The sequence below is a fragment of the Leptodactylus fuscus genome, chromosome 11, assembly GCF_031893055.1.
Source record: "Leptodactylus fuscus isolate aLepFus1 chromosome 11, aLepFus1.hap2, whole genome shotgun sequence".
In the NCBI taxonomy this organism is placed as follows: Eukaryota; Metazoa; Chordata; class Amphibia; order Anura; family Leptodactylidae; genus Leptodactylus; species Leptodactylus fuscus.
The window spans coordinates 82,408,477-82,480,565 of NC_134275.1; the positions used below are offsets into that span (position 1 = coordinate 82,408,477).

A 72,089-nucleotide genomic window follows, 5' to 3' on the forward strand; every position below is an offset into this window, starting at 1 on the left:
TCTAGTAGCTACTTACCTGCAGAGATGGCTGGTCCGGTGCCCGGTGTTCTCGTTCTTCTTCACCTCGCTGCCCCCGCCTCGCAGGTTAGTGTTAAAGAGCTAGGAAGAAGGCGGGGCTTGTGGCTTAGGAGAGTGTGGGCGAGTACAGGGCGGGAAGACGTGACGTCTCCCCTCCCAGTACCCGCCCACACTCTCCTAACTTGGGAGGCAGGGGGCAGCGAGGCGAAGAAGAACGAGAACACCGAGCACCGGACCAGCCATCTCTGCAGGTAAGTGGACACCAGGGGGGACTAAGTAGCCAGAGGAGTAATAAAAAAAATCCTCTGGCTACTTAGTGATTAAAAAAAAATCATTACACAGCGTGGAGTCTAACAATTAAAGCGTTCACTTGTTAGAGTCCATGCTGTATAGTGAATAGGAATGTTTTTAAAATCCGATCTCCGATTAGTAAAAAAATCCCATTGACTTGCATTGGGATCGGAATTGGGATCGAGATCGGGTTCGAATGAAAAATGATCGGAAATTGGATTTCAAAATCGATCCTGAAAAGTCAAGATTGGCTGAACCCTATTGGTGTCCTTTGAGGATCTTCTTTGAACTCTTTTTCGGATGGATTAGGCTAGAACACGTCTTCAGCACGGGACTCAACCTTGCAGAAATTCTCTCCCGTAGACACAGATGTTCTTCAGCCATGATTCCACTTCATTACCATCAGCCCAGTCCTGTGTCTCCATTTGACGTTCACTTCCTTTGACCTCTTCTTGAAGTTTCTGGACATCATCAATCATATCTTGGTCAGCCCAGGTGATCTGACACAATGTTCTCCTTTCGTACCACATGGTCCAGAAAAAATTGGCGGGACATACAGTCCTATGAAAAAGTTTGTGCACCCCTATTAATCTTAATCATTTTTAGTTCTAAATATTTTGGTGTTTGCAACAGCCATTTCAGTTTGATATATCTAATAACTGATGGACACAGTAATATTTCAGGATTGAAATGAGGTTTATTGTACTAACAGAAAATGCGCAATATGCATTAAACCAAAATTTGACCGGTGCAAAAGTATGGGCACCTCAACAGAAAAGTGACATTAATATTTAGTAGATCCTCCTTTTGCAAAGATAACAGCCTCTAGTCGCTTCCTGTAGCTTTTAATCAGTTCCTGGATCCTGGATGAAGGGATTTTGGACCATTTCTTTCTACAAAACAATTCAAGTTCAATCCTGAAATATTACTGTGTCCATCAGTTATTAGATATATCAAACTGAAATGGCTGCTGCAAATACCAAAATATTTAGAACTAAAAATGATTAAGATTAATAGGGGTGCCCAAACTTTTTCATAGGACTGTATCTTGGTTTCTATGGCTTCTTCCTTTGACTTGATGGGAACAGTCAGCCATTTATGAAGGAGTCGGAGCATGGGCCTACCAATGCCTGAGCCCCGCAAATGTGACTCCTTTTGGTAGACAGAAGTCATGTTTTTCTAGGTCACACCTGAATGTTAGAGAGGAGATAAGCAAAGACGAGGTGTCATTGCCTAATTTTACTGCTCAGTGTGTCACATTCCAGAAAGATAGGAGAAATAATTCCCATAGGACAAACCCCGAAGTCTCCGCACTTGAAGAGTTTTCATTGTAATGTACATAGCAGAAGTCCTCAGCCTCAATGTCCATGCATTCCAGCAAGTGAAGTGGGAAAAAAAAACCTCAAGACAAGCTATAGAAAGTAGGTGAATTAAAGGGGTCCCACCATCTTAAAGGTTTTCTAGACTAGACATATTGATGACCTATCCTCAAGATAGAATAACAGAACCACATCTGTGGGAGTCTGACAACCGGGATTCCTATCAGCAGCTAATATGCAGACAATGGGATCAAGAAACAGCGCCATCCTCTGTGTAGTGGCCAGACCGGGTATTACAAGATCAACTCTCAGGCCTTATAATGGGCTGAGCTGCAGTAACTCACTTCTGCCACTAAACAGAACAGCGCTGTCTGCGTCCCGACTCTATTCTGTGTATCAGATACTGCGAATAGTGGTTGTCACACCTCCATGGATCTGATGTTAGGACAAGTGATATTTTTATCTTGGGAAAAAAAACCTTTAATTATATATATATATATATATATATATATATATATACATACATAATATATATATATATATATATATATATATACACATACAGTATATATATATATATATATATATATATATATATATATATATATATATATATTTAATAGAGGTTGCAGGGTCCACTGTGGCCCCTGCAACCTCTATTTTTTTAGATTGTGAGCCCCATATAGGGATCACAACGTACATTTTTTCCCTACCAGTATGTCTTTGTAGAATGGGAGGAAATCCACGCAAACACAGGGAGAACATACAAACTCCTTGCAGATATTGTTCCTGGCAGGATTCGAACCCAGGACTCCAGCGCTGCAAGGCTACAGTGCTAACTACTGAGCCACCGTGTTGCCTCCCCTTTAATCATATATGACATATCCACTGGATATACTGGAGATGTACGCCTTACCGCAGGAACCTGCGCCCGTCTCTAGACCCCATCATGCCTAGTATCACCGTCATTGGCTACAGTGTCCAGGTCAAGAATGGACAGGCAGCTGTGATTGTGCATAGCTCTGGGTTTCCAGTGCACCCCTTTCCATGGGGAATCAGGGTTGGGGGACCTGCTGTTTTGGAGATAAGGGCAGGACCCGGACATTGAAAAGTGACTATATCCCCTTAACCAAGTAGATGTTGTGCAGATAGATATAGACAGACCTGATTGTAAGCAATGCAAAGGCCACAATGCTGAGCCAAGGGCCGCAGCACCCTCAGACAGCTGGCATGGGTGCCGGCAATCTGACATTGATGTAATATATAAAAAACAGGCGACCCTGGAACTCCTCCTCTAAAGTGTCACTTTTTGACTCCCTCCAGCTCAATGCACCTGCCTATGCCTCCTCAGACCCCATTGTAGTCATTTTCCAAAAATACAGATCCACAATAGCAGATTCATTTCTATGGCCATAGTTCTGACCCCACATAATCCATCTGCAACGTATAGAGCGGCTCCCGTCCCTGGCTGTATTTGTGGCACAGATGGGAACACGCAGGTCTATTGGTGGATCCGTGCAGACCGATGCAACATGGACAGTAAGCGCCTCAGACCCGACAACCCCTTACCATGACACACAAGATCTCGGAGCCCGCTATATCGGATCGTTCTATAATAATTTTATTTATTTAACCACAGTCGTAGGTTGTATGAACACGCTCTTAACAGGACTCAAATCAAAAGAAAAGTTGGAAAAGTCATACACTGAAAAAAAAAAAAAAAAAAAGAACATTGCGCCATGATGGGTGCAATATATGAGGCTTTGGGGGGTGGGGTGGGGAGAGGGTGGTCACCGGGCCCGATACTGAAACCGTCTAGCAGGGGGGATTCTCAGCGCATGGTCTTCACGGGACTTTTGAAGTTGCTGGCCGCCTGAAGCTGGAGCTGATATGCCATGGGGTGGATTTTGAAGCCATATAACCTGGGAAGAGAAGGACAAGAAAGTTATTAGTACGCCGGCGTCTTGTAGATCCTGCCCTAGACAGATCAGATTTGTCCAGACTGTTCCTATAAAGGAGAATTGTACATGTAGGACATGTCTGAAATTCTAGGGACGGCGCAGTATTGGGGTAAATGCTGGTCAGCCCCATTCACTTACATGGGACTGGACTGCTGCTACATGTGATGAACATGAGGCGACCCCAGATGTAGGAACCCCACCAACCACATAGGACGGGGCACTGATAGGCAAGTTCCATAAAATGTCCTTTAAAGTCCATCTAAAACCAGAGCTGCCAGATCTGGCCACTAGGTGGCAGTGCAATACTCCATGCATAGGCAGCCAAATTGCCATATCTAGTTTGCCCTCTAGTGGAGGCAACAAAAACTGCCAGAGGGAACTCTGCTAAGTAGAGATGAGCGAGTACTATTCGAAACTCCCATAGGAATGAATGGACGCAGCCGGCACGCAGGGTGTTAAGTGGCCGGCCGCTGACAAAGTCTTCCATTCATTCCTATGGGTGCGTGCTATTGCAAACGGCTCGAACATTAGGGGCCCTTTAAGGATGTGGCCCATTCTGCCTGCCAGGACACAGTACATATAAACGTATTTAAAGAAAAAAAATCGGTAATGAATAGCTTGGCCTGATGTCCCAGCGGAGGCGCTCATGTCAGATCTGGAGGAGTCAGTGAGGCTGGGAAGGAGATCACACGACTGAAGCGGCAGAGAGTTTATGAGGATGGTTTAGTGTTTGCTAAGTATAGCACGGGGCGGAGGATTAACCTTTGACAACTCTCCCAACCCCCCCCCCCCTTCCCCCTACAATCCTGGGTGTGAGCAGAGCAAGTCATCAACAGGAATCTAAAGTTTTGTTATAACGCGCTCCCCCTGCTGGATATAAGGTGAACTGCACTGCAACAACTACTGGTGATCTCAGACACAAAGCTTAAAGGGATTCTACCATGAAAACTTTTTTTTTTTTTGTGGATAAGACGTCGGACTAGTCTTTAGAAAGTCTATTCGTCTCTTACCTTTAGACGTGGTCTCCGCCACTCCGTTCCTTAGAAATACCGTTTTTTACCGGTATGCAAATGAGTTTTCTCACAGCAATGGGGGCGGGCCCCAGCACTCAAACAGCAATGAGTGCGTCCCCACCGCTGCCTGAGAAGTGTCTCCAGTGCCGCCTCCTTCTTCCTCCACCGCGTTATCTTCAATGTCTTCCAGTGCAGGCTTGTAACTTCTAGCAGAGCAGAGTGCGCAGGCCATGGGAAAATGGCCACTTGCACAGTATTGTTAGCGGCCATTTTCCCGTGGCCTGTGCAGTCTGCTCTGCTCAAAGTTACGAGCCTGCGCTGGAAGAAGACATTGAAGATGACGCTGGCGGCGCTTGGAGACACTTCTCTGGCAGCGGTGGGGACGCCCCCATTGCTGTTTGAGTGCTGGGGCCCTCCCCCATCGCTGCGAGAGAACTCATTTGCATACCGGTAAAAACCGGTATTTCTGAGGAACGGCGCAGCGGAGACCACGTCTAAAGGTAAGAGATGAAGAGCCTTTCTAAAGACTACTCCGACGTCTTATCCACAAAAAAAGGATTTAAATGGAAGAATCCCTTTAAAAGGACTTTGCTGCCGTTTTTTTTTTTTCGTGTCCATGATTATGGGGGCGGCCATCTTGCCTGAGCTTCTCCTCTGCTCTGTTAACAGCATTGAGTGATCTGCTTTACGGCATAGACATGGCCATAGGGAGCCATAGTGAGGGGGCCAGAGATCACGGACATGACTGGACACGTAGGACGACACATCAGCGCTGTGGATTTCCCCTTGGACGCGGTGATCACGTATACATTACTCGGCTACACTCAGTATACGGACAGGGGGATGTGCTAGGACTAAGCCTGCTGGTTGCGAAATACAAGCGGGAAACTTATAAAATCCCCCGACGCTCAGCAATTCTCAATCTCATGAATAATTCTATAGCCCCCCACTCCCCAAATAACCCTAGCGCCCAGCAATTGCAGAGTGCCAATGGGGTGATAGGGGGCTTAGATTTAAGGCGTATTGACTTCAGCATCTGAGGAGTTAAATATGGAGAGGGGGCGACAGAAAGGACAGTATAAAGGGAACCTGTCAGAGTAATTTGGGATATTAAACCCACCACAGATCCTTATGGATTGGAGGGGGGGGGGTTTAGTGTCCCAAATCGCCCTCTTATAACGCAATCCGGGGTCAGGTTCCCATTAAACTTTTTCTGACGTTAAGACAACAAAGCCTCTAACTAACCAGAGATTGGACAAACCCGCGAAACACTAAAAACAAACCAAAAAATACACAAGCAATCCCTCGCACCCGGCCTCCATCGCTTGAAGCCCTGCGCCACACCGAGACCAATCACTGGCCACACACTGGAAAGGGAGCGATGACATCATCAGCCACATGTCACCGGTTCCCCCACCAGTGACCACTGAGGCTATGGATTGGTTTCAGTGGTCGCCTGCGGTGCAGCAAAGAAGTGGCGCGAGACACCGGAGGCAGACAATGGAGGTCTGGGGACGGGCGAGTATGATGTATACACAGTATGAGTATATATACATGTATACACAGACACACACTTATATATAGATTTTATTTATACACCTCCCCGGCCTCCACAGAGGTTTGTCCAATTTCTAGATGACCCCTTTAAAGGGATCCTATCATTAAATTGCTATTTTTTCTCCCTAACATGAAGGAATAGCCTTAAGAAAGGCGATTCGTCTCCTACCTTTAGATGTCTTCTCTGCGCCGCCATTCTGTAGAAATCCCTGTTTTCGTCGGTATGCAAATGAGTTCTCTTGCAGCACTGGGGGCGTCCTGAACGCAGCGAGAGAACTCTCCATCTTTGCTTGGAACAGCCTCTCCCTGCGTCTTCTTCCGGCGCTGACTTCAAACTTCTACGCATGCGCACTCGGCTCTGGTGTCGGGCCTCGGGCAGAGATGACTGCACATGCCCGCGGCCATTTTTTTTGTTGCCGCTTACACTCGCGGGCATGTGCAGTCGGCTCTGCCCGAGGCCCGACAGCAGAGCCGAGTGCGCATGCGTAAAATTTGAAGTCAGCGCTGGAAGACGACGATCCAGACGAAGATGGAGATTTCTCTCGCAGCATTGGAGACGCAGCCAGTGCTGCGAGAGAACAGCAATTTAATGATAGGATCCCTTTAATAATTTATATAGACAGACCCCCATCTACAGAAGAGAGCGCCCCCTTCTCAGGCCCTGATGAGTGGAGTCACATCGAGCACGTTGCTTATTTGTTCTCTGCCCATCATTGAAAACAACAGGAAGCAGAAACTGCGGCTGATTTGAGGACAGAATCCCCCCCCCTCAAATCAGAGTCAGAGTCCTAGGTGTGAACACTCCCTAATGGCAAGCATCCACCATCTTACCTGGGGACAAACTGATTGGCGGGTCTCTTGGGTCGATACTCGGGGTGGACCATAAAGAGCATATGGGGGAATCCAGTGCCAAAATATGCTCCATCTGTGTGGTGATGGCGGGAGGATTTAGGGGTGTAAACATCCATACACTTTGGGCAATACAGCTTTACCATGGCTTCCCCAGGGATGTCAGAGAGACCTGGAAGAGACAGCGAGACCGTCAATACAGAGGGGAGGTGGGAGCAACCTATAGAGAGGGGGGAGGGGGCACCTACCGATGGGCAGCATGGGCTGGTTCTCACAGTACACGCGGGGGCAATAACCAAAGTCTCCCTGCTGATACTTCTCCAACTGCAAAGACAAGAAAGGGGAAAGGTGTCATGGACGTCCGGACCTGCCTAGTGCGGACATGGTAACCAGGAATCTCTGCTGACAGCTCTACGGCTGACGGGGGTCGAGAGGTCACGTACATGTCGCCACCGCCCTGGAATACAACATTGTGAGGTGCAGAAATAAAGGAACAGGTCCCCGATTTAATTTTCTATGAACAGCGCCACCAATTGTTGCGTCTAGTATTAAATTCATAGGGCAAGCACCTCTAAAATGTATCCCCCCCCCCCTTATATGAAATGACTAAGGCTTCCCTTACACTCCTCTGTGTATGGCACGGCAGGGGCCAAATGTCTTGTGGACCCCTCTCCCCATGAATAATGAGAACGAGGGTCCCACGTGGACTGTATAAATGAAGTCGCTCCATTCATCTCTATAGGAAGAGAAGCCAAAAGCCATCTCTGGAGGTCCCATAGACTTAAATATCATTCCCCGAGCTGGTGAGGACCCCGGCGGTCAGTACTGAGCATGCTCGGTCATCATTCCATTCACTATTAGGAGTCTGAGACGGTCCTGTCTGGCAGTCCCATAGAAATGAATGGAGCTATGGCAGAGCATGAGAACGGCTCCAATCCTGGGATCCCTGGAGGTGGGTGGAAGAAAAATGTCATTAGACAGAGGTTATTTCTATGCAGATAAGTCACTGCAAATGCAGCCCCATCCCCTATGGTGTGATCCTATGCGACATTACTAGTATAAACCCCCCATGCCATGACCAGGCAGGGCACAGTGAACAGGACGGTCGTGTATGTATCCTGCTGCAAAGACTGCCGGGACCTACTACAAATATCACAGCTGCAACATGGCATCGATCCAAAGCCGGGGCTGTCACGTCCTCAGGGCTTCGTGCGCCATTACCAGTAGGTCAGGAGCCGCGCTGCAGCCTCTAATGTACAACAGCTGAATGATTTATTCCTATTGACCGCCCTAAATCATTCATGAAAGGGGGAATTCTCCACGTTACTGCAGAATACGAGGCTGGAAACAAAGTCGGGAGTTCCTGTTATTGAGGGGTTGCGGCTCTGGTCCTGGCTGCGAATATCAGGTCAGATCATCCATCACAAGCGTGCAGGAGGGATCGATGGTCTGTGTGATGGGAGGGGGGCAGTTACCGCTCATACATATTTAATGGCGGGGTCTTTAGGAAGAAAGGTTTAACCACTTGAGCTCTGGAATATTTTGGGGTCTTCAAGAGCAGACACCTACTGCAGCTCAGGATAGGTCAGAGATCATTGATCGGCTATTTGAAGGATTGCAGGGATCCAACAAGCACAATGACCGTATCAGGGTATATATATATATATATAACTACAGCCTGATCCCATAGAAGTGAATGGTACAAGGCTGTGTATCGCACGGCCACTATGACACAGGGAGCTGTGAAGAAGTCACGTACTCATACAAGCGCGACGGTCCTTCAAGCAGCTGATCAGCGGAGGTCCAGGGTGTCAGACATCCACCGATCTCCAATTGGTGACATCCTATTAAGGACACGTTTACCCTATCCGCAGAATAGAGAATAAGTGTCCCGTCTCCTCACCTTCTGCAGCAGGCCGCTGTTCTCTGCTCTGGCTAATAGATGGCGTCCTCCGCAGGGACCTCCCTATGCCCTAAACAGGGGCAGGACATCGTCTTTGGGCCTTTTCAGGTCACTATTATCAGTTCAGTTGATCCCAGTCAGGGCTGCAGCGGCGCTGGAAATGGCGCACGTTAGCTCTGACAAGTGTGTAGCGGCCCCGAATAATACCGCAGCTCTGAACCATTAAAGTAAACCGCAGCAGTACTATTTTGGGTTGCCGTATGTTAGCCTGCTGTGGCCTAGAAGTTCCTCTGTGTGAACGTAACCTACAAGTCCAGGAAAAAGGACAAGCGCTGGAGACGTTGCAAAAGTTCTGAAGCAAATCCATACAAGAAGTGAAGGGTTATAGCAATAGCTTCATGTACAGCATTGAAATAGCAAGTGCGCTCACCATCTGGGCAATGCCGCGGTTAGTCAGAATATAGCGGGCGTGGATCAGTCCGTAAAGCATCTCGGCCGCCTGCTCAATGAGATCGCTCTGGTTCGGATTGTCCTCTAATTCCTCATCTGCGGGACAGAAAAAGGTGGAATGAGAAAACACAACAAGCACCCGACCCGCGCCGTGTCCTCCATCACCGTGAAAACAGGGGTCCGGGTGCTGACCGTGCGCCCATACTGGGGTCCTCTACCGGTCTCTAGCAAAGACGTTCCAACGCTGTCATGTGACCACAGCGAGCAGACAATGGCTGCAGAGGTGACATCTAGATAGAAGGGCCGGCAGAGGATCCAGGAGTCTACAAACAAGGTGATGTGAATACTGACCGGGCTCTAGGTCCAGGATCATGTCCAGCGCCTGCCTATAGTGCGGGACCTGCTCATTCAGGCCGGTCAAGTTGAATTTATCCTGAATATAATCTTCATCTACCTGCAATAGAAGAACACACAGAGACAGAGTTACCGACAAAGCTCTCATCTGGTTACAGCGAGACGTCCTAGTCAGTCATATAGCTGTCAATCACCGAGTAGGCCCGCCCACCGGACTCCTAAGCCCAATGACAGGTTATATACCCGTCTGCTCAGCTCCTAACATGCTGCCTGCGGATAGGACTGTACATGCGATGTAGACTATAAAGGGTTAATACATTACCCTACAGTACTACACCCTTGGAATAGTAATGACTCTCGCTATCCCCAGACACAGCCATGAATTAATGGGGGTCCAACCCCCGGTCACCCCATTGAAGGTTTACTCTGTACTTATGTATTGGCCGGGCCTGGTATACAGCGGGGGACCAGAGAATAGGGGCGAAGTGTCAGAGGGTGAGGGGGGCCGACCACTGAGACCCTCAGCCATAGGGTCGGCCTGAGCTCTCCCTGTGAATACAAGGCAATCTCCGGCAGCAGCGGTCACACACGCACACTGAGCCCGCAGACACACGGAGGATTCAGGGCCACGCTATACCCCCCAAATTCCCAATCACCGGAGTTTACCCTAGAACTGGGCGATTAATCAAAAAATTAATCAACCGGGGGCCACACGGTGGCTCAGTGGTTAGCACTGTAGCCTTGCAGCGCTGGAGTCCCGGGTTCAAATCCTGCCAAGGACAACATGTGCAAGGAGTTTGTATGTTCTCCCCGTGGTTGTGTGGATTTCCTCCCATTTTGATAGGAAGTAAAAAAAATGTACATTGTGATCCCTATATATATATGGGGCGCACAATCTACATACAAAAAAAACCCAACATCAACCAGAGTATAATAAGCAAAGGCCCAGGGGAGGTGAACATATATAAAGAACAGGGATACTCACCTCTCCCGGGCTCTGGTGGGACTCCCTGCTGTCTTTGGCACATCAGGGGTTCTTACATGACCCGATCACATCCTCAGAGATCCTGAAGTCACTCAGAAGACCCAAAGAGTCACCCTGGAACCCAGGAGAGGTGAGTAATCCTGTTTTCTATATAGGGTCACCTCCCCTGGGCCTCCGATCATTATACTCTGGGTCTGAACAAAATCTTGTAAGGTTCACTCAACAAATACTGAAAGTAAAAGTTGTGTGACCACTAGAGATGAGCGAGTACTGTTCAGATCAGCCAATCCGAACAGCACGCTCACATAGAAATGAATGGACGTAACCGGCACGCGGGGGGGTTAAGCGGCCGGCTGGTGTCAAAGCGGAAGTACCAGGTGCATCCATTCATTTCAATGCGTGCGTGCGTGCTGTTCGGATCGGCTGATCCCAACAGTACTCGCTCATCTCTAGTGACCACCTGTTTGTGCAGCCCGTCCCTTTATAGACTTACACAGACCTGTGACACCTCGCATTACTCTTACAGGTTCAGCCCCATAACATTAGATTAGGGAATTCTACATCAAATACTATAAAGCAGGGCCCGGCGATAGGCAATGCAACGCATCAGTCTGCAGTAGTGTAAGATAAGCGGCATCAGACAAGTAGCCGCCATTTATAGGAGTGTGAGCGGCTCTAGGACCTCACCTCGCAGAAGAACTCGTTGCCTCGTAACCCGCAGAACCAGCTGATCCACGACACTTCCTCGGAACTGCTCATTTTCTAGGCTGTGGAGCAACACACAAAGGGTTAAACAGGCGAAGAACCGCATCGCGAAGAAGAAAGGACCCGAGACCGACGGGGGGGAAAGGACACGGATGAGGTCACGTGATATCACGAGGTCCTTCCAAAAACGTGACAAAGAGATGACTGATCAGATCCCGCGGCAGCAGTTTAACCCACTGTACAAGTTCAGGGTAAAACCATGTTCACATTTACACCAGTGTCTGTCTGAAAGTCGGCAGAGACACGGGACTTTTTCCTCCACTGGTTTCAGTTTTAAATTGCCGGACGCCATTACAGTCCTTGGGGCCCATCGGACACGGTTTGGTACGGCGATCAGTCGCCAGTGTGACCCTATAGCTGTATATGGGGACCAGCAAATGTGTTATGGAGGTGACAAAACATGGAGAACAGAACTTAAAGGGAATGTTCAGGACCCGAAGAGAATTGATAAGGACGACTTATACACAGGACAGATTATCTGCAGCAGATCACAGCGGTCGCCATCAGACACTGTATATAAGGCGTATATAAGCAGGCAGGGAGCCATATACAGTCGGCAGGCAGGGAGCTGTATACAGTCGGCAGGCAGGGAGCGGTATACAGTCGGCAGGCAGGGAGCGGTATACAGTCGGCAGGCAGGGAGCGGTATACAGTCCGCAGGCAGGGAGCGGTATACAGTCCGCAGGCAGGGAGATGTATACAGTCCGCAGGCAGGGAGCGGTATACAGTCCGCAGGCAGGGAGCGGTATACAGTCCGCAGGCAGGGAGATGTATACAGTCCGCAGGCAGGGAGCGGTATACAGTCCGCAGGCAGGGAGCCGTATACAGTCGGCAGGCAGGGAGCCGTATACAGTCGGCAGGCAGGGAGCCGTATACAGTCGGCAGGCAGGGAGATGTATACAGTCGGCAGGCAGGGAGATGTATACAGTCCGCAGGCAGGGAGATGTATACAGTCCGCAGGCAGGGAGCGGTATACAGTCCGCAGGCAGGGAGCGGTATACAGTCCGCATGCAGGGAGATGTATACAGTCCGCAGGCAGGGAGCGGTATACAGTCCGCAGGCAGGGAGCGGTATACAGTCCGCAGGCAGGGAGATGTATACAGTCCGCAGGCAGGGAGCGGTATACAGTCCGCAGGCAGGGAGCGGTATACAGTCCGCATGCAGGGAGCGGTATACAGTCCGCAGGCAGGGAGATGTATACAGTCCGCAGGCAGGGAGATGTATACAGTCCGCAGGCAGGGAGATGTATACAGTCCGCAGGCAGGGAGCTGTATACAGTCGGCAGGCAAGGAGCTGTATACAGTCGGCAGGCAGGGAGCTGTATACAGTCGGCAGGCAGGGAGCTGTATACAGTCCGCAGGCAGGGAGCTGTATACAGTCCGCAGGCAGGGAGCTGTATACAGTCCGCAGGCAGGGAGCGGTATACAGTCAGCAGGCAGGGAGCTGTATACAGTCTGCAGGCAGGGAGCTGTATACAGTCAGCAGGCAGGGAGCTGTATACAGTCCGCAGGCAGGGAGCTGTATACAGTCCGCAGGCAGGGAGCGGTATACAGTCCGCAGGCAGGGAGCTGTATACAGTCAGCAGGCAGGGAGCGGTATACAGTCCGCAGGCAGGGAGCTGTATACAGTCAGCAGGCAGGGAGCTGTATACAGTCTGCAGGCAGGGAGATGTATACAGTCCGCAGGCAGGGAGATGTATACAGTCTGCAGGCAGGGAGCTGTATACAGTCAGCAGGCAGGGAGCTGTATACAGTCAGCAGGCAGGGAGCTGTATACAGTCAGCAGGCAGGGAGCTGTATACAGTCCGCAGGAAGGGAGCTGTATACAGTCCGCAGGAAGGGAGCTGTATACAGTCCGCAGGCAGGGAGATGTATACAGTCCGCAGGCAGGGAGATGTATACAGTCCGCAGGCAGGGAGATGTATACAGTCCGCAGGCAGGGAGATGTATACAGTCCGCAGGCAGGGAGATGTATACAGTCCGCAGGCAGGGAGCTGTATACAGTCCGCAGGCAGGGAGCTGTATACAGTCCGCAGGCAGGGAGCTGTATACAGTCCGCAGGCAGGGAGCTGTATACAGTCAGCAGGCAGGGAGCTGTATACAGTCCGCAGGAAGGGAGCTGTATACAGTCCGCAGGCAGGGAGATGTATACAGTCTGCAGGCAGGGAGATGTATACAGTCTGCAGGCAGGGAGCTGTATACAGTCAGCAGGCAGGGAGCTGTATACAGTCAGCAGGCAGGGAGCTGTATACAGTCCGCAGGAAGGGAGCTGTATACAGTCCGCAGGCAGGGAGCTGTATACAGTCCGCAGGCAGGGAGATGTATACAGTCCGCAGGCAGGGAGATGTATACAGTCCGCAGGCAGGGAGCTGTATACAGTCCGCAGGCAGGGAGCTGTATACAGTCCGCAGGCAGGGAGCTGTATACAGTCCGCAGGCAGGGAGCTGTATACAGTCCGCAGGCAGGGAGCTGTATATAGTCCGCAGGCAGGGAGCTGTATACAGTCCGCAGGCAGGGAGATGTATACAGTCAGCAGGCAGGGAGCTGTATACAGTCAGCAGGCAGGGAGCTGTATACAGTCAGCAGGCAGGGAGCTGTATACAGTCTGCAGGCAGGGAGCTGTATACAGTCAGCAGGCAGGGAGCTGTATACAGTCTGCAGGAAGGGAGCTGTATACAGTCCGCAGGCAGGGAGCGGTATACAGTCCGCAGGCAGGGAGATGTATACAGCGTGCAGAGCCCTGTACACTGGAGCTGCAGTCCTTCTCTCATTCCCTTGCACAGGGGCAGCACTGATCCTGGCTGTATACTATATATACCATATATATGGGTGACTGTGTCAGCTGATCAGTGTCGGATCTTGTTGTAGGACTCAGCAAGCAAGGGCCCTTTCACACGGGGCAAAATGGCGCTGTTTACAGTGCCAAATTTACCGCGCGTAAAAAAGCGTGTGTCATTGATTTCAATGGGTGCTGCTTGCTTTATTCTACGCGCAAAATTTACTGCAAATAGAAAAAAGCGAGCGCGGTAAATTCAGCGCCATAAACAACACCAGTTTGCCCTGTGTGAAAGGGCCCTTAGGGCTAGTTCACACGTAGTTTTTTGGTCTGGATTTTGACATGGAATCCGCGTCAAAATCCAGGTCAAAAAAGCGCCTGCCCTATTTTGACTCGCATTCTGCAGAAACCACAGCGGCGTCTGCGTGAAGACAATCCCTCCGGACTAGGCCCATTCATTTGGGCCTAATCCGGAGCGGAAAGCCGCGACTGTCCAAAGCCGTGACAGCTGCATTTTGGTCTGGATTCTGAGGTGGTTTCCCACGTCAAAATGCGGACCAAAAAAACTACATGTGAACTGGCCCTAAGACTTTTAGGGCTAGGTCACACAGGCGGCGGATTATGGCGCGGAATCCACATCATAATCTGCCTCCTCACAATGGAGGTCTATGGAGACCGCTAGCGTTCTTTTTTCCGCTAGCGGCATGTTGCCCTTTCTTCACACGGATTCTATAGCTCGCTGAGCTGCGGCGTCCACCTCATGGCAGCAACATCTGTGGTCGGCCCATTCATTTGAGCCAAATCCTGAGGGGGAAGCCGCAACAGGCGTATTTTGGCCCGAGAGTGACACGGCTCCCCGCATCACTCTTGGTGTCAAAATCTGCCCTTCCACACCCCGTGTGAACGGGGCCTTACACCCGCCAATGTCATGGGAAAACAAAAATAAACAGACCCTTAATAGCCCCATTATAGTCAGGGAGGACCCTCAGTAACAGTGGGGTGTCAGAGGGCAACAAGGAGGGCAATCAGCAGGGTATCAGGGGGCAACAAGGAGGGCAATCAGCAGGGTATCAGGGGGCAACAAGGAGGGCAATCAGCAGGGTATCAGGGGGCAACAAGGAGGGCAATCAGCGGAGTATCAGGGGGCAACAAGGAGGGCAATCAGCAGGGTATCAGGGGGCAACAAGGAGGGCAATCAGCAGGGTATCAGGGGGCAACAAGGAGGGCAATCAGCGGAGTATCAGGGGGCAACAAGGAGGGCAATCAGCAGGGTATCAGGGGGCAACAAGGAGGGCAATCAGCAGGGTATCAGGGGGCAACAAGGAGGGCAATCAGCGGAGTATCAGGGGGCAACAAGGAAGGCAATCAGCGGGGTATCAGGGGGCAACAAGGAGGGCAATCAGCGGGGTACCTGGGGGCAACAAGGAGGGCAATCAGCGGAGTATCAGGGGGCAACAAGGAGGGCAATCAGCAGGGTATCAGGGGGCAACAAGGAGGGCAATCAGCAGGGTATCAGGGGGCAACAAGGAGGGCAATCAGCGGAGTATCAGGGGGCAACAAGGAAGGCAATCAGCGGGGTATCAGGGGGCAACAAGGAGGGCAATCAGCGGGGTACCTGGGGGCAACAAGGAGGGCAATCAGCAGGGTATCAGAGGGCAACAAGGAGGGCAATCAGCGGGGTATCAGGGGGCAACAAGGAGGGAAATTAGTGGGTATCAAGGAGGGAAATCAGCGGGGTATCAGGGGGCAACAAGGAGCACAATCAGCAGGCAACCTGGGGGGCAACAAGGAGGGAAATCAGTGGGGTACTGGGGGCATCTTAGGAAAAAATAACAAAAGCAAGGGCAGGGGGAGGACACTGGGGGTGTTAATGTAAGATTGGGGGTAACAGAGGGACAATAGAATGAACAAGCAGGGGAAGAGGGTGAGAGAGAAACAATGGGGATCAGGGAATAAAACCAAAAAGGGGCAGAGGGGCAATAAAGAGGGCATTGGGGTAACCTCGGCCTAGATACACAGGGCAGGCTGTTCCCTCTGAGGTAGCGGAGCCATTCCATGTGCAGGGAGCGCTCAGCAGACACCACAGACACAATAATACTAATGGCAGGAAAATCTACAACATAATATGGACTGAAAGCCGCAGCACAATAAACACTGTGTGAACAGGCACTAAGAGGGCAGGGAGGAGAAGAGAATGTAAAGGGGCAACTAGAGAGGGGCAATAAGAGGAGGGCCAGGACTGGCAGCACATATGTGGTAGGGGGCGCTGAGGGGCACAGACAGGAGGGGCGGGGGCTTCTCTATGGCGCTGCTCACACGGGCACTTATAATAGCCGCACGTACCGGACTCACAGCTGCGTTATCCCCCGGACTCTGGACACACGGCGGTTCTTTCCGGTTCTCACCCGCCGCCACACACAAGGCCCGGACCCCTCTTACTGCGCAGAATCAGCCCGGAACGGAAGAGGCTTGTCCGGAAGTCAGCGCGAGGGATGACGGGAAGTGTAGTTCTGAGACGGGGGCGCCTGGGCCGTGACGTCATCAGAGTTCTGTCTCTATGGAAACTGAAGCGTCTGCACAGTGTATATATAAATAACGCAAAGCTGCAACGTGTGAAAGTAAACCTAGCCATAAATCAGTGAGGGTGTTATAGTCTATGGGCGAGAATAAATGGTGGCAATGGCCACAGACTATGACGTCACCTTAAAGGGGTTTCCAGGTGACTATTGATCGCCTCTCCTCAGTATAAGACATCAGTAAGCTCTGACACCCAGGACTCCTCGGGGCGGCGATGGCGCTCGTCAGTGACGTCACGTTCTTTGGTCAAACAGTCTGAAGCTCAGTCCAAGAAAATGAATCAGCTGCAATACCAAGCATGGCCACTTTACGATATGGGGCGCTGTGCTCGGTTTTAGAGAAGACGCCGCAGCGCTCACCTAAGTGGTGCAATCTCTTCAAACAACAAATGTGTGGTGGTCCTGGGTGTCGCACCCCCACCCATCATATATTGATGACCAATCATAAGGATATGTCATGAACATTACAATCCCAGAACACTCCTATAAAGGGTTTGTCCTATTATGGGCACTTACGCCTATACAAGGACAGAAGATACGTGTCCGAACAATGGCAGCCAATCATTGGATCCCCCACTGAGGACAGGGGGTTGAAAATCCCCCAAAATCTTCCCTGTGAATGTAGCACCAGTGCACTTGTATGACCAGCCCCCCATTCACGTCTATGGGGGGCTGGTCATCGGCGCCCCATTCACGAGGAGGCCTTAGGGTCTGTTCACACGGCGGAAAATGAAGAGGAAATTCCAACTTCATATTCCGTCGCCGGCTTTTTTGCGCGGTTAGCCATGATGGTACGCCGCTGCAGCGCATCATCATTCCGTCGCCGCTTCTGATTAGGCCCCAATGAATGCGCCCAGTCAGGAGGGAATGTGGAGCTGGGGACACCGCGGGCAGAATCCGCTGCAAGATCGCTCAGTTAGGATAAGTTCACACAAGGTTTTTTGAACTGGATTTTGACGCGGAATCCACATCAGAATACGGCTCAAAAAACCACCTGCCATTGAATTCAATGGGTTCCTTTTTCCGCGAGCGGTTTGTTCCTGCTAGCGTAAAAAAGAAGCGACCTGCCCTTTCTTCAGGCGGATTCCGCGGCTGATTCAGCGCCTCAGGACACTCCCTCCCGTTCATTTGGGCCTAATCCGGAGCGGAGTGCTGTGACTGGATGCCGATGCACCGTATGCCTGGCGGTAGCAACTTCTGGTGTTGTCCCATTCATTTGAGCCGACTCCGGAGGGGGAAGCCGCGACTGTGACGGTCGTGGCAGGCGGGTTTTGTCCCGAGAGTGACGCGGCTCCCCGCGTCACTCTCGGTACCAAAATCCGGCCCCCGTGTGCATACCTCCCAACTTTTGAAGAATTGAAAGAGGGACCGCCCACTCGTTTTTCATGTGCCCGCACACAGTATAATCCTCCTACAGTCACCCGTAAATTATATGTCCCCCCTCTATCTCTCCCCCAGTTTCATATACAGCCTTCATCTGCCCCAGTTTCATGTCCCCACATCTCTGCCCCCAGATTCATGTCCCCTCCATCTCTGCCCCCAGATTCATGTCCCCTCCATCTCTGCCCCCAGATTCATGTCCCCACATCTCTGCCCCCAGATTCATGTCCCCTCCATCTCTGCCCCCAGATTCATGTCCCCACATCTCTGTCCCCAGATTCATGTCCCCCCAGATTCATGTCCCCACATCTCTGCCCCCAGATTCATGTCCCCTCCATCTCTGCCCCCAGTTTCATGTCCCCACATCTCTGTCCCCAGATTCATGTCCCCCCAGATTCATGTCCCCCTCCATCTCTGCCCCCAGATTCATGTCCCCACATCTCTGCCCCCAGTGTCATACCGTCCTCTCCTTCATCTGCCCCCAGATTCACGTTCCACCTCCACATTAAACTTACCTTCTCCTCCGCTCCCTCGCCGCTCTCTGCGCGCCTCTCTCGCTGACACATGCGGCTGAAATCGGGACATACCTCCCTCCAACCGGGACCGCGGGACATGTCACCCAAATCGTGAATGTCCCGCGGAAATCGGGACGGTTGGGAGGTATGCGTGTGAACGAGCCCTCAGTCTCCCGTTCTCTTGATTACTAGGGCACCTGGTAATTGAGCCCCAGCGATCGGACGCTCATCACCTGTCCTGTGTATAGAGGAATAAGTGTCCATAACAGGACAAACCCTTTAAGGCCATACACCCGGTTAGCTAGCCACCTATCACATTACATTGTGGACTACCTACACAGCCAATGAGACTGTACAAAACGGGGACCCCCCGAACGTAAACCTATACGTGTAACAAAGCGGTTACTTTAGGCCTCGTGCACTCAGGGCACGGGACCGCGAATTTTGGTCCTGATTCTGAAGCGGGAAGCTGCATCAGAATTGGACCAAAATGCGCCTGCCACGACAGTTGCGGCTTCCCCCTCCGGAGTGGGCCTAGTCGGGGGGGTGCTGTCACGAGGTGAACGCTGGGGCTGAATCAGCCGCGGAATCCGCCTGAGAAAGGACAGCTCGTTTATTTTTTCGGTGAGCCGAAAAAAATGTACCGCTAACGGAAAAAAGGAATGTACATAGACCTCTATTGTGAGGGGGTGGATTCAGCGCCAAAATCCGCCCCGCTCTTGCCCCGTGTGAACCTAAGGAAACCTGCAGACCTGATAGACTATAATGGGGTCCGTGTGGTTTCTGCTTGGTGTCTGCACAAATCATGCGCTCTTCTCTCTGCAGGTTTCGTGCGGAAACTACACAGACCCCATTATAGTCTATGGGGTCCGCGGGTTTCCCGGGTAACCGCTTTTTTATTCGTATAGGTTTACGTTCGATGTGCAAATGTGAACCGGGCCTTAGTGTAACTGTTGTGTGATGTCCGTTAAACACTTCTGGACTGTCCATAGACTATATACGTCCGGGAAGTGGTTGTCTAGTTCTGCCAGGACGTACCGGTACGTCCAGTCAGAACACAGCAGCTGCATGGAGATCGTGCAGCTGCTTTCACTAGGATCCGGCTGTAACTTCAGCCGGAGCTCCCAGAGAGAAGACAGGGCAGATTTATTACCTCCCCTGCCTTCTCGATGGCTGTGTATACAGCGCTCAATGAGCACTGTATACACGGCTATGGACGCTGCCATAAATCAGCTGCCCTCTGACCCGGCAGACATGTGATCTGCCGGGAGCAGTATCCTGCCAGAGCTGCTGGGTCCTACAGGACTCAGATCAGCTCTGTATACTGTGTATATACAGCGTGCAGGAGGCTGGATTCCTCCTGTAACTGAGGTTAAATGTATCAGCCCCAGTTATAGGAGAAATCAGCCTCAAGTACAAAAAAAAAAAAGTGATCAGATGTCCCCAAAGGTCTCTTATCACCTTATGGGGACACAATCTGGGAAAAAAATAAAATAAAAATATAATAAAAAAAGTTTTAAAAAAATGTAAATAAAATAATAATAAAAAATAAATAAATAATACACTAATAAAACGCTGTTATTAAAGGTTATAGCCCCGCCCCCGATGACACCATACAAAATAAAAATTACCGTAACGGAGAGGAAAAACTATTTTATAAAGTTTTTCAGTGACACTTTGTGTTATTAAAAAAATATATATATATAAATTGAAAACCAGACACAGTTTCCCTCCTATTTTGTTTATATTTTCCCGGATATAAAAAAAATTAAAACACATTTGAAAATAAAAATGACATAAAAATAAAGCCCTATGTGTCCCCGAAAAAAGACGCAAAAATTTGTTGACTGAGACATACGGGAAAAATGTTACAGACCTCAAAACCGCACATACAAAATAAACCTAAAATGTGTCTGGTCCTGGACCACAAATTGGCCCGGTACTGAAGTGGTTAAATAAAAAACCGTGCGTCACCCCGCCGTTAATCACCATCGTGTGAATATACTTCTGGCCTTAGTCCTATGGCCACTCACCTTTGGATATGGCTACAATGCACAATGCAAAGACTCTCAAACAAGGCTACTATGGAAACAGCGTCACCGAAACAGGAAACAGTCATGTCATGTAACCTGTGTGTGATGTGTGTGCCAAGATACAACAGCAGCCATTGAAAGACAAGAGAACTCCTTCTAATAATAATAAGTGTATGTATATGTCTTCATTCCACACTGTATACAGCTACTGTGGTGAGAACACAGAGTATATATATATATATATATATATATATATATATATATATATATATATATATATATACTCCCGGGCTATGAGGAGTGACGTCACGCCGCTGCTATTCACTAAGCTTAGAGCGCGCGCCGCCCACTCTCATCCAGCCGGCGGGCGCGCGCTTGGGCTCAGGCGGTGACGTCACTCGCAGCCGCCGCGGCTCTCTCCTTTTCTGACTCCTCCTCGCGCCGGCTTCTTCCCACTCTCCGCCGCTGATTGGCTCTCGCGTCCCGCGGGCCCCGCCCTTCACACGTATAAAAAAAGGCCGCTAGAGCCCCGCCCCCTTCGGTGCTTTTGTTGACGGCGCCATTTTGTGGTTGGAGGCGGCGAGTTTCTCGGGAAGGCTTTTCTAGTTCTGTAAGTATGAAGGAACTAGGGCAGGAAGTGACTGAGCTGTGAGAAGATGGAGACTGTGGTTTACTGGTCAGCTCAGGGTGCTCGGGTGGAGCCTCGGTACGTGTGACTGGAGACGGCGCCAGCGTCTTGTAGGTGAGAGCTGACTACTTCAGGAAACGCCACGGAAGCCTTTCATTCCTTGTGATGAAACCTAGAAAGCGACGCGTTTAGCCGAGCTCATAGAAATCCATTGACGTAGCTCTGTTTCCTGTCAGGGAATGGTTACAGGTTATATACAGCTGACACACTGTAACGACCCCGCAGCTCTGTGAGTATATAGTCACTGTTAGGAAGCGGAGAGCCAACAAATACAATGCAGGACACTAAACCTCCTCTCTATAAGGACCTATCGAACCTGACAGGATCCCCTAGGTAGGTCATCATTATTAGGGTTGAGGGATCGGAAAAGAACGGATTCTGATCGGCGATTGAGTAAATTTAACGATTGCGATCAGAATTCTGATCCCGATCTTTTCCGGCGGGATCGAGGTCAGAGGTTATCTCAAGATCGGCTCTACCCTATTCATGTATATATCATGAATAGGGTTGAGCGATCGGGAAAGATCGGATCCCGATTGGCGATCGAGCAAATGTCGGGATCGGCTGGAAAATGATCGGATTTTAAAATTTGATCCTGAAATCTCGAGATCGGCTCAACCCTAATCATTATCCATTGCGCTTGGGTCTCGGACAAACCCTATGAGACTAAGGCCACACAAGATGGGTCCACTGCAGGTTTTCGGCTCGACGTTCAGCCACAGGATAAGGTCTAAGTGTCAGATTGTTGGGGGGGGGGGCCGGACCCCTGGGACACCTAGTGGTGGAACCCTGAATTTTTCCCTGAATGCTCCATGTGACTAGAGCCCTGGTGTACATCTCTGGCTAGCACGCTGTTCACGTCTATTGGGAGGTTGATATGGCAATATCCTGCAGTTCCATAGGCACTAGATAGGAGGCAGTACTGTACAGGGGAAACATAAAGGAGACGGTGGGCGTCTTAAAGGGTAGCCCCACCGAAATGGTATAATGATGGCATATCCTAACAACATCCAGGACTTGGGGTCCTCAGTATATGGCTTGGTGGGGTTGTCCGATGGGTCTGTCATGTCCTTTATGAACCTTTAGTAAAGATTTCATAGACAATTTTAAAGTGTTTTTTTTTTTTTCAGATTTTCCTTCGAAAAGAAGATGAATTTCCCCCGACTGATCACATTTACCAAAGCTCGAGAGAAATCTGACTTGTGGGAAAATGGAGAACGAAGAAGTAAAAGTTCATCCCGGAGCAATGAGGTGAACATTTCTGGTGAGGAGGCAAAAACCTTCTACGAGAATCTTCTATCAAGTGAAGGGGAACAGTCAAAGAAGCCTTCTCGCAAGCGCAAGCGGGTCACCGCGACGTCACGAGAGAGAACAGAAGGACAATCGCAGCTCAGACTGCCCCGGACTGTCCCCGGGTCCACCGACGAGCGCAAGGGCCACCAGCTGCTAAAATGTTCACAACATGGAGATCTGAAGGGAGTGAAGAAGCTGCTGGAGAAGGACAACTGTGATGTCAATTTTCAGGATGGTTATTTCTGGACGGCTCTGATGTGCGCCGCCTACGCCGGGAAAAAGGATGTAGTGAGTTACTTACTGAAGAGGGGTGCGGCCTGGATTGGGGTTTGTGATACCAAAGGCAAGGACGCTGTGATGTTAGCAGAAGAGGCTGGACATTGTGAAGTTGTCCAGATCCTACAAGATTCATTGAGAGGTCTACCTCAAGGCGTAACTCCAAGGTGAGTGAGGGTGCTACCACGTGGGGGGCAAGAATAAGGAACCCAATACCTTGTTAGGCGTAAAGGAGGTTGGCCAATTAAGTGATGTTATATCCTAGTGAAATGCCATCAGATTATGTGGTTGGAGCGTCCCTTTAAGTATATGATGTTTCCAGATGTAGTTGAGCTCTGGCTACTTGTAAACCATTATACATTACATTTCTGGTGGTGTGCTGACTAAAGGAAAGCCCCTGTAACATGGTGAGATTAGGAGAGGAGGGAGGGGGCGGAGGGGATCAGGGGATGCATCCAATCAAGTGATTTGGACAGAACACCCGGGTCCAACATCAAGAATCTGCTAGATGAATTGAGGTATTACCCAGGCAATCCCTTTAAGTTACGTGATCACTGATGATACTCATCCATGTGTACGTTATGGCTGGTCGGGGGTGTTTCCACTCAGGACCCCTCTTTTAATAGCCAGTTTTTGCCATCAGGTGGACCCAACACGTTGACTTTCTTAGCAGTAACCATATTGTCTGTTCTTTCTGCAGAGCGCAGCCACTAGAAAGGAAATACTGTGACATTTGCAAGACTCATTTCCAAGAGGACAGCATCGAAACGCATCAACGTTCCACAGTCCACCTCTTTAACACAAGAAAGAAGCTTCCTCCCACCTACTACGTCATCCCACAACATAACGTTGGATATAAGATGATGCTGAAGGAAGGCTGGGATTCTGAAGCAGGGCTGGGGCCCAATGGTGTGGGCAGGAAGTTTCCAGTACAGACTGTGCTCAAGAGGGACCAGAAAGGACTTGGTTTTCAAAGTAACGAAAAGCCAAGAGTCACCCATTTTGCGGCTAATGACACTTTGGCAGTAGCCCGGCCGGCTATAACATACAAGAGGACAGAACGAGTGGCCACTGTCAGCCGGAAAGAGGAGAGAAGGAAGGAGGAAAAAGCCAAGGCCTGGGAGCGAGACTTGAGGACTTACATGAATATTGACCTATAGCAGCCGTGCCCCTTCACGCCTGAACCCCAAGCCGTGTCTTTATGTTAATAAATCAGTCATTATGATGTTTCTTACATTGATTTGTGTAAAAGACATAGAATTGGGAACAGAGTATAAAAGGACTAGAAAGAGGTGGGGCAAAATAATTTAGGCATGTATTCCAAGCTAAAATCAAGTGTGCACTAAAGCGACTCTCCATTGCTTGTATTTTTAGCTATACAAGGTAGTCATCGAAGTAGATTCGAACTATGTGATTGCTGATCCTGTCACCAATGTCTAGTTCCTGTTTCTGCAAAACACTGCAGAGCTAATACTAGACTTAACCTTCCAGGACCTTAGACTGTGAGGATGATGTCACTAAAAGTCCTAGAAGGTACTTCAGATAACACTGGGGAAGGTAATGGGGGCAGGGTGACTGTGATAGAGGGGGAACTACGGGCAGTATGTGAGAGATGGGGGACTATGGGGAGCACATTGTGAGAGATAGGGACTATAGGGAGCAGATTACAGTGAGACGCAGAGGAGGAACATGGAGGCGTTTTGACATAAGAGGTAAAGCAGAAGAATGGGGAGACTTTGAAGTCACATGGTTGTTCTCAATAGTGTCTGCAAGCAGCGCTAGCAACATCTACTGTTTGTATACCAACCCTTGCTAGAAAAAAGAGGTCACGCTGTGATCATGTGACTTGCTGCAGAAGGTGAAAGCAGGACATGGAAAGACAATATGAGACAACTATTTCTATTAAGCAGAGGTGTGGAGTCAGTAGGCCAGACTACCCATTCCGACTCTATATTTCATCAGCCTGACTGCTACTCTAAAGCCGGGTTCACACAGGGGTTTTTTGGACCGGGTTTTGAGGCGTCAGAATCTGGTCCAAAAACGGCTGGGCGCGACTGGATGCCGGTATAGTGCACCAGCACCCAGTTGCGGCATTCTGCTCCGGATTAGGCCCAAATGAATGGGCCTGGGAGGGAGGGAGGGTTCGCGCCGTGGAATCCGCCTCATGAAAGGGCATGTCCCTTCTTTTTTCCGCGAGCGGGAACAAACCGCTCACGGAAAAAGGAACCCATTGAGTTCAATGGGAGGCGGTTTTTTGAGTCGGATTCTGATTGCGTGTCAAAATCCGTCCCTTCTAACCTCTAATGCTTTATGAAGGTCGTCTGAGACTGCCAAGTAGCGGCAACACAAATCTGCTCCCAATAGACAGAGTGACTTTGCCCAAGAGGGAGAAACCGCCCTGGTAGAATGAGTTCTCGCAAACTTCAGAGAAGGAAGCCCCTGGGAGGAAAAGGAGACCCCTATTGCCTCCGTTATCTATCTAGCCAGGGAAGACTTAGAAGTAGAGATGAGCGAGTACTATTCGAAACGGCCATTTTTGAATAGCACGCACCCATAGGATTGAATGGACGCAGCCGGCACGCAGGGGGTGAAGTCCACCATATCTAGTGGTTCAAAGGGAAGTCCACAAAGACCTAAACAGGACTGTAGACAGGTCCCACTGAGGAACAGGAACATGAACAGTTGGCCTTAATCTTGCTGCCCCCTTGAGAAACCGAGAGATCCGGACATCTTGAGATAGGCGTCTGCCAATTCATTTTTTTTTAAAGCAAATTTACTCCTTATCACAAGCAATTTTGATGCATTTTCCACCTCTTAATCAGTATATTACATTATGTGCGGCTCGAAGATGCGTCAGCTCCCTGGGAGTGCTAGTAATTCTCAATCCACATATGACTGGCTGCTTTGAACCTTTGATGCAATTTAAGGCATACCTGCTAAAGTGGGAGTAGGGTCGAGCGATCGGGATCGGAAAACATCGGATTCCGATCGGCAACCGAGTAGATTTTGCGATCACGATCGGAATTCCGATCCTGATCTTTTCCGATGGGATCGAGGTCGGAGGATATCTCAAGATTTGCTCAACCGTATTCATGTCTATATCATTAATAGGTATGAGCGATCGGGATCGGCAAAGATCGGATTCCGATCGGTGATCAAGCAAATTTCACGATCGGGATCGGCTAGAAAATGATCGGAAATCAGATTTTAAAATCGATCCTGAAATCTCAAGATCGGCTCAACCCTAAGTGGAGGACAGGATTTACACTCAGGACATGGTGGATTCGAGCATACGAGTCCATCTCCCTATGGGCTGAGCCACTAGGGCTCCCGTTTCCCAGTGAGGCCTCTATGAAATCTGGGAGAAAGAATATTAATCTCCATCATAGAGTCCTGCACGTACTCCTTTACCCAGGAGAAGACACCACGAATAGACGGCTCCTCAGCTGGAGGACCCCGACACTGACTGCAGTACAGGTATTCATAACCGTCAGCGAGAGGAGTCTCACAAACCTTACAAGGAAGATGCTTGCGTCTAGAAGAACTCTTCCTCTTGGACACAATCAAAGTCACCATCAAAGGGAGAGGAAGACATCTAGGAAGAAAATCTAAAGGTTAACCCCTTCCCGACATGCGCCGTAATAGTACGGCGCATGTCGGGTCTGTAACTATGGCGACCGCCTGGGAGCCGGGCGGCCGCCATAGCCGCCGGTTGTCTACTGCTTTAAGCAGTAGACAACCGGCTCTAAAGCGGCCAAAATGGCGGACCGATCGGAGGCATTAACCCCTCCGGTGCCGCGGTCAAAGGCGCCGGAGGCGCCATTTTCCCGGCGGCGCATGGGCGCCGCCATTTTGGCCGGGATCGCCGGCTCCTGGAGCATGCTCCAGGGCTGACGTCCCATTGCCATGACAGCCGGGAGCCTTGTACAGACTCCCAGGCTTGTCTGCAAATCCTCTCTTTTGCAGGCTGCTCTATGCAGCCTGCAAAAGAAAGGATGCTTTTTTGCATTGCATTGCAATGCATTAGCATTGTAATGCATTGCATTAGTGATCAGACCCCCTGGGGTTCAACACCCCTAGGGGGTCTAATAAATGCAAAAAAAAAAAAAATAAAAAAAAAAAGTTAAAAAAAATATAAAAAGTATTAAAAGTTCAAATCACCCCCCTTTCCCTAGAACACATATAAAAGTAGTTAAAAATTGTGAAACACCTACATGTTAGGTCTCCCCGCGTCCGAAATCGCCCGCTCTACAAATCTATAAAAATATTTTTCCTGTTCGGTAAACGCCGTAGCGGGAAAAATAGTCGAAAGTGCCAAACCGCCATTTTTTCACTGTTTTGATTATGATAAAAATTTGAATAAAAAGTGATCAAAGCAATAACATTTCCTGAAAATGGTAGAACTACAAAGTACACCCGGTCCCGCAAAAAAAGACGCCCTATGCATCCCCGTACACTTACGTATAAAAAAGTTACGGCCGTCGGAATATGGCGACTTTTAGAAAAAAAATTTTTTAACACAGTTTTGGAATTTTTTTTAGGGGTCAAAATGTAAATAAAACCATATAAATTTGGTATCCCTGGAACCGTACCGAAACACAGAATACAGGGGACATGTCATTTTGGTTGCACAGTGAACGCCGTAAAACCAAAGCCCATAAGAAAGTCGCAGAAATGCATTTTTTCTTCAAATCCACCCCATTCTGAATTTTTTTCCTGCTTCCCAGTACATTATATAGAATAATTAATGGTGGCATCAGGAAGAACAATTTGTCCCGCAAAAATTAAGACCTCATATGGCTCTGGGAGCGAAGAAATAAAAAAGTTATGGGGTTTAGAAGGAGGGGAGTCAAAAACAAAAATCAAAAAATGCCATCGGCGGGAAGGGGTTAAACAAAGGAAAGACGGGGAAAGATAAAAAACCAACAACAGTAATAGTAACCAAGCTGACTAGTGGAAGGAGCCTGAACCAAGGACAGAGGACCAAGCAAACCAAAAATAAACAGGCCTTACTCCACAAAGGGGAGGAGCTAAGGAGACCTGCACAAAGACTCCACATAATGCTAGTCCGACAGAACCCGGCGCTCCCCACCCCCGGAGTGCGAGACTGGAGATGCCTAAAAGAGAACAGCTGGCAATAATGACGGCAGAAAAAGGAGGAAAAGAGGAGGCAAGGAAAACCTCCTGCTCCAAAAGAACAAAAGAGTTTATGAACCTTCTAATGTTAGATTTCACAAGGAACCCTGCAACGGCAGAGACCATTAAAAACTTCATATAACCCATTCTTCTTCCCCTAGAGAAAGAAGAAGGGGAACTTAAAGAAGACACTCCCTCCTCCCGACTAGGCCCATTCATTAGGGAGTGAGCGACTGGATGCTGGTGCAGTGGACCGGCATTAAGTCGTGCCTACCCGTTTTTTGGTCTGGAATTTGAGGTGTGAACTTACCCTTATAGGGGCTTTTGTTGTGTAATTAGGTTTAATTAAAACTTCCACCTGTCCTAACAGCACACAGGGGCAGGAATACCCCACGTGTTGTGTTGCTGTTGGACGTAAGGGGAATGGTCACTTACACTATTTCTTATTATTAGTACTTGTACAGGAATATGCTGTATGTGCTTTTGCTGTGAGTAGGTTGTGATGTGATATATCACATGACCACGGCCTGTACATCATGACGGCACAGTGAGTGCTATATGGAAAGTTGGAGTACTGCTCACACAGAGGCCTTGTTTTCCTAATTACATCTTGGCAAAAAGATTTGCATATTCCCCATAATTCCCCAGTGGCGCCCACTCCTCAAAGAGTGTTCTTATCCCCTGACCCTGTTCCCCCCCACACAGAGATAGGAGGGGGCCCTGTGCTTGGCTGTTTTTGTTACTTTGTTTCAGTGATACGTGGAATTCTCACATTAAGTTTATTTTAAGATTTCAAGTGAAAATCACAACTTACCCGCAGCAAAAACACCTATAACAAATTCTTATAAAACTACAACTAATAAGCTATAGTGTAAGTGACCGTTCACACTCCTGGGCTGCGAGACTGACATTAGGTGCGAGCAGTAAATGTTGCGAACAACGACTTCCTTTACTGTCAGTATATCTGAGTTTCTCACCTCGGTGTGTGTGATGACGCGGAGCGATAAAGCTTATTGAGGCGGCACTCTTACTGCTGCTGACCCTAATGGCAGTGCTTTGATGGCTAACCTCAGCACCTTAACCTCATTTTGTATGATGAGTGAATCACACTGGGCGAATGCAGAAGGCGTGGTGACCCCGGCAGTAAACCTGACAAAAGCACAAATCAGTCACGCCAATAATTATTTCACAATTTTTGGAAAAAAATGAAGCTTCAGCTCGGCCGCTCGTCTTTGGCTCGTCTCCTAATATTTTCTATTCTGATCACCGGTAAGGATTCATCTTCATGTCTTACACGTTTGTATCTGTTGTCTTAACACATCAGACGTTCATAAGACTTAAGATATCTGTATTACTGAAATGTCCCCACTGTGGGACTATTAAAGGATTATCTCATCTTATCTTGTTATAAAAAATACCTATGAAAGATTTTCGTTACATTTTTATTTTTGGAATTACGATAATTCTTTCCTAGAATTCTTGACACTTATTTTTATATCTATTTATATTTTAATTGTTCGTTTTATTAAAAGAATTTGTTGATCTCTATCATCAGTATTATTAGCAGAAGGATTAGTTTTTATTTATTCCTAGTTGTATGTTTTTTGGGTTTTTTAGATTGATTTTTATTATGAGAAGCATTACGGTGATCACAAATATTGCCAAGTATTATCTATTATATGACATAATAGTATTATTTATTATCATTTATTATTGTTTTTAACTTTTCAATTGTAATTTCTTAATTTTTTTTTTTTTTTTTTTTAATTTCAACTGCTGTAAAACCTCACGCACGAGCTGTCATTTTTAGAATCAGATATAAAGATTATAACGGGACCTGAGATATATATATTTTTAAAAAAAGTTCTCCCTTTTAGAATTTTATTTATTTTTTTTATAAATATTTATTTATTTTTTTATTTATAACTATTTTTTATTTTTATTTGTTTATTTATTTATTTTTATAAATTATTATTTATTTATTTATTGTAAGTCAACGATGTTCAGAATCGTTTCTTCATTTTGTTGTAAAATAATTTAATTATTTTGTGATCTTTTTTCGAGATTTATGTTTTTGTGTTTTTTATTTTTGCCACGAGCACCTTGTTTAATGCTTCCATTTTTTTATTTTTCTCTTTTTCTATTCTTATACGATGAATGCAATGGTAAAGACATAAAACGTCAAATCCTCCTCCCTCCCCATACAACAAAAAAGACAGAAGAACATTTAAAAAAAAAAAAAAAATTAAACAATTTTACGTTTAACTAAAGTGTTGGCGCACTCAGATACTATGTGCGGATATTCAGGCCAATTGGGCGGAGTCCATAACCCATCTAGACTATTTTTTATATAGATCTTTTACATTCAGACCCCGTTGTAGTTTATTACGTTCCATTGAGTTGTGTCCCCACGTCCGTAGGTGCCTATGTACTAGAATAAGAATAAACTATATGCCCATGGTTTTGTGTGTTCAAGTGTCTCAAAATATTGTTCAATTATATTTTTTTTGCCTTTGGAAATTTTTGTTGGATAGAATATTTTATATTTTAAAAATCACTATTTAGCATATTTTTTACTAGATCATTTTATATGGCATTTGGTTGGGTTTGGGATCTGTCTAGAGCTGATATTAACAATATACTGTATATATATATATATACTGCCACCCTACATGAAGACTATGAAATATTAGCTAGGCCAAGTCTGTAAAATTTATCATAGTATTACACACAAAACACTGATTATTTTAAATTATTATTATTATTTCAGAGAGCACTAGCCTAGTTCACATAATATTTTGAAATAGATAGATAGATAGATAGATAGATAGATAGATAGATAGGAGATAGATAGATAGATAGATAGATAGATAGGAGATAGATAGATAGATAGATGATAGATAGATAGATAGATAGATAGATAGATAGATAGATAGGAGATAGATAGATGATAGATAGATAGATAGATAGATAGATAGACAGATAGATAGGAGATAGATAGATAGATAGATAGATAGATAGATAGGAGATAGATAGATAGATAGATAGATAGATAGGAGATAGATAGATGATAGATAGATAGATAGATAGATAGATAGATAGATAGATAGGAGATAGATAGATAGATAGATAGGAGATAGATAGATAGATAGATAGATAGATAGATAGATAGATAGATAGATAGATAGATAGGAGATAGATAGATAGATAGATAGATAGATAGGAGATAGATAGATAGATAGATAGATAGATAGATAGATAGGAGATAGATAGATAGATAGATAGGAGATAGGTAGATAGATAGATAGATAGATAGATAGATAGATAGATAGATAGGAGATAGATAGATAGATAGGAGATAGATAGATAGGAGATAGATAGATAGATAGATAGATAGATAGATAGATAGATAGATAGGAGATAGATAGATAGATAGATAGATAGATAGATAGGAGATAGATAGATAGATAGATAGATAGATAGATAGATAAGAGATAGATAGATAGATAGATAGATAGATAGATAGATAGATAGGAGATAGATAGATAGATAGATAGATAGATAGATAAATAGGAGATAGATAGATAGATAGATAGATAGATAGATAGATAGATTGATTTTTGCTTTATATTTTGGTAGGGAAGTGACATTTTTTTTAACTTTGTGGTTTTTAATTTAAAAAACGAAAGTGTAATGCATTGTTCAGACTCAGCCTAATTTTAGAAAAGAGTATCTGGAGCTAAGCAGCGCTGCCATACATACAATTCTAGTTGGTTTTACAATTTTATTGTATAATAATAATAATAATAATAATAATAATTATTATTATTATAATAATTTAATAAATGGTATTTAATTGGGGCAGAATGTTAAAGAGGACCTTTCATGGTCCGGGGCACAGGTAGTTCTATATACTGCTGGGAAGGGGCACTATGGGGTATAATACTGTGTGCAGGGGCCACTATGGGGACATAATACTGTGTGCAGGGGCCACTATGGGACATAATACTGTGTGCAGGGGCCACTATGGGGGATAATTCTGTGTGCAGGGGCCACTATGGGACATAATACTGTGTGCAGGGGCCACTATGGGGGATAATTCTGTGTGCAGGGGCCACTATGGGACATAATACTGTGTGCAGGGGCCACTATGGGGGATAATACTGTGTGCAGGGGTCACTATGGGACATAATACTGTGTGCAGGGGCCACTATGGGGGATAATTCTGTGTGCAGGGGCCACTATGGGGGATAATTCTGTGTGCAGGGGCCACTATGGGGAATAACACTGTGTGCAGGGGCCACTATGGGGGATAATTCTGTGTGCAGGGGCCACTATGGGACATAATACTGTGTGCAGGGGCCACTATGGGGTATAATACAGTGTGCAGGGGCCACTATGGGACATAATACTGTGTGCAGGGGCCACTATGGGGGATAACACTGTGTGCAGGGGCCACTATGGGGTATAATACTGTGTGCAGGGGCCACTATGGGGGATAATACTGTGTGCAGGGGCCACTATGGGACATAATACTGTTTGCAGGGGCCACTATGAGGTATAATACTGTGTGCAGGGGCCACTATGGGGCATAATACTGTGTGCAGGGGCCACTATGGGACATAATACTGTGTGGAGGGGCCACTAAGGGACATAATGCTGTGTGCAGGGGCCACTATGGGGTATAATACTGTGTGCAGGGGCCAGTATGGGGTATAATACTGTGTGCAGGGGCCACTATGGGGGATAATTCTGTGTGCAGGGGCCACTATGGGGCATAATACTGTGTGCAGGGGCCACTATGGGACATAATACTGTGTGCAGGGGCCACTATGGGGGATAATTCTGTGTGCAGGGGCCACTATGGGACATAATACTGTGTGCAGGGGCCACTATGGGACATAATACTGTGTGCAGGGGCTACTATGGGACATAATACTGTGTGCAGGGGCCACTATGGGACATAATACTGTGTGCAGGGGACACTATGGGACATAATACTGTGTGCAGGAGCCACTATGGGACATAATACTGTGTGCAGGGGGCACTATGGGACATAATACTGTGTGCAGGGGCTACTATGGGACATAATACTGTGTGCAGGGGCCACTATGGGACATAATACTGTGTGCAGGGGCCACTATAGGGGATAATACTGTGTGCAGGGGCCACTATGGGACATAATACTGTGTGCAGGGGCCACTATGGGGGATAATTCTGTGTGCAGGGGCCACTATGGGACATAATACTGTGTGCAGGGGCCACTATGGGGCATAATACTGTGTGCAGGGGCCACTATGGGACATAATACTGTGTGCAGGGGCTACTATGGGACATAATACTGTGTGCAGGGGCCACTATGGGACATAATACTGTGTGCAGGGGCCACTATAGGGGATAATACTGTGTGCAGGGGCCACTATGGGACATAATACTGTGTGCAGGGGCCACTATGGGGGATAATACAGTGTGCAGGGGCCACTATGGGACATAATACTGTGTGCAGGGGCCACTATGGGGGATAATACTGTTTGCAGGGGCCACTATGAGGTATAATACTGTGTGCAGGGGCCACTATGGGGGATAATTCTGTGTGCAGGGGCCACTATGGGACATAATACTGTGTGCAGGGGCCACTATGGGGGATAATTCTGTGTGCAGGGGCCACTATGGGACATAATACTGTGTGCAGGGGCCACTATGGGGTATAATACAGTGTGCAGGGGCCACTATGGGACATAATACTGTGTGCAGGGGCCACTATGGGGCATAATACTGTGTGCAGGGGCAACTATGGGGTATAATACTGTGTGCAGGGGCCACTATGGGACATAATACTGCGTGCAGGGGCCACTATGGGACATAATACTGTGTGCAGGGGCCACTATGGGACATAATACTGTGTGCAGGGGCCACTATGGGACATAATACTGTGTGCAGGGGCCAGTATGGGGTATAATACTGTGTGCAGGGGCCACTATGGGACATAATACTGTGTGCAGGGGCCACTATGGGGGATAACACTGTGTGCAGGGGCCACTATGGGGGATAATTCTGTGTGCAGGGGCCACTATGGGGGATAACACTGTGTGCAGGGGCCACTATGGGGGATAACACTGTGTGCAGGGGCCACTATGGGGGATAACACTGTGTGCAGGGGCCACTATGGGACATAATACTGTGTGCAGGGGCCACTATGGGGGATAATTCTGTGTGCAGGGGACACTATGGGACATAATACTGTGTGCAGGGGCCACTATGGGGGATAATACTGTGTGCAGGGGCCACTATGGGGCATAATACTGTGTGCAGGGGCCACTATGGGGGATAATTCTGTGTGCAGGGGACACTATGGGACATAATACTGTGTGCAGGGGCCACTATGGGGGATAATACTGTGTGCAGGGGCCACTATGGGGGATAATACTGTGTGCAGGGGCCACTATGGGGCATAATACTGTGTGCAGGGGCCACTATGGGGTATAATACTGTGTGCAGGGGCCAGTATGGGGTATAATACTGTGTGCAGGGGCCACTATGGGGGATAATTCTGTGTGCAGGGGCCACTATGGGGCATAATACTGTGTGCAGGGGCCACTATGGGACATAATACTGTGTGCAGGGGCCACTATGGGGGATAATTCTGTGTGCAGGGGCCACTATGGGACATAATACTGTGTGCAGGGGCCACTATGGGGCATAATACTGTGTGCAGGGGCCACTATGGGACATAATACTGTGTGCAGGGGCTACTATGGGACATAGTACTGTGTGCAGGGGCCACTATGGGACATAATACTGTGTGCAGGGGCCACTATAGGGGATAATACAGTGTGCAGGGGCCACTATGGGACATAATACTGTGTGCAGGGGCCACTATGGGGGATAATACAGTGTGCAGGGGCCACTATGGGACATAATACTGTGTGCAGGGGCCACTATGGGGGATAATACTGTTTGCAGGGGCCACTATGAGGTATAATACTGTGTGCAGGGGCCACTATGGGGGATAATTCTGTGTGCAGGGGCCACTATGGGACATAATACTGTGTGCAGGGGCCACTATGGGGTATAATACAGTGTGCAGGGGCCACTATGGGACATAATACTGTGTGCAGGGGCCACTATGGGGCATAATACTGTGTGCAGGGGCAACTATGGGGTATAATACTGTGTGCAGGGGCCACTATGGGACATAATACTGCGTGCAGGGGCCACTATGGGACATAATACTGTGTGCAGGGGCCACTATGGGACATAATACTGTGTGCAGGGGCCACTATGGGACATAATACTGTGTGCAGGGGCCAGTATGGGGTATAATACTGTGTGCAGGGGCCACTATGGGGCATAATACTGTGTGCAGGGGCCACTATGGGGGATAATTCTGTGTGCAGGGGCCAATATGGGGGATAACACTGTGTGCAGGGGCCACTATGGGGGATAACACTGTGTGCAGGGGCCACTATGGGGGATAACACTGTGTGCAGGGGCCACTATGGGACATAATACTGTGTGCAGGGGCCACTATGGGGGATAATTCTGTGTGCAGGGGACACTATGGGACATAATACTGTGTGCAGGGGCCACTATGGGGGATAATACTGTGTGCAGGGGCCACTATGGGGGATAATACTGTGTGCAGGGGCCACTATGGGACATAATACTGTGTGCAGGGGCCACTATGGGGGATAATACTGTGTGCAGGGGCCACTATGGGGCATAATACTGTGTGCAGGGGCCACTATGGGGCATAATAGAGCAAGGGGGTCGGTCGAGGTCTTCGGTGTCGGTTGGGGGGGGGGGTCATATCAAAAGTTTGCCACGGGGCCCCGCCATTCCTAGTTACGCCACTGGAGGGGACGTTCTTCCCCGCTCACACAGTACAGCACTATAGGCGCTGCTGTGCAGAAGGACATTCCTGACAGACTGTCAGGAACGCCCTTCTGACTGTAAAGAGCTACAGTACTGGGACCGATTGCTCTCTACCCGGGGCACAGATCGGGAATGCCGACAGTGCGCTGAATTCAGTATATAAAACCACATGTGCCCCAACTGATGAAAGATCCTTTTAAATGATTTAAACAAGTCAAGTCTGAAAATGGTGAAGAATAATAAATTCCTTGCAGACTGATATCTTACATAAGGTAGTGCAGGCTCGCAACATCGAGGAAAGACAATAGATATAGAAGAAAGAACCGAAATGTAAAACATCAGTAAAACTGTAGAACATCTCACCTAAGTACAACTAAACTATAGAATAAATCTCATACAATATCTGTCCCTTACATTGAATATATATGTAATATGTTGTCACCACTAATCCATAGACCAGCAGTTCACACCTCATTAATATTCAGTCATTTATTTCTATTTTTTATTTATTTATATCATAGCGCCCTTTATTTATTTCTTTAATTATAATATATTATAATTATTATATTATATATTATAATTTTTACTTTTATTTTTTCGTTACTCTATAAGATTTTTAAATAGTTTTAGGATACCAGTACAGGCCGTTTTTAATGGGTAAAATAGTGATAAAACCTGCCCCGTATTTCCCATCACAACAACTGATGACTTGGCCATGGCTTCCATACTATATACTATATATACTGTGCACATATAAAAAAAGTAGATGTGAACAGAGCGAAATGCCTTGTTTTTTAGGCCTTAGTTTGGTTAAAAAAAAATTGTATAGAATTTTTTTCCCTCAAACTTCTATGGCCTTAAGTGTTGGCACTGCTGAAATTTTTCCAGAAAATTAAATATTTCTCCCAGAAAGTTATTGCGATTACAAACACGTTTACAAATAATTACAATTACACATGTTATATTATACATATGTTTATTTTCTTTGTGTGTTTGGAACAACCCCCCCCCCCAAAAAAAAAAAAAAAAAAAAAAAAAACGAAACAAATCAAATTGGACAAAATATCACATAAAACTACAAAACTGGTCTGGACAAAATTGTTGCCAATTTTTCAAAATTGTGGGTAAATAACTTGGTTTGAAGCCTGTGTATCTATTTCAAACTCACCTGTGGCAAGTAACAGGTGTGGGCAATATAAAATTCACACCTGAAACTAGATACAAAGGAGAAAAGTTGACTCATTCTTTACATTGTGTGTCTGCGTGTGCCACACTAAACATGGAGACCAGAAAGAGATCTGATAGAACTGAGAGAACCAAAGTTGAGAAAAATATCAACAATCTCAAGGTTATAAGTTCATATCCGGAGATCGAGATGTTCCCTTGTCCACAATGTGCAAAATAATCAAAAATTTTACATCCTAATCATTTTGCCAGTCATTTTGTCCGGCCCATTTTTGGAGTTTTTGCGTGAAATTATATCATATTTTTTGTTGTTGTTCCAATACACACCAAGAAAATAAATGTGAATAACCAAATGTTTGGAATTGTAATAATTTTTTGGAGAAATCCTTAATTTTCTAGAAAAATTTCAGGGGTGCCAACGCTCACGGCAATGACTGTACATTATTTGTTCATGAACTGTGAGTTACCCCCAACCTGATGGATTAAAATTAAAAATATAAATGTAACCATTAGCTGAAATATTCAGAACACATGAAGACATGCTCGAGAATAAATCCATTAGGAATAGACAAAGTTGGGGATTTATTAACCCATCGATGTTAGATTTTTGGCACATCTTTGACACATGGCTCTTTTTTGTTCCAGAGATGAACCACCCGACAAATTTAGGTCAAAAGAATGAAAAATAATCCGATTTATGTTTAATTTGCAGATACTTACACTGTGTTACGTCTTCTTCACCAGGGTTGCCAACTTTTTTTAATTTTTTTATTTTGGACAATTTAGTCAAATTTTTTTTAACAATTTGTAAAATCAACAATGAATGATAAAGTTTATACGTTACATGGTCAGATGATATATTTAAACATTTGCCACAATTAATGTTAACTCTAAAATTACTGTAATTGTGACAAAAAGAATAAAAGAATATTTATAACCCTTATGGTGTTGGACTCTTCGTGTCATCACCGTCTCCCCACATGAAGTTTTATTGTAGTGGGCATACATGGGAAGTTATATAAAACGGCGTTCCTGGCAGCCGCAGTGCACGTATAGAGTGTGTGTGTCTAATACAAGGTATAGGACTAGTGGTCAGCTCAAAGCCACAAGACAAAAAAAGTGTGTCATCATGTAATATACTCATGACCACAAAGGTTCCTCATAAGCGGGTTGGTCTGAGTGAGTAATGTATCATGTTGTTACTTCTTAGCCCCGTGCAATGTAGAATGTACAAAAAGAAAGGTGCAACATTATAGTCCTGGTGTTCATAAGCAAGAGAATATATACAATCTAGCTATATAATACAAAGGTTTGACGAGATCTCCATTGGTGACACGGCAGATGTCTAGTGGTGGTCCAGTTCTGGCCAGATGTGTGCTAGCCTATCCACAAAGACACAGTGATAGAATTCCGGTGAAAGTCAATATGTAATACATTATATCTCTCATTATTATAGAATATCAATAATTATATAATATGTAACATTTAATCGTTTCATTTTTCGGTTTTCTTGTATCCTCACACATTGCGAGAAACCATGTGTGTTGGCTAGGACCTTCTTCCGATCACCAATGGTCAGAGTGATTCCTAACTCCTTCTCCCAACGTCGGATATACCTTGGGTAGTTGTTGCTAGAGCGTGATATAAGGAATTTGTACATTTTTGAGCAGATCCCTTTCTGTGGTCAATGGTTGCTAGTGAGGGTTTCAAACCAGGATTTCAGTTGCTCAGCTAGGTGTTTTGATATGTAGGAGTCACACATCATAGTAAAGTCTCACTGCGTAAGAAATCCCTCGGTTCTAGTCCCGTCCTTCTCAACGGTCAGCAGGTAGTCGAAGGGGTGTCCTGAACAAATAGGAGGACAGGGTGTGGTGGCATAACCTATCCCAGAACGTGGCCAGTACAAATCCTTTGGGATTAATCAAGTGTGGTAACAGATCCAGAAGGAGAGTGGGTCGTGGGCCCAAAAAGCGTGGGTGCTGTTTCTGCAGTGTGTGTCATGTCTGTAGTGTCGTAGTACCTTGTTCATGGGCATTGGAGGTAGGATTCCCCAGAGTGACAATCTAATTCACATTAGTGAGGTCTCTAGTTGGATTGGTTATCTTGGTGTCTTGTATCAGGAGGGCGCAACGCTCCAATTGAAGAGCATGGTAGTATATGAGTGAATCTGGGAGTCCTGCTCCATCCTGGGCAGTTGGTTGTAGGAGTTGTTAGTATTTGATTCGAGGCCATTTCTGCTTCCATAAAAGTCAGTAGTTATACGTCTAAATATGTCAAAAAGATCTAGGGAGGCTCAGTGGGAGTGTGCGCAGTAGGTAGAGCAATTTGGAAAGGATATATGTTTTTAGTAAGTTCTTACGACCTTGCCATGAAATGTATCGCGCCTACGAAGCTGGGTGGAATGCCAAATCTGTCCGGTGTGGAGGTGAGATATTGCCAGTTAACTCTGTCCAATGCTTTTTCCGCATCTGTGCTCTGGAAGACCAGAGGAACCTTGACGGTTTTTGGCGTTCTCAATCAGATTAACCACCATCCATGTGTCGTCTCGTCCCTGGCAGTTACACACAAACCCCACCTGTTCCCTCCCAATAATGGAAGGCACGAGGGGGCAGAGGCGATGTGCCAGCGCCTTTGCCCACCATTTCAGATCTTTGTTAAGCAGGAAATGGTTCTGTAGCTGCCACATTGTTTCAGGTATTTGACTTTTTTGGGGAGAATGGTTATGAAGACCTCATGGGACTGGGGCAGGAGCTTGTGACCTCCTAGAAGTGAGTTACACAGGGAAGTAAAGTGTGGGAGCAGCACTGACTTGAATGTCTTATAGTATGTGACGGGTCGTCCATCTGGGCCCGGGCTCTTTCCCGATGGAATTGAAGAAAGTACCCCCTCCAATTCTTCAGTAGTGAAGGGGCGTAACAGGGAAAGTCCATCCTCTTAACCGAGTCTCGGAAGAGAGATGGTGTCAAGGAAGGCGTTAACTAAATCCTGTTTGTTGGTCTTAGGGGGGTGGTTTATTATTACTAATTTGGAACACCCTCAAAATCACCTCCAGAATCCTTTGTGTGAACTTACCTTTATAATTTCGGGGAGGACGTATCATAGCCCATAGCTCAATGGTGCACAAATATGAATTGGTAATAAAAACTGCAGTTTGTGGCCGCTAAGGTTTCACTTTACGATTAACCATTCATGTGCTTTATGTCTTGACAGTAAATGGCCAAAACCATCTGGAGGTGACACAACCAGAGATGGTCAAAGCACAAACCGGAGAGTCAGCAAATATCACCTGCTCCTTTATGTCTGCGACTCCGTCCTACTTTGTGACATGGACCTTAGGGTGCAATAACAGTGCCCTGCAACTTAAGGATCACCCATGTTTCCAAAGCAGGATTATGGTGTCCAGTCCAGAGACACCAAACAATCCACAAGAGAAGAAGACTATGCTCACTATCCTCAACCTGACAGAGAGCGACTCAGGAAAGTTCTGTTGTCATGTAAGGACAGCAGATAAAGACACTGGAAGTGGACAAGGAACAAGACTGGAGATCGCTCCGAGACCATGTCCTACAGGTATCTTATAAGTGGTAGTTTATAGCCATGTCCATCACATTGTATGTCCCGGGACATCGGAGTCCTAACTCATCCTAGTGAATCTAAGCAACAGAAACATTGCCCCCAAAAAAGGGAAAGTCATTGTGAATCCTAAGAGGACGCCATAGTGGGAAAAAATCACCTTTGATGAAAATTTTAATAAAAAGTGATCAAAGTGATAGACATTCCACAAAATGTTAAAACTAAAAAGTACACCTGACTCCGCAAAAAAAGAAGAAGCCTTCTGCATATCAGTATCATCAGAATATGATGACTTTAGGAAAAAAAATTTTTGCAAACTTTAGAATTTTTGTTCAGGGGTTAAAATGTAAATAAAACTATATTAATTTGGTATCAAACATAGAATACAGGTGACAGGTCATTTTGGCTGCAGAGTGAATGCCGTAAGAACAAAGCCCAGAAGGAAGTCACACAAATTTTTCTCCAATTCCCTCCATTCTGAATTTTTTATTAATCCACCTTCCCAGTACATTGCAGAGAATAATAAATGGTGCCGTCATGAAGAACAATTTGTCCTGCAAACATTGAGCCCTCCTATGGCTGTGAGAATGGAAAAATAAAAAAGTTATGGGGTTTGGAAGGTGGGGAGTCAAAAAGGAAAATTGAGCGGAAAGTTGTTAAAGGGGCCATTCGTCTGTGGGGTAAAGATGAGATAAGATTATCTTATCTTAAAAGAGGGTTAAGATGGTAACACTCTAAATGAATCCCTATTTGTTCCGCCAAACAGACAACAATCCAAGAAGAACACAACGGCATCTAAACATAACCTTTAATCATCAACAATAAAAAACATGTACTACAAGCAATAATACCAACAATGTGCGTCCCACCAGGGTCAGGTATTGGAATAATTGCATATACGCTCATGGTTCTCCCAAAACACAGTATGTAAATCACAGGACACGGCGGTCCTAGAAATAAAACCAGGGGGTCTCACTATCTGCAAAAATTCTAACTAGCATAAAATATAACTTTTATTTTGATCAGCTAAAAATAATATAGCCAGGGCTATTAAAACAAACAAATAACAAACACACCAGCAGACGTGATTAGGACAACTCCCAATACACTCTTTCAGTATGTGTCCCCACAGACTGCTGGCGCAATTATATTGATTTAAATGAGCATCCAGGGAATAGTAAACTAACTCTCTGGCACATGCTAGTAAACACCACTTTATAGGTTCAAGAATAAGAGGTTGTTACTCTAGCTGCTGCCGTAGCTGTATAGGATAATCATCCCCCCATTACCCTGCTCTGATATCTTGCATAGAGCCCTGGAGCCTATTGACACTCATGCACACTTACACACATGCCACCCTATGTAAGCTAGGTGCGGCTTTTTTACAGATTAAGTGTGCATACCAAATGCTGGTCTTAGTAATTTACTGACATTTATGCTCTTTCACTATGTCCCTGCCTGTTCAAAATAAACTACAGGTATCCAGGTTTAAGATGCGCATAATAAAATCTCTCAACGCGTTTCAAAGTTAAACTTATCATCAGGAGAGGATGTAACAATCAAAAAAATAATAAAGATGTAGTTGCGGTTAAAACCGCATTTCCCGGTCCCTGATGGTGGGAGCCGGTACGGAGTGTCTGACGCTGACTGCTGCAGCGCTGGGGTTTAAATAGAACCCAGACTGCTTCTAAGGATACGCCCCCTCAACATCATTCGGGTCTCCGCCAATCAGATTGCAGAGTCTCCGTGCGGAGGATAGCTCCTCCTTCTGTGGGCGTATGTTTGCCTCCGAAGCGTCCAAAATAAACAGCGCTGTTACTGTCTATGGAAGAGGAACCCGAAGGTAGGTATGTATCATATCTGACAGATATTGGGAATGAATCGCTCCACACCAAAACTCTTTATTGCCATTAATACGCAAACACACAACTCCCTGCATTTATTGGCAGGTGAAAAAGATCGTGTAGCATATAGATAGGTCTGAAAAGTGGGCAATACCCTGCGTTTATTGACGGGTAAAAATACCCGCCTAGCATACATATTCATTTAGCGGAAGTTCAAAAGGAACCATGATAGGGGGACATTTCTGAGAATCAGTCCCATCATCACTTCTGTACACTATCGATGCGAATAAAAAATAAAAAAATGTTTAATCTAATCATTTACAAGATTACTGCTACGGTAAAAGGACTTAATATGGAATTAACCCTATCCCTACCATAGTGTACTAAGAGGAGCTATAGTGAAAGGACTTAATATGGAGTTAACCCTATCCCTACCATAGTGTACTAAGAGGAGCTATAGTGAAAGGACTTAATATGGAGTTAACCCTATCCTTACCATAGTGTACTAAGAGGGACTCAAGACATGCCTTTCCCTCATTGTTCCTATTTCCTGGGTTTTTATAGATTAGAGAAGATATCAAAATTAGTGGAGTATATCCAGCCCTACTGTCTATTTAGTCTTAAATAAATGGGGCAAAGGAAATTTGATCGTTAAGACCTTTTGGTCTTACACATTGGAATTTAAAGATCCACCTCGCCTCGTGTTGTAACAAAAGGCGATCCCAGTCACCTCCCCTTGTGGGTTCGGGTACATGTTCAATACCCTGAAACTTCAAAGTTTCAGGGTTGCCACCATGGTACTGCCACACGTGGTTCGATAAAGTTTTATCCTCTTTCCTGTTGATATAACCAATATGTTCCAACACTCTCTTTTTGAACTCACGTCGGGTCTTTCCGACATAGTTGAGTGGACACGGACATGTGACACAGTAGATCACTCCTGCCGTCCAGCAGTTGATAAATTGTCTCGTATCATAATGGATGTTAGTCGTTACGCACAGTACTTGATTCCCTTTCTGTATGTGTTCACATGCCTTACATGTACCACACTTGAATGTGCCGTGTGGAATACTGCGATTTAACCACGTTTTCTCAGGTGCAGCAGGTCTAAGATGGCTATGTATCAATAGGTCACGTAGGTTCCTACCTCTCCTGTACGTGACACTAGGTCTTTCACTCACAAGGGGTCTAACCTCTGAATCCATTGTGAGAATGTCCCAATATGATCTTAAGATATCCAGTACATTCTTATATCCCCGGTCATAATTGCCTATTAATCTGACAATTTTATTGTCACTAATCGAACGTTGTTTTGGTGTAAGTAATTCTGTTCTATCTCTACTCTTTGCATCTTTTCTTGCTTTGAGTAGTAATGGGTTAGGGTAACCTCGTTGCCTAAATCTGGCTCCTAATTCTTCTGATTTTTCTTCAAAGTCCTCCAAGTCCGAACAATTCCTGCGAACGCGCAGAAACTGTCCCTTGGGTATGCCTCTCCTCAGGGGTGCTGGGTGATAACTATCCCACCTGAGGAGAGAATTGGTCGCTGTATCTTTACGAAATAGGTTGGTTTTCAACTTGCCAGATTCGTCGACTGTGACAGTGATGTCTAGAAAGGTGATGGTGACCGGGTCTATAGTCGAGGTGAATCTCATGTTGATGTCATTATCATTCAACTTTTCCACAAAAGTGTTAAAGCTCTCCACTGTACCTGTCCACAGAATCAGCACGTCATCAATATAACGTAGCCAGAGCGAGATATATGGAGTCCATTGTTCGTGCTCTTCTGTAAAGACGAGGCGCTCCTCCCACCAGCCCAAAAATAAATTAGCATAAGTCGGGGCTGCAGAGCTCCCCATAGCGGTCCCCCGCTGCTGGTGGAAGAAGCGCCCGTCAAACGTAAAGTAGTTTCTAGTCAGCACGAATTCTAGGAGCTCCAAAATAAACTCGCCATGGTCTGTTAGCTGAGTTCTCCTACTCTGTAGGAAGTATCTAATCGCCGCACACCCCTTGTCATGCGGGATCGAACTATATAATGCTTCAACGTCTAGAGACGCTAGAAACGAACCTGGTGGAAGATGGACGTCCTGTAATTGTCTCAGGACGTCCATCGTGTCTCGGGCATAGGAGGAAAGAGATGACACGAAAGGGCGAAGCACCCTATCTAAATAGATGCCCGCCCCCTGCGTCAGTCCCCCTATGCCCGAGACAATGGGTCTTCCTTTAAGGGGAGATACCCTTTAAGGGCAGTACCATGGTGGCAACCCTGAAACTTTGAAGTTTCAGGGTATTGAACATGTACCCGAACCCACAAGGGGAGGTGACTGGGATCGCCTTTTGTTACAACACGAGGCGAGGTGGATCTTTAAATTCCAATGTGTAAGACCAAAAGGTCTTAACGATCAAATTTCCTTTGCCCCATTTATTTAAGACTAAATAGACAGTAGGGCTGGATATACTCCACTAATTTTGATATCTTCTCTAATCTATAAAAACCCAGGAAATAGGAACAATGAGGGAAAGGCATGTCTTGAGTCCCTCTTAGTACACTATGGTAAGGATAGGGTTAACTCCATATTAAGTCCTTTCACTATAGCTCCTCTTAGTACACTATGGTAGGGATAGGGTTAACTCCATATTAAGTCCTTTCACTATAGCTCCTCTCAGTACACTATGGTAGGGATAGGGTTAATTCCATATTAAGTCCTTTTACCGTAGCAGTAATCTTGTAAATGATTAGATTAAACATTTTTTTATTTTTTATTCACATCGATAGTGTACAGAAGTGATGATGGGACTGATTCTCAGAAATGTCCCCCTATCATGGTTCCTTTTGAACTTCCGCTAAATGAATATGTATGCTAGGCGGGTATTTTTACCCGTCAATAAACGCAGGGTATTGCCCACTTTTCAGACCTATCTATATGCTACACGATCTTTTTCACCTGCCAATAAATGCAGGGAGTTGTGTGTTTGCGTATTAATGGCAATAAAGAGTTTTGGTGTGGAGCGATTCATTCCCAATATCTGTCAGATATGATACATACCTACCTTCGGGTTCCTCTTCCATAGACAGTAACAGCGCTGTTTATTTTGGACGCTTCGGAGGCAAACATACGCCCACAGAAGGAGGAGCTATCCTCCGCACGGAGACTCTGCAATCTGATTGGCGGAGACCCGAATGATGTCGAGGGGGCGTATCCTTAGAAGCAGTCTGGGTTCTATTTAAACCCCAGCGCTGCAGCAGTCAGCGTCAGACACTCCGTACCGGCTCCCACCATCAGGGACCGGGAAATGCGGTTTTAACCGCAACTACATCTTTATTATTTTTTTGATTGTTACATCCTCTCCTGATGATAAGTTTAACTTTGAAACGCGTTGAGAGATTTTATTATGCGCATCTTAAACCTGGATACCTGTAGTTTATTTTGAACAGGCAGGGACATAGTGAAAGAGCATAAATGTCAGTAAATTACTAAGACCAGCATTTGGTATGCACACTTAATCTGTAAAAAAGCCGCACCTAGCTTACATAGGGTGGCATGTGTGTAAGTGTGCATGAGTGTCAATAGGCTCCAGGGCTCTATGCAAGATATCAGAGCAGGATAATGGGGGGATGATTATCCTATACAGCTACGGCAGCAGCTAGAGTAACAACCTCTTATTCTTGAACCTATAAAGTGGTGTTTACTAGCATGTGCCAGAGAGTTAGTTTACTATTCCCTGGATGCTCATTTAAATCAATATAATTGCGCCAGCAGTCTGTGGGGACACATACTGAAAGAGTGTATTGGGAGTTGTCCTAATCACGTCTGCTGGTGTGTTTGTTATTTGTTTGTTTTAATAGCCCTGGCTATATTATTTTTAGCTGATCAAAATAAAAGTTATATTTTATGCTAGTTAGAATTTGTGTGTTTAAAGGTAGCATTTTGTGCCCCTCTTTGTCAAATGGTCTCACTATCTGATGTGGAGAGGCGCCAAATGAGTGCAAACATGTATGGATGGGGAGCAGCCCAGACTAGGCGGCAGGAAGGACACAATAAGGGAGAACGAGGGATGGAAAAAAGCTGTATGGAGGAAAAAATGCCTAGACCCTAATTGTAAGGGAACAGGACTAGCAATACCCTAAATCCTACCCAGAGTCACCACCCTAGTAAGCGCGTGCCCTGTCTGGAACCTATCCCTAATCTGGATATACTAAATACTGACCCTAAAACAAACAGAAACAAAAACAAAAAGTGTCAGAAGTGTGACAAATCAAAAATAAATGTTTAAAACACATCCCCTGCACCACCCAACATGCAGGTGTCATTGGTGTATCTTAAAGGAGGGTTAAGATGGTCCCACTGCTGACTCCCCTGTGGTTACCCATTATGTTTTATTCACCTTTTTGTTTTTATAGAGTGTACTTACCTTCACTTGCCTGTACTTCCCTCCACTTGCCTGTACTTACCTTCACTTGCCTGTACTTACCTTCACTTGCCTGTACTTCCCTCCACTTGCCTGTACTTACCTTCACTTGCCTGTACTTCCCTCCACTTGCCTGTACTTACCTTCACTTGCCTGTACTTACCTTCACTTGCCTGTACTTCCCTCCACTTGCCTGTACTTACCTCCACTTGCCTGTACTTACCTCCACTTGCCTGTACTTACCTCCACTTGCCTGTACTTACCTCCACTTGCCTGTACTTACCTCCACATGCCTGTACTTACCTCCACATGCCTGTACTTCCCTCCACTTGCCTGTACTTACCTTCACTTGCCTGTACTTACCTTCACTTGCCTGTACTTACCTCCACTTGCCTGTACTTACCTCCACTTGCCTGTACTTACCTCCACTTGCCTGTACTTACCTCCACTTGCCTGTACTTACCTCCACTTGCCTGTACTTACCTCCACTTCTGATACTGATACTTTATTGCAGACTAATTTACTTCTACTTTCTATTTTCTTCCTCAGATGAACACAAGATCCAGGAGATGAGACTGACATTGTATATTCTGTGCGCCGTCATAGGGGCGGAGGCTTGTGTTATAATAATCCTTATCATTCTGGTTGTTCGGTTCTGCTCGCGCGGTACGTATGAATATATCTACAGGCCAATAGTGCCCAGACAGTATAATGTCCACCGAGATCACAGACACAGATACAAACCTCTCTTCACTTTTACAGGGAAATTATAGAAGTCATTACATCGTCAGCATATAATAGAAGATTTCTCACGCCCATTCTCAATGTGATAATGCCCAGTGCTCTAATAATACCGCCATACAGTGTCCATATAATGCCAGCATACTGACATATAGGGCTATGTTCACTTCTGTATTGGTGAACGTCTAAAATTGTGGACAACAAAAGTCCAAGCACAACTTCATGTCTGGTGACGTCAGGGGGAAAAAAGCAGAAACCCAACAAACCGCATTATAGTGAAAGGGGCCACTATAGAGGACTAGGGCTGTGAAGTGGGTAACGGTGGTTCATGGCGGTGGATATACACACCGCACTGTCATGTTGGACCTGGAGATCTGACTAGATTCCTGTTGCATTCTGGTAACGTTTGTGTTCCCCACATTAGACTATTATATCTTAATGTGCAGATCACAGAATCCTCCATTATACTGTTATTAATATGACGTATCATGTAACCAGTTTTCTTCCTCATTTCGCAGGTTCTTCGAGGTCTGAGAATCAGGTGGGTGCGGAGATATTTATTAATCCAAGGGAGAATCAAATACAATAAGTGATAAGAATATATTTCCTTTTCTGTTCAAGGGGACCCCTCATCTTAAGGGAAACTAGGGTCCAGTCAGTACTATTCCATCATCGGAACCACATGGTCTGTTTTTTTGTAATAAATGTTCTCGTGATGGGTGACCTAACCACTAATTCCTAGGGTATCATTTATTATCAGAATACCCCTTTAAGTTACTGGCAGTGGGTGAACAAGGCGTAAATTGGTTATGTTGTTGCCCTCTGCAATGGCTGAAACAGGTGGGCTCAACCGTAACCCCCCTAGACGGTACAAATATTTCCATAACCACCAGAGACTGTACGAATGTTCCCATAACCCCCATAGACTGTACGAATGTTCCTATAACCCCCCTAGACTGTACGAATGTTCCCATAACCCCCATAGACTGTACGAATGTTCCCATAACCCCCATAGACTGTACTAATGTTCCCATAACCCCCCCTAGACTGTACAAATGTTCCCATAACCCCCATAGACTGTACAAATGTTCCCATAACCCCCCCTAGACTGTACGAATGTTCCCATAACCCCCCTAGACTGTACGAATGTTCCCATAACCCCCATAGACTGTACGAATGTTCCCATAAACCCCCCTGAACTGTACAAATGTTCCCATAACCCCCATAGACTGTACTAATGTTCCCATAACCCCCCCTAGACTGTACAAATGTTCCCACAACCCCCCCTAGACTGTACGAATGTTCCCATAACCCCCCATAGACTGTACAAATGTTCCCATAACCCCCATAGACTGTACAAATGTTCCCATAACCCCCCATAGACTGTACAAATGTTCCCATAACCCCCATAGACTGTACAAATGTTCCCATAACCCCCCATAGACTGTACAAATGTTCCCATAACCCCCATAGACTGTACAAATGTTCCCATAACCCCCCATAGACTGTACGAATGTTCCCATAACCCCCATAGACTGTACAAATGTTCCCATAACCCCCCATAGACTGTACGAATGTTCCCATAACCCCCCATAGACTGTACGAATCATCCCATTATCCCATAGACTGTACGAATGTTCCCATAACCCCCCTAGACTGTAAGAATGTTCCAATAACCCCCCATAGACTGTACGAATGTTCCCATAACCCCCATAGACTGTACGAATGTTTCCATAACCCCCCATAGACTGTATGAATATTCCCATAACCCCCATAGACTTTACGAATGTTCCCATAACCCCCCATAGACTGTAGGAATGTTCCCATTACCTCATAGATTGTACGAATGTTCCCATAACCTCCTAGACTGTACGAATGTTCCCATAACCCCCTAGACTGTACGAATGTTCCCATTACCCCCATAGACTGTACGAATGTTCCCATAACCTCCTAGACTGTACGAATGTTCCCATAACCCCCTAGACTGTACGAATGTTCCCATAACCCCCCTAGACTGTACGAATGTTCCCATTACCCCCCTAGACTGTACGAATGTTCCCATAACCCCCTAGACTGTACGAATGTTCCCATAACCCCCCTAGACTGTAAGAATGTTCCAATAACCCCCCTAGACTGTACGAATGTTCCAATAACCCCCCTAGACTTTAAGAATGTTCCAATAACCCCCCATAGACTGTAAGAATGTTCCCATTACCCCATAGATTGTATGAATGTTCCCATAACCCCCATAGACTGTACGAATGTTCCAATAACCCCCCATAGACTGTACGAATGTTCCCATAACCCCCATAGACTGTACGAATGTTCCAATAACCCCCCATAGACTGTACGAATGTTCCCATAACCCCCATAGACTGTACGAATGTTCCAATAACCCCCCATAGACTGTACGAATGTTCCCATAACCCCCATAGACTGTACTAATGTTCCCATAACCCCCATAGACTGTACGAATGTTTCCATAACCTCCCCCCCCCCCAGACTGTACTTGACTCTCTTCTTTGTAGTTAATACAATGTATCATCTTTAAGACTCTGCAGAATCCGCCATTGGATCCTTCCGGGCTTCATTATGCGGAGATCTGCAATAACAGTTTCCCTAAACAATCAAGACCAAGAACCAACACAGAAGGAATCACCTACTCGGCAGTCAAGGTTAAGACTCAAGACCATCGCAAGCATCGCAAGCATCAGGAATATGGACTATAGGCCGGGCCCCGTGTTGCGAAAACGTTGCGTTCTACATTAGCTCTCCTTTCCCAGGCGCGCCTCCTCCTGTATTGTATTTTAAACGGATGTTTGAAATAAAGGTTTGAAGTATTTTTATCCTCTTCCAACGGTGAGTGCCCGGCTTCTTCTATTTTCTGGACTGTATATGGACTTTTCACCTTGCTGTGAGCACCACCAGTGAAGTCTATGGAATTTACCCCTGGCCTTCCATAGCATAGTTTGTATACATGCAGCAGTGCCACCTCATCCTTTACATTTTTTGTTGCGTTCTACATTAGCTGCAAAGTGGATGATATTCTGGCTAATCCCATCTACACAAAGAAAATCCACATCAGGAAACGATACAAAATAACAATGAAAAACTCTGTGGTTTTTCTGCAGAGTTTTTATGCTGTGTTTCGCTACGTGGGACCTTAGCCTTAAAGAGGACCTTTCATGGTTTGGGCACAGGCAGTTCTATATACTGCTGAATTCAGCGCACTGTCGGCTTTCCCGATCTGTGCCCCGGGCAAAGAGCTATCGGTCCCAGTCCCGTAGCTCTTTACAGTCAGAAGGGAGTTTCTGACAGTCTGTCAGGAACGTCCTTCTGCACAGCAGCGCCTATCGCGCTGTACAGTGTGAGCGGGGAGGAACGTCCCCTCCCTCTGCTCACAGTACTTGTCCATAGACGCGTATTATCAGGAGGGGAGGGGGCCTTCCTCCCCGCTCACACTGTACAGCGCGATAGGCACTGCTGTGCAGAAGGACCTTCCTGACAGACTGTCAGGAACGCCCTTCTGACTGTGAAGAGCTACGGTACCGGGACCGCTAGCTCTTTACCCGGGGCACAGATCAGGAAAGCCGACAGTGCGTTGAATTCGGTGCACTCTTGGCTTCCCAGCAGTATATAGAACTGCCTGTGCCCCAAACCATGAAAGGTCCTCTTTAAAGGAACATCCAACGGAGCAGAGAGCACAGGAGAACACCAGAGAGATTCCTTATGTCATGCTCCTCTTTCAAGGCCTTGCAATAGACATAACGCAGTGCAACACATTTAGCCGGAGGGCTCCTTTAAATACTTGTTGTAACTTTCCTATATCTGATTTTTCTGTATCTTTCTTCACTGATTTAATAAAATTGTACAAAAAAAAATAGCTTTCTTAGATATATAGAAATAAGAAGCTGGGAAGTGACACGAGAGACAATGATGTTTCCTATTAATATGGAGTGTTTAATAAGATTGGAGTTCTCATGTAGGGAGCAGAATTATTCATCAAAGATAAAAAGACTTAGGGTCAGACTCCCTTTAGTGGCTGTCAAAATAAAAGGGGCTCCTTTTTAAAAGGGAGATGGACAGTTTGGTTCAAAAAATAACCACATGTAACACGTTTAATTCAGCCACCGATTTGGGGCTTGGTTTAGTCTTACCATGTAAAATAGGTGGGTCCAGATATTAAACAGGAAATGACTTGCCACAGCTTAAAAACTATAGAAAAAACTGTTGTATCAATTGTCAGGTCATTCTCAAGCACGATGAAGAGTTCAGCTCTTCTTGTTACTACCTATGTCCTATTATTGATCTCCCACAAAGGTATAGGTAAGACACAGCTGGATAAACAATATGTCATGTTGGAATTCTGTACAAAAAATTTTGATATTTTTTTTAATTTGTGATTTTCTTTGTTAGTTTTTAGACCGTGTATCTGTCTATAGATAGGATTCTTTGTACACCATTTACCTTGTGAACAAATAAGAGACAGCTAGCCATATGGATTACAGCGTAGACTTGTTATTCTAACAATCTATAACTTGCCCATAAATTAAAAAAAAATTATCTGGAAATTACTAATTCTTCTAATATGTCATTTTATCCTTAAAGACAATACTTTTATATTGTACAACTAATATGTTGGATTTTTTTAACATTTGTGTAAAAAATTTTTTAGAAAAATTGTCATATTTTATATTTAAATTTTGTAAGACAACGTTATTTAAACCGATATTAAAGGTAATTCTGCTGGCTTTAAAAAAAAAAAAGTAATTTGTATAATTTATATAAAATTTATAAAATTGTAAAATTTTTATAAAATTTATCATTTACATGGTATTAAATATAAATATGCAAAAACATCCGAAAAATATTTTAGCTAATAGATGTAAAATTACATGAATCAATTAAAAGTTACAACATTAAAACCCGACAAGGTTCCATTCACATTTGCATCGGAGACATTGCGAGATCTAATGGACACCACAAAGAAACCTGGAAAGGTCTTGCCAGGCCCTGGTGGTATCCAAAAAAATTTTGAGTTTAATTTAGAATATAATTTTTTTACTATGTAAAATTTCAACCTTAAATTAAAATTAAAGTAAAAAGAGTAAAGTGGAAATTTAAATTTATTTAAAGACATTACAAAAACCACAATGTAGGGGGAGAACCAGCACAAAAACAAAAAAAATTTCACAGGAAAGTTGATGATGAATCTAGCAAATTATATATTTCTTTTGGCAAAGGTAAATTTCGAAAAGAAACAATAAGGGTAAAAGGAGTTAAAATGTAAGAAAAGCAAAGTGATATTTGTACTTTTTTAAAATTTTGACTTTATTTTTATAAAATTTTTAACATTATAAAATAGGAAAATCTACCAATGATATGGAAAGAAAGAAATATAGAATATACATAAAATATAAACTATAGGCTTGGAGAAAAAAATAAATATGAATATGTAAAGTCAAATGTTTTGTATTAAACAGGAAGAAAGAGAGAAAATGTTTTTTAATTTTGTTTTTCAGTTTGTATTATGGTCAGTTAGAAGTCTAGCAGTGTCCAAACTTAGAACGTGAGATGAATACTACGTATTCTACGTAAAATCATAAATTGTGTCCTTTTATGACAATGATTGAAAGAATAGAGACAAACTCTCTCTTGCACATATAAAAACCTAAAAATAAATTCTACCTTTACGCACTTGTAAGATGCATTAAATATTCCAAATGTGATAAAGTAACTACATTAAGTGTAACACAGGTGGATCTACAAAGGGGAGAGGTTCTCCATTAACATATAATAGATAATAAACAATCAAATTGGTGAAATAGATAAAAAAGAAAATTCAGCCCAAGAATCATCTTAAAAGACTCAAACTTTAGTAAAGAAATCAGAAAAATGAGAATTCTTATAATTAGTTTGCAGGAATTGCCCTGATTCTAAAATGTGAAAAAAATGATCTAAACAGATCAATTGGACAGATCATACAGATATGGAGAGCTGGCCGAAGGAATAAAACAGTTAAAAAAGTTAGGAACAGAATTTATACTTTAAGGGGGTATTCACACGGCAGAAGTTGGCGCTGATTCTGGCACGATAATTCGCGTCAGAATCAGCGTGGAAATAAAGCCTCCCGTTGACTTCAATGGGTTGCGTTTTCCATGTGCAGGCTTGTTTTTCCATCGAGTTATCGCGCCAGAATCAGCGCCAAGTTCCTCCATGTGAATGCGCCTAAGGCCTTGAAAAATTCTTGTGTCCTACCTCTCCAGAGTAACTTGCTAAGGCCAGGGTCACACCTGCACCTGTAGTCTGTTTAGGGTTTTCCATCTCAGAATCTGCTTTAAAAAAGTCCTGCAAGTAAGAGTTTTCTCTTCGTATTTTTCCACCTTTTTTGGGCAGAAATTGGGCAGATCCCATTACAGTCTATGGAGACGTTAAGGTTCCACGGGTATTTAGTGGATTAGGTTTCTGAACGCAGGTGTGAACATAGCATCAGTAACAAGTTGAAACTTTTAATAATCTTGACTTTACTTTGATAGATAAAGTTTTGGCCTTTGCATTATTTTTTCCTTCCTTTTTTTCCCATTCCTCACTTTGGCTCAGAGATCTGTGTGAAAAACAGGCACAAAAAGATTATCCAGACTGGCACTACCTGCACCATTTTTGATCCTAAGGGGTGTAAAAAGTCAAAAAGTCACAAATTCTGTGTCAGTGTGCCAATGTTGTGACTATTTTATACCAATTTTTGGTATAAAAACTTGAACAAGTTCACCACAATGTTTGAGTAGAAGTTCTCTCCATCTGTTAATAGTGGCTAGACTAGATTTTAACCCTATCCACAAGACGGGGTAACTTTCTGATTAGTGGGGGGACCACACGTGGGAATCTCACTGAGCATGGACACTGGGGTGTTTTGTACCCCAGTTTTGAATGTAGTGGTTTGTAAAACTGTGTTCACTGCTTCATCCAGTTTAATCGGACCATCACAAGACATGACCCTCGGCTATCTCTGGTGGTCCCATTGTGTGGAGCGAACTGTCTGCCCAGGCGCTATATTCATGGGGTGCTGCACTTACCAGGCAGCACTCACTTGGAGACAAATGAATGTGTGCACATTTAGTGAGGAACTGAGCTATTCCCTCCATAAAATACCACATGGGAGTATCAAGTCCAACGTTTTGGTTGTAACCGGGTGCAGGCTTAAAACGTGGGACATGTCAATCAATTCCTGAATAACTTCTCCCAGGATGTGTTCCTGGCATTCTTGGGGGTCTCCTCTTTCAGACCTCCATCGATGAAGTATCTTATGGATAGTTGGTCAGTGGGGGTGAATGTTGCCACATCTGGTGGGGGATGACATTTCCATCCGCTTCAATTGCTAAAGATAGCCGAGTGCTTTACTTCGGGTTTCCTGAGGACAAACCACGGCTGTAGGAACATGCACACACATATCAGACAAGCCCCTCTCATTCCAAGTTAAAAATTTGTAGGAAATTCATGATAAAAATTCCAACAAGAAACAAGCCGGCCATCCCAATATGGCAACCTTGTCTATCAGTCTCTCGACCAAACAAGACAGCCACCTCCAGTTTCTCCACTAAGGCTACGTTCACATTTGTGTTGGAGACTCCATTGCATCATGTCCAAAATTGCCGGACAAAAAAGGGCTGAAAGTCTGACTTTTTTGTCCAGTCGTTTCAGTTTGAAAGTGAGGACACGCGATGGATCTCATTATAGTTAATGGGGTTTGTCAGGACCCGTAAGTGACCATATGTGTAGCAGTCTGTCTGTCCGATGTTCTGGTCAATCTAGCATCTAAATTTTCAATCCAACCAATTCCCAAAGATACACGAGCCTGACCGTACCCCACGAGAGTCCAACCACTGAAGAACCTCAGCAACTCATGGAAAACTATGCACCTTCTCTTCAAAAACATCTCTAGAAAAACACAGCTCGACTTAATCTTACCTTCACATTGTGACATTTTTACTTGTGTTTTTTGCATTGTATGAGACAAATCAGGAAACATCTGAATTGGTGGAAATTGTCTATTTGTGGGAAATCCACTTGGGGACGCCAGGATTGGAAACCTATACGAATTAAAAAGTGGTTACCTTCAGGAAACCCGCGGACCCCATAGACTATAATGCAGGCAGCCCTTTTCTCTCCACATGAAAGCAAGAGGAAACCACATAGACCCCATTATAGTCTAAGGGGTCCACGGGTTTCCTGAAGGTAATCACTTTTTAATGTGTATAGGTTTCCATTCAGGGGAGGGGGGGTCCCCAAGCAGACTGCCTGAGTGAAAACCCAAATGCAGATGTGAACCGGGCCTAAGTCACCTGTGACTGGTGTATTTTCTGAAGACAAAAAAAAAGAATTGTCCAAAATGGAGAATACCTTTAACCACTTCCGGACTGCCCATAGACTATATACGTTCGGGAAGTGGTTGCCTTGTTCTGACAGGACATGCTGGTACGAGATCGTGCAGCTGCTGATACTGGGAGCCGACTGTAAAATCACCTGGAGCTCCCAGAGAGATGGCAGGGAAGGTTTATTCCCTTCCCTGCCTTCTCGATCGCTGTGTATACAGTGCTCAATGAGCGCTGTATACACAGCTATGGGTGCCGCCATGATGCGGCCGCCCTCTGACCCAGCGGTCATGTGATCTGCCGGGAGCAGCGTCTTGCAAGAGCTGCTGGGTACTACAGGACCCAGATCAGCTCTGTATACTGTGTATACAAGGTGCGGGAGGCTGGATTCCTCCTGCAACTGGGGCTAAACGTACCAGCCCCTGTTATAGGGGAAATCAGCTTCTCTAACAAAGAAAAAAAGTGATCAGATGTCCCCAAAGGTCTCTTATCACCTTATGGGGACACAATCTGAAAAAAAAAATATGAAAAAATGAATAAAAAAGTTTAAAAAAAAATGAAATAAAATAATTAAAAAAATAAGTAAAATAATACACCAATAAAATGCCGTTATTAAAGGTTATAGCCCCACCCCCGACAACACCATACAAAATAAAAATTACCATAACGGAGAGGAAAAACTATTTTCTAAAGTTTTTCAGTGACTATTTGTGTTATTAAATTAAAAAAAATAGAAAAGTGAAAACCAGACACAATTTCCCTCCTATTATGTTTATATTTTCCCGGATATAAAAAAAATTTAAAACACATTCGAAAATAAAAATAAAATAAAAATAAAGCCCTATGTGTCGCTGAAAAAAGACGCAAAAATGAGTTGAATGAGACGTACAAGAAAAATGTTACGACCCTCTACACCGCACATACAAAAAAAAACCGAAAATGTGTCTGGTCCTGGAGCACAAACTGGCCGGTACTGAAGGGGTTAATAGTGTAACTTGGATCCAGATTATTTATGGTCCTGTCCTCTCTGTATGATAGGGAACCAGAAAGAGCTGCCGGTGAAGCAACCATCCTTCATCAAGGCAACGGTTGGGGATTCGGTGACCATGTCATGCTCCTTTGAGACGCAGTCGCCCTCTTTCACGGTGAAGTGGACTTTATGTTGCGACCCATTGAATCTTCTTGTTGACCACCCGAGTTACAGAGACAGAATAAGCCTGAGCTCGACTTTCCAGAAAGCTACACTTGTGAATGTGACGGAGGAGGACTCTGAAAAATACTGCTGTGAAGTACAGACGGCCAATGGTGAGAGAGGAGCGGGAAACGGAACCTTATTGGATGTGGCTCCACCCAAAAAGAAAGAAGGTAATGGGGTTTTTTTGGAGATTATTTTACCATCTGATGTTATTTGTAAGTTTCATAGCTGGTCTGTAGGACAACTGGTGCCCAGAAATCTTTCCCAAAGCCGATATAACATAGACATGGGGGCAGAGAACGGACCGGGGGTAACTGAGCGAAATAGTTACCTGGAACATGCCGACTTCAAGAGGGAAACTTTTCTGGCCACTGTGTCCTCAAGACATAGTCATTTCAGCCATCTTAGGGTATACATAGGGGTACTATCTAGCTGGGGCGTTGAGTAGGGGGCAGACAATGTGCAAGAGGGCGAGTTTGTCGTAGAAAGACGTTCCTTCTGACTATGGGTTTTTTCCTGAACCAAACAGATGTTTAACACGTAACTTTTGTGCCTCGAGTCCCATCACTTAGGGTGCATTCACACTGAGTAAACGCTAGCTTATTCTGAACGTAAAACACGTTCAGAATAAGCGGCGTCTAAAGCAGCTCCATTCATTTCTATGGGAGCGGGGATACGAGCGCTCCCCATAGAAATGAATGGGCTGCTTCTTTCACTCCGTGTAGTCCCATTGAAGTGAATGGGGAGTGCCGGCGTATACGGCAAGCTCTGCTCATGCCGGAGCGTACACGCCGGCACTTTACTTTTTAGTGTGAATTCACCCTAACATTGCATTGTATACTAAGCTGTATAGAACGATATTTTTAGCACAAAGTCTGTAGTGTAGAACAATAAACCAAATACAAGGGGAGGGGAGGAGGGAGATGCAGCTGGTTTCCATGATAGGTGTAAGCCACAAGGTGTGACATCTGGTTGACTCACAACCACACAACTCTTATTCTGTACAGAGGCGGCGGCCTTTTGAGGGTTTTTGTATTGATAAGTCCAATTTATGGCCATTGGTTTTGTGCAACTGCAGCTCCGTGGCAAAATGGCACGAGCAGAACATGGATGCTATCCCTGTGTCACGTGCGCCATACACTGAGGCAATCATTTCCTTCAGGCCATAGAATGGGCAGGAATAGGAGCAGTTTTGGACCATGTTTATGGAGCCAAAGAACTAAAGTTAACAAAACAGCCAGCACAGTGACAAAGCACAAAGTGTGCACAGCGCCCGAGCCACAATGTATAACCAGTAAAAGTCGTCCTAGATGGAAATAGAAAAGCAAATCGACAAGTTGTCGAAATCAGTAGAAGAAAATGAAGCAAAGGGCTCAACTTCCTCCCAAAGAGAACTTCCTGTCTTTGGTCAAGGGCTCGCTGCGGCTCGCTTTATGAGAACAGACCTGGCTCCTCTTTCACACATCTGAAGCTCTATATGAATGTCGGCCATACTGCGGTCTGAGAGGCCCAACGCTGGGATTTAAATCAGTCGTTCGGTATTTAGTACAACCCCATTGTCTATAAGTCTCTACAACCTGCTGACCACAGATGAGCCCAGATAGGACACTGTGTCCCATATAAGACATCTGCTACAATGTTACAACAAGGCTCCATTCAGACCATGTTTTTTAGCTGATGCACACAATGGGTGCAAGAACACGGATGCAAACAGATGGACGTCCATTTATGTTGATATCAAGGTTACAAAAAATGGATCTGTTTCTATAATTTTTTTTACGTTAGGCTCATACCTGCATTTGGGGATTCTGTCCCCCATTCTGCATAAGGCCGGCGGTCAAACATGGCCATGGTGGCACACCACAGCGACATCCTCTGTGTTTTAAAGTCACTGCAAAGTGGATGGGATCCTACAGAAACACTGGCGGACCCCATTATAGTCTATGGGGTCTGCAGGTAACCCCTTTTTAAACAGATAGTGTTCCAATTTTGGGGTCCACAAGTGGACCTGAACCCGAACAATGGAAACCCGAACGCTAGTATAAACCTTTCCTGAGATGGGTGGCATCTAGGATAGCATTGGATCCAGGCGTCCACCTGATTGCATCCATTTGTGTCCATCTTTGGCATCTGCTGAATAGATTTATAATGCATGGTCTGAATGGAATCAGACACTCGGAGCCTGATAGACCCACATTAGCAATAAAGGGGTCCATTTTTTTTAAACTGAGACCACTGGACAAAATAACCCAGATTTGCAGGACTTTTTTGTCTGACAATTTTTGGTACACACTGTGACAGAGTCTCCAAATGGAAGCTCCACCGCAGGTGTAATCGTAGCCTTAGCCATCATATATACACACGGGCAATATCTGTATATCTTGTTATCCTTCTTCAGGCTCCATTTTCAATGTGGCCACATAAAGAACTATGTGAGTACGGAGACAAGTCCCCCCAATCTCTCTGCGGCTCTGTTCGGTGTCATTCAGTTCCTCGTTGCGACGCTCCTATGACTTTCATGCTCATTGTTGTGGTTTGTCAGTGAGTGCAGAGACTCTGAGCAGTCACAGTCCGTACAATAGCCAAGGTATGGGGGGAAAGGAGCATTATCCTTTAACAAGACAAACCACAGACATCTGTGCATACATTATTAGTAATGATAGATACAATGTAATACAATGTAACACTTATCTTTATATTGACTGGTGGTTCAGGGATTTTGAGTTTAAAGGGGCTCTATCAGCAAAATTTTGCTGTATGAGCCCCACATATGCGTGAGTAGCCTTTTTAAATTCTATACACGCATATGTGGGGCTCATACAGCGTCATTTTGCTGATAGAGCCCCTTTAAGGGAATGTTCACATGACATCATTTGTAAAAGCTGAAAAAAACGTTTCTACTTTACCAAATCCATCCAGTTGGTATTTTCCATCTCCCATTTATTCAATGGGAGTTCTCTGGTGGAAAAGAATAAGCTAGAGGAAAGATTCAGATTGACATGAATGGAGGTGGATTTCAGGTGGAATTTGGAGCTGATTTTGGAGTGGAATCTGCCTCAAAATCAATTCAAGTATGAACACACGTTAGGAGGATTTGATAGAAGGAGTTGTCTTCATGGTTACATCTCCAGATACAGAAAGTTTCTAGAATTTATTACATATCAGGTGTAAATTTGTAACTTTCTTTCATCCACAGAATGTTTTGTTGACACCTTGTGTATCGTCATAGAGGCTGTCCGCCTAACCGGCCTCATCATCATCATCATCCTGCTAAGTGTAATAACCAAGAAGCTGCCATAACCCGGTGCTGGCATGAAGTCATCCAATGCACGTCCAACCCCAGAGCTGCATTCACAATTCTGCAGTATTTCTGTATTGTGTGGACTTTAATCTTTACAGGCTAGGTTCCCATCTGCATCAGAGAGAAAGTCCTCGAGGGACACCAGGTAGGCCCTATGGATCTATGGGGTCCTCAGTTTTCTGCGGGTATCCGATTTTTTAACAATCAGGCTCTCCATCTTTCTTGTCTCCATGTAGACCCGAACAACGGAGAGACAAACGCTAGTGTGAACCTAGCGTAAGAGAAAGTAACTGCCCCCCTCCCCCCAGTCCTTACATTACAATCACCCAACTAAGCAGTTAAAGGGAGTCTGTCAGCAGGAAATACGGGATCAAACTAATAGCGGCAGAATTCTGAAAACAGCTCTAGAGACTGAGGGCGGGTTCACACCTGCGCCCGGTCTCTGCTTTAGCCAATCCGGAGAGGCAGAAGACACACACGGGTGGTCACTTTGCAAACCCATTCAAGGGAATGGGTTTGAAAACTGACCGCCGTGTTTCCGTCCCCTGACCAGTTTCTTGGGGCAGAAGACGGAAACCCACTGGATTGGCTAAAGCGGAGACCAGGTGTGAACCCGTCCTAAGACAGACTGTAACTCTGGACAAGATAAGTCAGGTCGTGTATTTACAAAGTGAAGTTGCTGCAAAAATGCTGTAAATCTGTCACCTCCTGCTGTGTATGATTTACTCTGGATCTACACAAAAATAAAAGTGAGAAAAACTGAACACCGATACTGCGTTGGGAAATGCCGGCGCGTACTAGTGATGGCTGATCGCAACGTTCAGCGGCTTCCATCAGTCCCATAGATTCTCCATAAAATGTGCATGCACGAACATCGCTCCGTTCTAACCCCACCATACCATAGTCACATGGGTGCAAACAAGGCGCAGGTCCATGGTGCTGGAGGATGAATCAGAGTATTCCCCTACACAGCCCTGTTATCTGGATAAGGGATAGGCTAAGATGGGGAGAGCTGGTAAAGAACCCATCACCTAACCAGGCAGCCAGTAAAGGTAAGTGTGTACCTATGTGTGCGCGTGTACATGTGTGTGAGAATATTACAGTGTGTGTATGTTTATATGCACAATACATGTGTGTGAGTCCATATGCAATATATATATATACATGCTCTAATATATAGGCTGCTTGTGTCTCTTCTGCACCCAGCTCCATGTACTGCTCGCTGCAAAGAAGCAAAAAGCTTTGTCCCATTGTTGGTCACTTCACTGTTGTGAACAACCCAATAACCTAATACTGTGGTTTTGGTTTTCGTGCTGTGTGAGCTCTGGCTGCGCCCCTGTATAGTTTGAGGCGAGAAGTCTGCTGCTACTTATTCATCTTCTGCATTGTGTGATATCCTGTTGTGGCTGCTTGGTACTATAATAAGAGCGTGGTGCTGCGTATAATATACAGACCCCGGGCTGGCAAGTGAATGCAGATTTGTGGCTAAAGCAAAAGATGTGCGCGCGCAGTTACTACACATTTACATTTATACAGTTTATATTACTATTACATAGCTCTTAGCACATTATACTGTGTAACTTCACAGCTACTGCTCTATCTATAGGACCAGAGGTATGGCTTGAAGCACATGGACCCCCCCAAATATATGTCATTTATAGTACTGGTCTCTTTGTCAGGGATGCAAAGGTCCCATGTGTTGGAGCCTTGACGAACTTCAGTTGATGACCTGTCTTAAGGAGAAGCCATAAGTATCAAAGCAAGGGTCAGTTCCAAGAAGTCACATCAGAGGCTGAATCAGAAGACAAGTGGTTTTCCAATATCAAAGCAAGGGTCAATACAAAGCTATCCAGTACACATGAGCAGGGTTCAGAGCCTGACTAGAGTACAAAGTCAATTAGCAGGTACTTGGTTCAGGAGGAAGGGGTTTATATACGCTTGCTTATACTGCTAATTGAATAAGCCCATAGACACGATGACGCTGAAGCTTTGGTAACCTTAAAGAAATAACAGCTGGACTGAGATTCCTGACCGTAATCCCCCTATTATGAGAAGCCACCGGACCCTTAGTTCTCAAACTAGCTCTCAGAATGTTCTATATCAGGTTTTACTCCTATGAACAGACTGTTTTTTTTCCATTGATCCTGATCCCGGACTGTACGTTGTTTGTTAGACTCCATCTCCCTTGCTGTGAAAGTGGAAAGAGAGTCAGAATTAGGGAATATTAAACAAAACCATTTCTAAAGTCAACAAAATTGTCTGGGGTTTGGGGGATTGTTAATAACACAAAGCCAGTATTTTGGATAAAGAAAATGGAAACATTCTCTTTACATAAGTATTCAACCCTTAGCAGACAAGTTTCACGCTTGTTGGGGTAAGTTACCTGGCAAGTAACTTCTGGTTTCCTTCAATGTGAATATTACACAGTAGCCAGTTCCCCAGAAGAAAAACGTATCCCAAAACATGATGCATCCATCCTACTACTTTCATTGTGGACAGGGTCTTTCGGTAGAACGGGCGGTGTTGGGTTGGTGTCATATATTGGATTTTCAATTTTCTCCAAGTGATTGCCAGTCTCTGTGGCTTTCCTTATAAGTCTCAGGGCTCTGACACTGAATTTTAAGGGACGTTTTTGTCTTTGTGACTCTGCTCACATTTGTTCAAATTTAATACAACAGAGTTGAAATAAGGATAAATTCAATTAAATGTTATTATTATATAATATATTATTATTAATAATATAATAATAAAAGAATATTTTTATTATTATTTAATTTATTATATTATTATTATATGTATTATGAAATATGTTATTATTATTATTATTATTATTATATTATATATATTATATAATAATAATAATAATTATTATTATTATTATTAATAATAATTATTAATAATAATAGTAAAAAATTATATGTTTAATATTATTTTATTTATTATTATTATTATTATTATTATTATTATTATTATTAATAATAATAATAATAATAATAATAATAATTTAATTTATGATTTTTGCCATTCCCTTTAAGGGCACACAGTACCAAAATTATTGTCTTGGGCCATTAATCACCTAAGCAAATCTATTGGCTTTTAATGGGTTGAATAGTTTTCCAATGCGCTCTGCTATTGTACTAGACTTGTTAAATTCTAGAGGAAACATAAGCAGCGACGTGGCCATTGGTCAGAAAGCTGTGACCACAATCCCCCTTGACGTCACGAGGCAGAACAGGCATCCGCTGTTAGGTGTGAGTCAATGAGTATCTGAAGATTGAACCAGGGCACAAAATGGAGATTTGGTCTGTGATAAAGTTCCTGCTCATTGTGCATCTGATCTTCTTGCAGACTGAAGGTAAGAGACTGAACATGACCTTGCACCATATTGTTATCCTAGAGATGGAGGGGGGGGGGCTTAATACTGAATGTGGATGATGGAGCAGGGTAAGGGTTAAAATGGTGCACAAAAGCAGAAAAGTATCGAAAAACTTCCAAAATGTATTGTGACCACTGCCGAACGTCTGACCAATAAAACTGAGGAATTGCAATCAAAATGGCTCTGCAAAAAGTGTAAAACCGAAATAAGAGCAACAAGGAAGTAAGAACAGAGACAAAATCAGAGGAATGGTGGAGGGAGATGGGAATTGGGGAAACAAAATGATTAACCAATTTTCTTCTATTTTAATTACGGAGGAAACTGAGTGAAATGTCGCTTGTTTGACTCGGAATGGAATCATTGAAGTGATACATTAATGAGAATAGAAGGGACCAGACCTCAGATGCCGCTGGTCTACACCCCTGTGTTATAAGGGAGTTAGGTAGCGGGATAGACAGTCCCTTATTTGTAACCATTAAGGACTCCATAGTGACCGGTTCAAATGTGGGGCCAATGGGTAAAAAGTAAGTCAAAAAATTCACTACAGGTCGGTAACTTTGTTCTCTACTATAGGTAAATTGGTCGAAGGACTTTTAAGAGCTGCTCCCGATGTATCTGTAAGTGCTCAATATCAGTCTGGCTTTATGAGGGATCGGTGCTGTTCATTTGTTTAACTTTTAAGTGAAGGAAAGAGATAAACTGGATGGGGAGAGTTTTTGGACGTCATATACCAAGAATTTCCTAACCATAAACTGTTTGTACATGAAGAATGCTTGGACTGGAGAAAATACATCCATAGGTGGGCAAGTCCTGGGCTTAGGGTGGTTATCAATGCTACAAAGTCATACTGGGTCCTCATTCATTGTGGGGTATCAGGGGGGGCAGTAATGGGATAATGGGCTCTGTTCTCTTCAACCCCTTCATGCAAAATCCCATACAAGTGCATGATAAGGCATGAAGGGTTGTATGGAGAGCTATGGCCGTACACAGCAGATGTCGGTTGTATAATACAGCCAGTACCCACCAACAGCCACGACTGGTGCCGGCACTGATTGTGGCTGTTGACACTTTAGATGGCGCGGTTGCATTTTGCAGGCAATGAAGGCAATGAATGTTACTACATTAGCATTGCAGTGTTGTGTATGATCGACCAGACCCCCCCCCCCCCCCCCAGGATTCAAGGTCCTTTAGGGTTCGAAAGTATAAGAAAAATAAAAAAAAACATTTTTGAAAGTATAAAAAAAAAACACAAAAAATATAAAAAAATCAAACCCCCCCCTTCCCTAGAAGACACATAAAAATAAATCAACAATGGTACACATAAAGACTTTAAGTCTTCCCGTAACCAAAAATGCCCAAACTATTAAAATATAAGAATATCTATCACATGCAAAAAACACAATAGGGAGGGAAAAAATAAAAATAGCCAACACTTTGTCTCCTAAAAAAAAAGTACAGAATATTAAATGGTGACATCACAAAGCAAACCATAAGCCATCGTGTGACGCTGCAAACTGAAAACTGAAAAATTGACGGGGAGGAAAAATGGAAATGCAAAATTTAAAATTGGCCGAGTCCTGAAGGGGTTAAAATATTTATAAATAATCTTACAAAAGATTTGCATAGTGAGATATCCATTTTTGTAGAACATACTAAACTGTGTAAAGTGATTAACACAAGGGGCCACTCGGTGGCTCAGTGGTTGTCACTGCAGCCTTGCAGCGCTGGAGTCCTCAGTTCAAATCCCGCCAAGGGAAAAAAAACATCTGCAAGGAGTTTGTATGTTCTCCCTGTGTTTGCATGGATTTCCATTCCATATTCCAAAAAAGACATACTGATAGGGAAAAGTGTACATTGTGAGCTCTATGTGGGGCTCACAATCTACATAAAAAATAAATAAATTGATTAACACAAAAGACGACTGTAACAAATAGGATCGGGGCAAAATGGTAAAACCCTGTAACCAATGTCAGGCAGCTGCTGCAAAAGCAAATATGATACGAGTGCAGTGGTGAACCTAGCCTTTCTGCTGCCTGAGGCGGACGATCAAAAGATGCCTAGGGCGAATGGTAACAATACAGTGCAGTAATATTGTGTTACTTACAGGAGACGTCTTCTCACATTTCCCGTCTCTTCCCTTTGGGCCGCCATGACCACTTCTTCCAGCTGTGACTTGTCTCTGTAAAGTTTGCAACACAGACATCTTTGACTTCTCACTCCTCCGTGCACCCAACCCCCATATCTATGATGCCCCTTCTATTCATAATGTCCTCTAATGAACGCTTTTATAGATGTCCCTTGCACGAGGAATTATGCCCCATCGCAGCCCCTGAAGCCTCTATTATGCCTCAAAGCAGCCGCAGGGAGCCACTGTAGATTATAATGGAGGTTGGGTGGGACATTGTGGGACATAATAGAGGTTGTGGGACATTGTGGGACATAATAGAGGTTGTGGGACATTGTGGGACATAATAGAGATTGTGGGACATTGTGGGACATAATAGAGGTTGTGGGACATTGTGGGACATAATAGAGGTTGTGGGACATTGTGGGACATAATAGAGATTGTGGGACATTGTGGGACATAATAGAGATTGTGGGACATTGTGGGACATAATAGAGGTTGTGGGACATTGTGGAGCATAATAGAGGTTGTGGGACATTGTGGGACATAATAGAGGTTGTGGGACATTGTGGAGCATAATAGAGGTTGTGGGACATTGTGGGACATAATAGAGGTTGTGGGACATTGTGGAGCATAATAGAGGTTGTGGGACATTGTGGGACATAATAGAGGTTGTGGGACATTGTGGGACATAATAGAGGTTGCAAGGTCCACAGTGGGACATAATAGTTTCCCACCCAACTATTATGCCCCACAGTTATCCACACAACCTCTATTATGCCCCACCTTGAACTATTATTATACTCTGGGATCTTTTCAGACCCTGGAATATAATAATCGGAGACTTGGGGGAGGTGAAGAAACATAATGAACACTGTAAACAACTTTATTTTTGGGATGCTGAGCACCACCGCTGCCTTGATAGGTATAATCCACTGTAGTTCTGGCCATTTAACTCTTTAGGTATTGGAGGTTGCAGCAGTGTCATCCTGCTTTTGCTCTCCTTGTATTTATAATAAACACTGTTACTGACTCACCTCTCCTGGATCTGCTGTTACTCCTAGCACAGGCTTCGGGCTACTATGGTAATGTCCCAGACGTCACGTGGATATTCCACTTCCCTGGGACTCTGATTATTATACTTAGGAAGGGGGGGGGATTTGAAAAAACCCTAGAGTATAATAATAGCGGTAGTTGTTGGGGCTCACGCCCTGGGCCTGCTTCACAGCCACTTCTGCTCCCCTCTTCATAAGAGGAAGAGGGGGCAGCCATGAGAAGACCCGGGGACTCCATGGACTCCTGTATTAGCTGCACCTGTGAAATGGTGGCCAAAAAAATTACTACTTTAACTATGAACGTGTCACTTATTACAGTAAATGGTCAAAGACATCTGGAGGTGACGCAACCAGCGATGGTCAAAGCAGAAGCTGGAGAGTCGGCCACCATCATCTGCTCCTTCATGTCTGCGACTCCGTCCTACTTTGTGACATGGACCTTAGGGTGCAATAACAGCGCACTGCAACTTAAGGATCACCCATGTTTCCAAGGCAGGATTAATGTGTCCACTCCAGAGACTCCAAACAATACACAAGAGAAGAAGACTATGCTCACTATCCTCAACCTGACAGAGAGCGACTCTGTAACGATCTGCTGTCATATAAAGACGGGAGAGAAGGAGACTGGAAAAGGAAATGGAACAAGCCTGGAGGTGTCTCCGAGATCTTGTCCTGCAGGTATTTATCTCCTTAGACACGAGAACTTATATCATGTACCTGCTGCCTCCACTAATGAGAGCTCCGGAGCTTACTCTATACAACTTATACATTAAAAAGACAGAATCCCATGACCAACCTTATCTGATCGGCGCCGTCATCCCGAGTATTGTGATGTTTTGTTTATCCAAATCTGTTCAGCCATTCCAAAGATATACTAGAAGGGCTTATATCTGCGGAATAGCTGAACAGATTTTGATCTGCCGATGGCTGGCGCGCACCACTGCTTGCATTTCCAGGATTTTGTAAAACCTCATTATTCTCATTTGTGTATTTATTTTACAGGGTATTTTAACACATTGCAACTTCCAATGGAAATCCTCCGCCTCGTCTGCCTCATTGTCCTCATCCTCCTCCAGGGCATCGCCGTCAAGATGTCCTGTTAAGATTGTTCCAGTGTTGGTTTTTTGTGCTTATAATGGATTCATTCAGTGTCACACACCTAAAGTGGCGGCCACATGACAGTCCACATAGTAATAGTTCCGGGCGTCTGTCCTTACTCGCTCCTTTCCTCTCTCTTATCAAAGCTTAACAGGAATTATTTGGAATTAAAGAAATCTGACAAAATAATTTGTTGTTTCTCTGGTGTAAAGTAAAACTTACATGAAGTTCCCCCTCGTATTCACAGAGCAGAAGTTTGTGCCTCAGAGCTGCCATTCTTAACTTATGGGATTGGATACATGACTGATACATACTGTATATGTAACACAATGGTGTTAATTGTTGCTTTTTAAAGGGGTTGGCCCAAATTTGAACTCACTAATGGGACCCCAATAATCACAAAAACGGGGCCACATTCCCCTGTTCAAATGGTGAGGTAGGAGTCTATGGGACTGCCAGAAATAATAAGTACAGTGCCATAGAGAATAAATAGAGCGTCAGAGTGCATGCTCAGCCATCATCTTTCGGATGATGTTATATATCCCAGTGGTTGGATCTCTACCGATCAGCACTTGAGCCAACCCCTTTAAGCCCTCCTTACTTTAAATAGACCATTCCCTTTAATACAGAATACTAAATCCGGTCACTTGATGGTGGACATGACAGATCCTAAATATAAAAGTCTCTTTAGCTGTGATTTAGGTAAAAATGTAAGTTTGTAAATCCATTCCATTACCGTACTTATATTACAGCCTGTCTTATACACCAGAGCTGCATTCACAATTCGGCAGGCTTTAGAGCTGAAATCTCCCAGCACACCTTGCTGGATCAGAGTCTTATTCTGTGACTTCCATTCTGGGAATTGTCTTTATTCAAGGAAGTGTACAATAATGAACAACTGCCCCACTGCATTATGGGTGTGTGGTCAATCCTTTAGGGCAGTGGTCCCCAACCTTTTTTCCACCAGGGACCAGTTTCAGAAAGACAATTTTTCTATGGCCCGGTGGGGGTGGGAAGGGGTGTGGATGGGGGCAGGGTTAAGCAGTGTAATGTAGTTGCCCAAAGTTTGGTAGGCGAGTGCAGGGTGAAGCCAAGACCTGCTGCATGTCCTGCATAGTACTAGAATCCCGGACATACAGCAGGTCCCGGCTCAACCCCTCACTTTGCTCACCTTATCCCGATGAGCAACAACCAAGCGTCAGTGTTGTAGAGCTGGCTGGCAGGTCCTGGGTCCACAGCAGCTGCTGACTCCTCGTCGCCGGTACGCGGACTGGTGCAACACGCCCCGCGGCTAGGTACTGGTCCGCGGACCGGCAGTTGGGGACCCCTGCTTTAGGGAGTTTCTGTTGGCAAGTTTGCTTTCTCCAATAGCAGCTGGTAGAATTTCCACTTTGGCACATTCACAAAAAAAAATGTCATCAAAAGTCATTTGTTATTGGTGTTGTCAGAGTGGCCCCATATACAGACTGAGTAGGGCACCCCATATATACAGTGCCCCATTACGTGGAGAATTGAATGGTCCCATTAACAAAATACAAGTCATCCCACAAAAAAACAAGCTCTTATGTGTCTATGTAGCATAGTAATGGGTCTTCTAAACAGGTCAGGAATGCTAAGAAACGCCAAGCCTAGGTATATAGCGGTATATCACCCTTTTAGGCTGCCCATTTAAAAACACCAGGGGTCCCACAATACTTTGTTTCGCCTGTTCGTTAGTTTTTGGGGTACTAAAAAGGGGGAGCCAAAACCACAGAACCCTTTTCCTATAAGCGAACATGTCTAGATCTCATAGAATAGGTTTGGGTTAGACCTCTGGATACTGTGAAGATCTGCTGCGCTCATGACCTATTTTCGTGGCACCCTATGACCAGACCATTTGCCATTTGTGCCCTCGAGGTAAACTCGTTGACTTTTTAAGGGCTGGAAATTTTTGCAAGGTGGTGACTAGCATTAATTCAAGAGGAAACACATACAGTATATACGAAGAGATGTGACCATTGGTGAGAAAACAAGCTCACCAGTCAGATCAAGCACCCGCTCTTAGATGAAAGCCACCAAGTGCCCGGACACGGAGCCAAGACACAACATGGAGATTTCGTCTGTTCTAGAATTCCTTCTGATTGCTTATATGATCTTTTTCGGGACTGCAGGTTAGAGGCTGGACATGCACGGACCCCATATTGTTCTCCAGTGGATTGAGGGGACTTGAGGGGTGGAGCAGAGGAAGGGGTTAAATGTTTAATAGGGATAGGTTTAACATCAAAAATATCCAAAAACTTCTAGAAGTCCGGCCAATGACGCGGATCCACTGGAATTAAGTAGAGACACGAAAGGGGAAGAGGAGAAAGTGAGAAAGAGTTGAGGCGCTTTGCATCCCAGTTCTGTATGGAGTGTCCGGTCAGTCAGTGCGTTCCGGTCCTTTTATTTCGGGGCCACTACAGGGGATAATACTGTGTGCAGGGGCCACAATGGGACATAATACTGTGTGCAGGGGCCACTATGGGGGATAATACTATGTGCAGGGGCCACTATGGGACATAATACTGTGTGCAGGGGCCACAATGGGACATAATACTGTGTGCAGGGGCCACTATGGGGGATAATACTGTGTGCAGGGGCCACTATGGGGGATAATACTGTGTGCAGGGGCCACTATGGGGCATAATACTGTGTGCAGGGGTCACTATGGGGTATAATACTGTGTGCAGGGGCCACTATGGGGTATAATACTGTGTGCAGGGGCCACTATGGGGCATAATACTGTGTGCAGGGGTCACTATGGGGTATAATACTGTGTGCAGGGGCCACTATGGGACATAATACTGTGTGCAGGGGCCACAATGGAACATAATACTGTGTGCAGGGGCCGCTATGGGGGATAATACTGTGTGCAGGGGCCACTATGGGGGATAATACTGTGTGCAGGGGCCACTATGGGGGATAATACTGTGTGCAGGGGCCACTATGGGGGATAATACTGTGTGCAGGGGTCCCTATGGGGGATAATACTGTGTGCAGGGGCCACTATGGGGGATAATACTGTGTACACGGGACACTACAGGGAATAATACTGTGTGCAGGGGCCACTATGGGGGATAATACTGTGTGCAGGGGCCACAATGGGACATAATACTGTGTGCAGGAGCCACTATGGGGGATAATACTGTGTGCAGGGGCCACTATGGGGGATAATACTGTGTGCAGGGGCCACAATGGGACATAATACTGTGTGCAGGGGCCACAATGGGACATAATACTGTGTGCAGGGGCCACTATGGGGTATAATACTGTGTGCAGGGGCCACTATGGTGGATAATACTGTGTGCAGGGGCCACTGAGGGACATAATACTGTGTGCAGGGGCCACTATGGGGGATAATACCGTGTGCAGGGTCTACTATGGGGGATAATACTGTGTGCAGGGGCCACTCTAGGGGATAATACTGTGTGCAGGGGCCACTATGGGGAATAATACTGTGTGCAGGGGCCACTATGGGACATAATACTGTGTGCAGGGGCCACTATGGGGGATAATACTGTGTACAGGGGCCACTATGGGGGATAATACTGTGTGCAGGAGCCACTGAGGGACATAATATTGTGTGCAGGGGCCACTATGGGGCATAATACTGTGTGCAGGGGCCACTATGGGACATAATACTGTGTTCAGGGGCCACTATGGGACATAATACTGTGTGCAGGAGCCACTATGGGGGATAATACTGTGTACAGGGGCCACTATGGGGGATAATACTGTGTGCAGGGGCCACTATGGGGGAAAATACTGTGTGCAGGGGCCACTATGGGGG

The 72,089-nt window shown here is 45.2% G+C and overlaps 3 protein-coding genes across 5 annotated transcripts; 2 read left to right on the forward strand and 1 right to left on the reverse strand.

The window, feature by feature from the left end:
* Positions 1 to 3,228: 3,228 nt before the first annotated feature.
* CSNK2B (casein kinase 2 beta) lies at positions 3,229 to 16,706 on the reverse strand. Of its 2 annotated transcripts, none has more exons than XM_075258821.1 (7): positions 16,593 to 16,706; positions 11,388 to 11,467; positions 9,713 to 9,815; positions 9,342 to 9,457; positions 7,257 to 7,332; positions 6,991 to 7,180; positions 3,229 to 3,550 (listed from the first exon to the last, which is right to left on the reverse strand). In XM_075258821.1, the coding sequence occupies exons 2-7, from the start codon at positions 11,457 to 11,459 to the stop codon at positions 3,460 to 3,462; spliced, it is 648 nt and encodes a 215-aa protein (XP_075114922.1). In that variant the 5' UTR covers positions 11,460 to 11,467; positions 16,593 to 16,706; the 3' UTR covers positions 3,229 to 3,459. The 2 variants fall into 2 exon arrangements, with proteins under 2 accessions (XP_075114922.1, XP_075114920.1); XM_075258819.1 differs by having other exon boundaries at positions 16,584 to 16,706.
* Positions 16,707 to 21,263: 4,557 nt separating this feature from the next.
* GPANK1 (G-patch domain and ankyrin repeats 1) lies at positions 21,264 to 24,220 on the forward strand. Of its 2 annotated transcripts, none has more exons than XM_075260335.1 (3): positions 21,264 to 21,354; positions 22,563 to 23,168; positions 23,702 to 24,220. In XM_075260335.1, the coding sequence occupies exons 2-3, from the start codon at positions 22,582 to 22,584 to the stop codon at positions 24,159 to 24,161; spliced, it is 1,047 nt and encodes a 348-aa protein (XP_075116436.1). In that variant the 5' UTR covers positions 21,264 to 21,354; positions 22,563 to 22,581; the 3' UTR covers positions 24,162 to 24,220. The 2 variants fall into 2 exon arrangements, with proteins under 2 accessions (XP_075116436.1, XP_075116435.1); XM_075260334.1 differs by having other exon boundaries at positions 21,269 to 21,486.
* A 15,350-nt stretch (positions 24,221 to 39,570) lies between these two features.
* Positions 39,571 to 50,491, forward strand: LOC142185559 (uncharacterized). The gene is made up of 5 exons (XM_075260988.1): positions 39,571 to 39,697; positions 40,408 to 40,754; positions 47,561 to 47,687; positions 48,281 to 48,303; positions 50,324 to 50,491. Exons 1-5 carry the CDS (start codon positions 39,571 to 39,573, stop codon positions 50,489 to 50,491), a joined length of 792 nt encoding a protein of 263 aa, XP_075117089.1.
* The last annotated feature ends 21,598 nt before the right edge of the window (positions 50,492 to 72,089 follow it).

Bases quoted from the DNA above. Each gene is read 5' to 3' on its own strand.
- CSNK2B (XM_075258821.1), bottom strand. From the start codon at position 11,459: ATGAGCAGTTCCGAGGAAGTGTCGTGGATCAGCTGGTTCTGCGGGTTA. The intron at 9,458-9,712 runs GTCAGTATTCAC...TCTGTCCCGCAG, and splicing joins GATCCTGGACCTAGAGCCCG to ATGAGGAATTAGAGGACAAT. The intron at 7,181-7,256 runs GTAGGTGCCCCC...TGTCTCTTCCAG, and splicing joins CCAGCCCATGCTGCCCATCG to GTCTCTCTGACATCCCTGGG.
- LOC142185559 (XM_075260988.1), top strand. From the start codon at position 39,571: ATGTATCGCGCCTACGAAGCTGGGTGGAATGCCAAATCTGTCCGGTGT. The intron at 47,688-48,280 runs GTACGTATGAAT...CTCATTTCGCAG, and splicing joins TGTTCGGTTCTGCTCGCGCG to GTTCTTCGAGGTCTGAGAAT. The intron at 48,304-50,323 runs GTGGGTGCGGAG...AAGACTCTGCAG, and splicing joins CTTCGAGGTCTGAGAATCAG to AATCCGCCATTGGATCCTTC.
- GPANK1 (XM_075260335.1), top strand. From the start codon at position 22,582: ATGAATTTCCCCCGACTGATCACATTTACCAAAGCTCGAGAGAAATCT. The intron at 23,169-23,701 runs GTGAGTGAGGGT...TTCTTTCTGCAG, and splicing joins CCTCAAGGCGTAACTCCAAG to AGCGCAGCCACTAGAAAGGA.